Raw genomic sequence first — 72089 nt, 5'->3', positions numbered from 1 at the left:
ATTTCTGAAAGCAAGCTTTTGGGTTCAACATTCCTGTGAATGTGAGTTCTACTATTTAATATGTAAAAGTGTGATTTTGTGAAAAATAATTTTAGCTGACCACCTAACTAAACATCAGTTTTCTGAGTCCCCATAAGAAGGTTGAATCCTTATTGTTCAGACACTTTTTAAGTATTGAATTTGATTACTTAAGTTTGTAACTTGGTAATATTCTCTTAGCACAGATGTGCCATTTTAATGATGTCCTTTCCATTCACAGGATCACAGGACCACAGGATCACAGGATCACAGGATCACAAGATGTTAGGGGTTGGAAGCAACCTCTGGAGATCATCAACCCTTTGCCATAGCAGGACCACAGAATCTAGCACTGGTTGCATAGGACTGCAGCCAGATGGTTCGTGAAAGTCTCTAGAGCAGGAGACTTCATAACCTCTCTGGAGAGCCCATTCCAGTGTTCTGTGACCTTCACAGTGAAGAAGTTCCTCCTCATGTTGAGGTGGAGCCTCCTGTGCTGTGGTTTATATCCATTTACCCTGGTCCTATCACAGGGTACAACTGAGAAGAACCTGTCCCCTCCTTTTTGACACCCAGCCCTCAGATATTTATAAACATTTTTTAAACCCTGTCTCAGTCCTCTCTTCTCCAGACTAAAAAGCCACAGAGCTCCCAGACTCTCCCCATAGGGCATATGCTCCAGTCCCTTAATCATCCTCATAGCCCTCCATTGGACTCTCTCAAATCCTGTCCCTCTTGAACTGGGGAAGCCCAGAACTGGATTCAATATTCCAGGTGAGGTCTCAGCAGGGCAGAGTAGAGGGGGAGGAGAACCCAGAACTGGATCTGCTGGACACACTCCTCTTAATGCTCCTCAGGATAACATTTGCCTTCTTCTAGCAGATCACCTCTTAACCTGTACTGGTGCAGTTTATTATTCCTTCCCTGGTGCAGGACTCTGCACTTATCTTTGTTGAACCTTGTTAGGTTCCTCTCTGCCCAGTTCTCCAGTCTGTCCAAGTCTCACTGAATGCTGCACAGCTTTCAGGTATATCAGCCAAGCCTTCCAGTTTGGAAGACTTGCTAGGCAGATACTCTATCTCCTAATCTCTGTAACTGATGAAGATGTTGAACAGGACCGGACCCAGAACTGATCTCTGGGGGACATTCATATATTATACATTTAGAGTGCCTTTTTAAAAACAGATACCTCTCTGAACTACAATTTATTATTACAATACCTCAGAAGCTGTTTCTCAGAATTACAGAGAAATTTTGAAAAATAATTTTTCAGATGCCTCTTCCAGTAAGAAATAGCGTAACTACTTTATTTTTTTCATGTGACCTAACCTTAAATTGTCTTTAAAATACTTCTGCAATGTATGCATGCAATTTCTCTAAAATACATTGTTAAAATATTTATTTAATGGGATTGTATGCTACTATCATTATACAACTAATTGGACAAATGTACAGAAATTGATTTTTTTCTGTAAGCTGACAGAAACCATGTATGTTTCCAGGTGTAAAGTATTTAACTCTATTAATCCTCAGCTGTATTGTTGTATCACCAAGACAAACATGCAATCTTACAGCCTTTGATAATTAATCTTGCAATTTAATTCTGAACCTCTACATTTACTGTACCATTTTTTCTATTGCTGAATGTTTTATTTTCTTCTCACAGCATCTCCCACATAAGTAGTACTTTTCACAAAAGTGCTTTACTCTGGTGTATGAATAATAACACTCAACAGTATTGTGACATGCTAAGGACAGGATTTGTTTCACCTATATTTAGCTGCCTCAAAATTAGGTAATTGGTCTAAACTAGGTAGTTGGACTCTCCTGGGTTCTCTTTACATTCAGTGGAGAGAAATGGGCACACTCAGAGACTGATTTGTCCTGCCTGTGTCAGACATCTGGCTTAAGTTGGGACAAATCACTGTTTGGAGTTCTGTTTTTCTCTGCTGACTGCAGAGAGACCCTAGGTGATTATTTTAGGCCATTCACCTTTCAGACAGTGAAGGTTAGTTGAGATGAATCCTATCTCTAATTGTGGAAACCCAGATGGCAGAGGAGGGGAAAAAAAGAACAAAAAACAACACCAACAAAACACAAAGGTGAAACAAGAGAAGCAAAACAGTGGATAAAATATATTTCTTATATTTTTCTGTGAGAGAGAAGACAGACACTGCATTTAAAATCAGTGCAAATATTCTGTGTTCATCATGCAAAATCCACAGCAAAGAAAACAGCATTTTTCACAAGTGTGTACATCTGTATAAAGAAACTAAGGAGTTTAACACATGCTTATGCCTCCAAATATCTTTTGGATTGGACCCAAATTAAATTTAGTCAAGCCCAAGCACCTATTTAAGGCTGTGATGACACTGCCATATGGTAGGTCACAGAATCACAGAATGGTAGGGGTTGGAAGAGACCTACAGAAATATCTAGTCCAACACCCTGCTAAAGAAGGTTCTCTTAAAGTAAATCACGAAAGAACATGTCCAGTCAGGTTTTGAAAGTCTCCACTTTTCTGCAACCTCTCTGCCAAGCTTCTTCCACTGTTCCATTAGCCTTAAATTGAAGAGGTTTTCCCTGAAGCTCAGGTGAACTCCTGTGTTCTAGCCTGTTGCTGCGTATATGCAGACATGATCAGTTTTGCTTGGTCAGTTCAAGTAATAGTAACCAAGACATGTATCCAGACCTCAGAGTGTGTTTTTGCTGCACAACATTCATTAAGATTCACAGTTATGCTTCCTTGAGGTAGCTAGCCTACACCAATAATGGGCTAGATGTAGTGTGGGAATACCTGACCGCTGCTTTGTGCTGCCAGAAATCTTGGTAATATGGGGTTCAAAAACATCACCTTCCACTCCTCCAGCTTCACTTCGGTCTCTATTCCAATGTATGACTTTAGCAACACTCTCAGTGTGGCACATGATGTACCTATTTTGGGTCTTCTGTGAAGCAAAAAAGAATCAAAATGTGATGTCACACTCCTGCTCTGAATGCCTATGTCATGCACTGTAATGTGATATGAAAAATAAAATATCAGAGCAGTTGGATTTTACAGAAAAAGAATGGTTTCTGCAATGTGTTTAAGAAAAATAAGATCATTTAAAAAGTACAATAATAAAGCTACTTTAAAATAGGGAAAAATAAATCAGTTAACCAGGATTTCTAAATAATTTGCATATTACAGACTGGAAAATGGCCTAAAAAATAACACTGAGCTGGGGCATATTTTTATTAATATTCTTATTAAGATCTAAAAACTTTTGTATTTCAAAGAGAAATTAAGCTATTGTGAAATATATCAAGAACAGTGTAATTTTATTGTTTTTCCTTGAAAATACGGATATTAAAATAATCACACAAAACCCCCTGTCATCTCAGAAACACTGATTTTTTTTTTTTGGGGGGGGGGGTTTGAAGAAATAAAACATTTTAAAGTGTATTTTCTATGTATATATTACATCTGTAAAATGCTCTGCAATTTCTAACCTTTATGGCCAAATCCAGACAACTGTGTATTACCCTTGAGGACCTGTTGTGGGTTCTTCTGAATTTACACTGGCCTCTCTGTGTGATCGAACACTTCAATGATGAGCATTTTCAGTGTTCTATTTGCACGTCCTATGTTAATTATAGTAGAAAAACCTGATGTTCTCTAAAATCAAAGCAAGGTTTGCCATTGACTCTTTCTGCATTCTGTCTTTAGACTGGACACTTACCTGTCAGACTTCTCAATTTAGAGTTCCCTCTTTTTTTTAATACAGGGTGAAAATGCTCTTGGATTTTTCTAATTTGATAAGGATTAGACAGTCTGGACACCACTCACTGGGCTAAATATGTTCATCTCCCCCTGAACGTCTGTGCTCCCTTGCAGTCAATGGACAGAGAGAAAAACACTTTGGTCACTGTCCATCTCATCTGAGCAGGAATTGTCTTTACCTATACTTACTAGTAGGGCTGTATGAAAATAATATAACTATATAAGCAAAAGATGTGGTGCTACGCATTTGATGTCAACATTATAGACCGGTTCAAGAGCATTTGTTTGGGACTAGCCACAGTCTGAACCCACAGACTGTAGTTAGCAGATGTAATTATCTGAGGAACTCCAGGAATATATCTTGTGGTTTAATTTAATCTAAAAGGAATATAGTGTGCATGCTCCAAGATCACCATGTAATGCAAATCATGGCACAGTAAATGAAGAATATTGGGAAATTTTCTTCAGAAGCACACTTCGAGTTCAAAGCAATACACTGATGTAGATGCATCCACTAATAAGTGCGATTAGGGCTTATTACTGTACAAGCAGTGTGCAGTTACCTGAAGTCAAGAAGACATATTTGACAGATGTAATTTAACAATCAGAGGCTGTAAACTTAATGGTGAAATGTTTTCATATTAATTTCTCTGTTTGTATTAAAAAGTACATTTATGTAACCTGGACTGCTTGTCCCTTAAGTTATGTTACCTTAAGTTATGTCATCAGTTAAGTTATAGTGAGGTTCCACTTCAACACGAGGAAGAAATTCTTCACTGTGAGGGTTGCAGAGCACTAGAACAGGCTCCCCAGAGAGGTTGTGGAGTCTCCTCCTTTGGAGACTTTCAAGACCCATCTGGATGCATTCCTGTGCGACTTGTGCTGGATTCTATGGTCTTGCTCTGGCAAGGGGGTTAGATTCAATGATCTCTGGAGGTCACTTCCAACCCCTAACATCCTGTGATCCTATGATCCTGTGATCCTGTCAGTGTCAGGAAATAAACCCTTTTTTGTTGAGAAATCTCATTACATGTTTGAGTTATTATATTTTTATTTTTTTTTTAAAAATATGTTCATTAAGAACTTTTGTCTACAAAACAAGCATGTTTTTCTATTCTCTAGAACAACTAAATTCTAATTGCTGGCTTTGTTATACAGAAAAGTAGAAGTGTAACAATCAAAAGCCTTATTACACATACATAATTGAGTTTCATTGTGGCTTATGAAAACATAAGATGTCTTAAACACACTTGTAGGAAATGTTACATCATCAAGTCAACGCCTTTATTATACAAAAGTAATTGTGTTTAAAGACACCAAACATATGTTATATATACAAGAGAAAAAACACAGCAAAACAGAATTCCAATGTGATTCAGAACTGTTAGTAATTCTCAGATCTTGAAGTTGTTTTTTGTTTGCTTTTTACATTAATATGATTCAAAATGAAGGTCAGTGGGACAAACAGAACCTTGAGGTAATTCAGTTGCTTTTGGGCAGAGCCATTTGAACAACATCTCATTTGATTGATTCAGAAGTTTACAACGTAGATATTTTCAGCTGAGTTTGTTGTCTAATCTTATTGTCCATGTTAGCAGCAGACACTTAACATTTACCAAATGTTTTTCATTTCATTTTAACCCACATTTCAAAGAAAATGAATAAATTAGCCATTGGTTAAAATGTCTGCTTCTTTCTATACAGTCAGATGCATACTACTCTGCAGTGCATAAGTCTCAAGCCAAATGAGATCAATTCACCTTCTATCAGTCTTCAACATGGATTATTAATGGGGTTTGAACTGGAAGATTCAGGTCATATCAAGGGTGAAATTGCATTGCTCTACTCTCTTAGAGAAGAGGTAGCCATTGTCAGCTCATCTTTTAATATTCAGTGCCTTGAAATTCACTCAATTTTTCAACTAAGATGATAGCCTTCAAACACACTTTTCCACTTCAAATCTTGATTTAGGACATAGTTTCTGCTTATTTATCATGATATTTCTAGCAGACCTTTTCAGACAGAGATATCACTTGAGCCCAAGCTTGTTGCTTGAGTTTGCACATATTTGTTTTTTCCTTCTGGACCTCCTGAGTGAAGCAGGTAAGAAATAATTTGCAAGGTTGTTTTTCTTGTCAGAATGTTCCTTCACAGTAGTAATATGATCTAGAGGGAGATGAGCCCTTCCCTTTAGAAGGGAACAGTGTAACACCCCTAGGAAAATGCACATATTCCTGTAGATTACTGTGTGATAAGGGGAGACAGACACTCAAGTGTCACTGGACTGCAGTAATTAAGCATATATAGAAATATGTATTTAATATATCGTTTTTCCCTGTCACACATTTTACGTTAATTTAATCTCATTCTCAAATTTTAAATTACCTCCTAGGGAAACACTTAAAAAACCTATATTTAGTGTTCAAATTTCACCAGTTGCTCTGACTTTGATTATTATTACCAATAATATTTATTACTAACCGTAGAATCATAGAATCATTTTTGCTAGAAAAGGCCTCTAAGATCAAGTCCAGCCATCAATCTAACACCATTATGGTCAACCGACAATGTCCTGAAGTGCCACATCTACACATTTTTTTAACGCCTTTAGGGACAGCGACTCCACAACCTATTCTAATACCTGATGACTCTCTCAGTAAAGACTTTTTTTCCTGATAGCAAATCTAATCCTCCCCTGCTGTAGCCTGAGGATATTTCCTCTCATTCTGTGATTTGTTACTAGGGAGAAAAGACCTACATCCACCTCAGTACATTGTCCTTTCAGGTAAGTGTAGAAAGTAGTAGTTCTCAGCCTTCTCTTCTCCAGGATAAATAATCCTCAGTTCTCTCAGCTGCTTCTCATAGGACCTATTTCTTCAGATACTTCACTAGTTTTGTGACGCCTTCTATGTACATACTTTAGCACTTCTAGTGAGGCCCCGAAACTGAGCATAATATTTGAGAGGCAGTTTCACCAGTACGAAGTACAGAGAGGCAGTCACTTCCCTATTCCCACTGGTCACACTTTCCTGATACAGGCCAGGATGCTGTTGGCCTTTTTGGCCACCTGAGCACACTGATGACTCATATTTATCTGGGTGTCAATAAACACCCCAAGGTCCTTTTCTGCTCTGCATCTACTCTTCCCCAAGCCTGTAGTGCTGCATGGGGTTGTTGTGACTCAAGCACAGGACCCAGCACTTGGCCGTGTTAAACATTGTATGACTGACCTCCATGCCATGAGCAGACAGTTTCTCCAGGAGGATGCTGTGTGAGATGGTCTCAAATTCTCTACTAAAGTCCAGGTGAACAGCACCTGCAGTCTTTCCCTCATCCTCTAGGCAAGTCACATTGTCATAGAAGAAAATCAGGTTCATCAAGCAGGATCTGCCCTTCATGAACCTAACCTGGCTGGGTCTGATGCAAATCTTATTTTAAGGTATTAGTCATGTTTGAGTTGTCCCTGTGTTTTGAATAAATGTATGGAAAGGATCATCTCTTTAAAAGAAGAGGCTAGAGTATGACAAGATATAATAAATTTGGATGAATGCACTCTGATAACAGTTTATAATTCTCCCAAAGCAGGGAACAAATCTCTTGATTCCTATTTCTGAGCCTTATCTGAGAGACCACAACAATAATTCAAATATCATCTCAATTAATCTAATCACTGGGTATTAAGTTCCATATTATACCTGTTCCTGATCCTCAGTAGTAAGTAATCAGTTCTCTATAAGCATCTGACATTTTTTCCTGATTATTAATAAAGTGCAGTGAAGCTATCATTCTAGTCTGTGGTACCTTGACTGTGTTCCCCCACAAATAAATGGTGAGAGCAGGAAATAACATAAACCTTTTTTTTTTCTTCCTCTTAGTACTCACAGTGTCTCCTTTGTCTTATTAATCAACTCTTTTGCTAGTATTTGTAATATGCCCTATCATGACATCTTTTCCAGGCATATTTGTAATATGCCCTATCATGACATCTTTTCCAGGTTCCACGTGTTTTATAGATCAGTTCTTCTAACATTGAAGCAGACTCTGCACAGATCTACTCAGACTGATATATGTGCGCTATTAATTGCACATATTATATATAGCATATGAAGCAAGAGTGAGAAAAAGAGAATCTGATTACACTAGGGCATCGGCTCCTTTCAACCAATAATAATTTAACTTCTCTATTAACTATCTTTTGATGTTCTCTGTAGACGGTACATGTGGTTTTATATACAAGATGCATAATAAATTCCCATGAGATTATGCTTCAATTGAGTAGAAAGTCTATAATGCATGTGATGGAGCAGCAAAGCAGCTAGGAAGGATTTTCCTTTCAAAATAAGGTCACATATTTATATCTCATAGGACAACACAATGGGTGCTGAGGAGCAAGAGGTACTGAGCTGAACTTCCTAGTGTGCTAAGCCTTTCTCTATATTCACTGCTGTGGAAAATCAGGTGATACATGGTATGAAAAAGATGAGGAAGATAACTCATAACCTTCTGAACTTCCAATCAAGGATTTGTAGTGACTTTCTTCAGAACAGAGGAGAGTAATTTCAGTTATGATTAGCTAAATAAAGCATGTCATCTCAAGTAGGCTAGCACATTTTGTCATTTTTGTTAGCTGAGACTGTTGAAACCTGAGAAGTGTCCACTTGTGCTACAGATGCTCTCTGATGGCAGTAGGAACCTAGGGAACTTGCAGAGACTAAATACCAGTAGGTTGGCACCTACAGCTCCAGAGAGGTGATGTATTGACAGTTCTGTGCAAAGAACTGTCAATCACTCTTGCAGATCCCATCCTGGATTGCCCTGAAATTCTGTTAAAGTGATGTGTTTCTATAATAAATTGTGTTTTGGACAAATCAGCATTTTCCATTTCAGAGAAATGTATTCTTCTATCAGTCTGAAGACAATTCTGCTTAACCATTTGCATTGCTTAAATTTGGAAATGTTGTCACAAAATATCATATTTTCCGCAAGTAGCTGCATATTAGAAAACAGATATTCTGCTATTCTTAACTATATATATATAATAACAAAAGCTCTTTAACTTTATTCATAGAGTTCTGAAATTTGTCAGTTGGAAGCAAGTCCCAGAGAACTGTCAATTTTAAAAAGTTGTTTTCCTGAAATATTAATTTGTCATAAGTAAAATTGTCCATTAAAAAATGGTTCATTCCAAACATAACAGCATCTCAGCCTGAAAACTGAGAAAAACTTATAACTGTCAAAATATTATATGTTGCTTTTCAAATCAAACAAACCATCCAACAAGCAAACAAAAACAAACCTGAAATAAAGCAAAAATCCAAATCTGGCTGAGGTAGTTTAAGGGGTTTGCCTTTCACATCTTAAATTCATGCATTATAATGTATCTTTAAAATATAATTATAAAATAATTAGAACTCAAAATATAAATTTAGATTTCAAATAAAGTTTTTCAAGAATCAGTTTTTGAAAATGCAGTTATCGGTATCTGGGATAAGATTGCTTTTTCATATATTCACAGTTGTCACATCTTGAAACCAACTTAATATAAAAGGCAGCTGGCTCAATAGTGCAAGACTGATGCAAGCATAACCCCATACTTCCTGTTGCTTCATGTTATGCATTCAGTTCATCGCCTTGCTGATTTGGGTGCTTTTATCCCTATGTGTATATGAACACATGCGAGTGCATTCCCGTGTCTGTTCATTCATGCATATGTTATGTATGGATGTGATGCTGCTATTGGTTTGGAGTCTTTAGGATCAGAGTGGCATAGAGTAGAAAAAGCAGTGCAGTACAGAAATCATGCAGAGTGACTGCCAAGTGTCAACATTCAGTGAATATGACCAACTTCAAATGGAAGACAAAGTCATTAAATTATTTTTGGAATGTTGGTGAATATTCAGAGACTGGCCCCATCATGGCATAAGATCTCCAGTACATTTCACAGCTCTGCTTATGTTACCATTGTTGCCTTCAACTTTTCAAAGTTCTATATTTTAAAGGCTCAGAAAACAAATCCCACAGTGTGGAAATACTCACAAACTCTTAACCCATGACTAAGGATAGGTGGTCAGCAATATTTTCAGGAACATAATTTTCCCTCTTTATATTCTCGTTTGCTTCTTTTCTTGTAAAATGCATACAGGTTTTCTGTACATTTTGGACCTAGTTAATCTGGTTTTTTTTCTTATCTTTACTCTAAAATTGTGACTTTGAGAAAGCTACATTCCTGCTTCTCATGCTTCTGCTTTCTTGTCTTTTAAGGGAATGAAAGTTTTCAGAGTAATTTGCAAACAAAGTAGCTGAAGGCTGGAAGACTCAAGTGCATATGTAGCTAAAATGAAGCTTAAAAGTTCTCCTAGCTGTTATGTGTTCCTTTATAGGAGTTGCTGGATAGTAATTATGAACTCATGCATCACATCATGGGTGTGGTTGTTATTAATTGGAGAAAAAGTACATGAACAGTTCTCTGAAGTGGTTCTCTGTAGTCTTGGTCCTACTTTTTCACTGCCCTTTTGTTCCTCTTGTGATTCAGTTTCTCTATCTTCTATACGTCAGAGTACCTTCTTTCTGAGGAAGAAAATCTCTGCCTTTTTCATGCTGTAACTTACTGCTTTCTATTAGTTTTTTTGTGAGTTTTTTGAGGACTTACAACTAAACCTACCTTACTTCAGCTTCTCTTACACTGCTCCTATAAAACTGTGACATTCTTCCACAAGTACTCAGATACTCTTTATGCTTTACCACTTCTGCTATCATGTTGTAATGCTCCCATCACTTGTACCCTCTCAGGTCTTAGTTTCCACGGTTGTCACTCCTGCTTTCTGTGTCCAGGAATACTTTAGCAACATCTGATTCAACTGATGGTTTCTCTTTTACTGATGCTGTTTTCTTTCCTCTTTGAGAATGAGAAAGTAAACTCACCTGTTCCCTGAAGGTTTCTTCTACACTCCTGGGGATACTGTTTAGTCACTGACATTTTCCCTGATAAGGGTTGTCACTATGATTGCTTGTACAGGACATCTCTTCAGCATGAGAGAATGTGGCCTAAGTAAGTGACATTTGCCTTTAACCTTTTGTGACTCTTCTGCCTACTATGTGCCAGTTACACCTTCTATCTTCCTCAAGATAGAAGAACTCATAGTTTTCATGCTTCCTCTGTTTTATTTTCAGATGATTACAGTTGCCAAGCTTTTCTCATTGAATGAGACATGCAAAGATGTTCAGAAAGCACTCAGAGAAGCCAAGTATCATTTCCGTTCTTTGGCACTGGGTGGGATGAAAATCTTTTGTGTCAAGATGGAGCACTGCAATGATCTATCCTGAATGAAGGTCCCATTTTCTCAAACAAAATATTCTTCAAAGCTATAACATAATATGAGAAATCAAGAATTGCTTACTGAAGGGGTTCTGTAAAATGACTAGGAATTGACTTTATGGCCTGAGGATATTCCCTCTCATCATGTGTGAAATCCAAAAAATGGGCTCATGGCCCCTGTTTTGCTCATAGATGATAGCTATCATGTTTAACTATCCCAGTCATTTTTATCTTTTGACCCATGAAGTATTAGAAATCAAGAGATAATCTGTGGAATTATTGCAGGAAATCATCACAGCTTCTCATTTACTTTCCCTATTTAGAAGGTCAAATCTCCAAGTCAGATGTCTTCATTCTGTACCTGTTTGAAGGATATGAACTTTCTACTAAGACATGTCAGATTCATCTATCTTGCTAAATTTGTGTCTGAGAGATGCCTGATAGAGCTGGGACCAAACTGATCAGTCTATAAAGCACACTGAGATTAGTTTGACTGACACACTGGATGGATACATGTAGACAGTTTCTATTTTGGCATTTACTTATTCTGAGCTAATCTCTCCAGAACATTTGAAACATCACTTAAATACTAAGAGTGGAGTAATAGATGGTGATTGATAATTTTCACTTTGCTTGAATAGTTCATTCAACTCCTCTCATTCATTGCCCATTTAAGTAAGTTGCTTTTTACATTTTAATAATTCAGCAGAGACTTAAGTTGAGCTCACACCATTACCCAGCTTGCAACAAAAAATATCTTTGTTCTGAATTGTTAGAGGTTCTTTTCCATCACAAGCCGTTTTGGCTGGTGAGCTGATCGGGATTGACAGCAGGTCCGCTCTGCCTGCTTTGGGTTCTCTCTCTTTTCGTTTCTTTTCGGGGTTTGTGGGGCGGAAGGACCGTGGCAGAGAGCGACAACCAGCGGTCGTCCTCTCGCATGCCTGCTCGGGATTGTGACGTCAGCCGCGGGAAATTTTTAAAACCCGGCGGGGCTGAGCGCGTGACGCCGTTTTGGCTGGTGAGCTATAGGCTTCTTGCCTGGTTGCACGTGCCAGGTCAGCTGACAGGATACAGGGGAAAAAACCAACCAACCAAACAAACAAAAAAACCAACCTCTCAATAAAATCTCTGATCTCAAGATCTCTTCCTAGCAGGTACCTACCATGGTAACAACTTGGACAAAGGGTGTTAAACATGCAGTACGTTCCCAGACTGAGTCTCTCTACAACCATGCTGGTGTTCAGGCTTCTAGCTGCAGTGAGTGTTTGAGCCTGGCCCTTGGTGTGGAGGGTGAAGGAGACACCTGTGTCAGGTGTGACCAGGTGAATTGTCTCTTAAATTTAGTAGCTGAGCTGAAGGATGAAGTGGCTGAGCTGAAAGCAGAAGTAGCAAGGCTCAGGACCATACGAGAATGTGAAAGGGAGTTGGATATGTGGGAACAGGCTTTGAAACCCTCTCCAGTTGAGGGGCGCAGTGGAGGATGGATACAGGTCCCTGTCAGGGGAAGCAAAAGGAATGCACCTCGACCCTCCGACCCTCCCCTGCTGCCCTTGAGCAATAACTATGAGACTCTGCAGTCTGAGGGCAATGTGGATGAGAGTATTGTAGAGGAACCGATCAAGGAAATGCCAAAGATGAAGCAGCCCCCCCAAACCTTAAGAACCAGTGCTACAAAGAAAAAGAGAAAGGCTATAGTTATTGGAGACTCTCTCTTGAGGGGAACAGAGGGACCCATATATCGTCCCGACCCATCCCATAGGGAGGTGTGCTGCCTACCTGGGGCCCGGGTGAGGGACATCACCCAAAGGTTACCTAAACTAATCCAGCCCTCTGACTATTACCCATTGCTGGTAATCCAGGCTGGAAGTGAAGAAATTGAAAAGAGCAGCACCAGGAAGATTAAAAAGGAATTTAAGGCCCTTGGGAAATCAATTGACGGGGCAGGAGCTCAAGTGGTGTTCTGCTCAGTTCCCTCAGCAGCAGTGGTGTACACTGAGAGGAACAGGAAAACCCACACCATCAACAGTTGGCTTAGGAGATGGTGCCAGCAGCGGAATTTTGGCTTCTTTGATCACGGGGCAACTCTTACTGCACCCGACCTGCTGGACCAAGTTGGGTTGAATTTATCTAGAAAGGGTAAGAGGGTGCTGGCACTGGGGTTGGCAGGACTCATTGGGAGGGCTTTAAACTAGGTCTGAAGGGGGTGGGTGTGGAAACCAGTCTCCCTGGAGAGGAGGGAGGACCACACAAACTGGTGAAATCAGCAGCCCAGCTGAAGTGCATGTACACCAATGCACGCAGTATGGGCAACAAACAAGATGAACTGGAACTCTTGGTTCACCAGGAGAACTATGATGTAGTTGCCATCACAGAAACATGGTGGGACGATTCTCACAATTGGAGTACTGCACTGGGGGGTTATAAGCTCTTTAGGAGAGACAGGCAAGGGAGAAGAGGAGGAGGGGTGGCCCTGTATATTAGGGAATCCTTTGATGCCTCAGAACTTGAGGTTGCAGAAGAAAGGGTTGAATGCTTGTGGGTTAAAATCAGAGGGAGGCCGCACAAAACTGACATCCTGGTTGGAGTCTGTTATAGACCACCCAACCAGGACGAGGAGGCCGATGAGATATTCTATAAGCAGCTGGAAGCTGTCTCAAGATCATCAGACCTTGTCCTTGTGGGGGACTTTAACCTACCAGACATCTGCTGGGAACTTAATTCAGCAGAGAGGAGACAGTCCAGAAGGTTCCTAGAGTGCATGGATGACAACTTCCTGATGCAGCTCTTAGGTGAACCTACCAGGGGCAAGGCTCTGCTTGATCTGCTGTTCTCAAATAGAGAAGGGCTGGTGGGAGATGTGATGGTTGGAGGCTGTCTAGGGTGCAGCGACCATGAGATAGTGGAGTTTTCAATATGCAGGGAAATAGGGAGGAGCAGTAACAGAACCCTCACTTTGGACTTTCGGAGGGCAAACTTCAGGTTGTTCAGGCAACTTATTCAGAAAGTTCCCTGGGTAACAGCCCTTAAGAAGAAAGGGGTCCAGGATGGTTGGACCTACTTCAAACAGGAGCTCCTAAAGGCACAGGAACTGGCAGTTCCCACATGCCGTAAGACGAGCCGGCGGGGAAGACGACCGGCCTGGATGAGCAAGGAGCTCCTGAAGGATTTAAGGGAAAAAAAGAGGGTTTATCGCCTTTGGAAAGGGGGGGAGGCAACTAGTGATATGTTTAAGGATGTTGCTAGATCATGTAGAAGAAAAATTAGAGAGGCAAAAGCACAGTTAGAAATTAAACTGGCCGCTTCTGTGAAGGACAACAAAAAGCATTTTTATAAATATATTAATGCTAAAAAGAGGGGCAAGAGGAGCCTCCACTCTTTATTGGACGTGGAGGGTAACATTGTAACTAAGGATGAGGAGAAGGCTGAGATTCTAAATACCTTCTTTGCCTCCATTTTCAACAGTAAGGCAGGAGGACTTCAGGATAACTGGCCTCCTGAACTGGTTGATGGGGTCAAGGAGCAGTGTTGTACTCCTGAAATCCATGTGGAATTAGTTCGAGACTTGTTGAGTCACTTGGATATTCACAAGTCCATGGGACCTGATGGGATTCATCCTAGGGTGCTGAAAGAGCTGGCAGATGAGCTGGCCAAGCCTCTCTCCATCATTTTCCACCAGTCCTGGCTCACTGGAGAGGTCCCAGAAGACTGGAAACTGGCCAATGTGACACCCATCCACAAGAAGGGATGGACAGAAGAACCTGGGAACTACAGGCCTGTCAGCCTGACCTCAGTGCCAGGGAAAATCATGGAGCAGATTGTCTTGGGGGCAATCACTGCGCACCTGAAGGATGGCCAAGGAATCAGGCCCAGCCAACATGGATTTAGGAAGGGCAGGTCCTGCCTCACCAACCTGATCTCCTTCTATGATCAGGTGACCAGCCTGGTGGACGTGGGAAAGGCTGTGGATGTAGTCTACCTGGACTTCAGCAAGGCCTTTGACACTGTCCCCCACAGCAAACTCCTGGCCAAGCTGTCAGCCTGTGGCTTGGACAGCAGCACTCGTGCTGGGTTAGGAACTGGCTGGAGGGCAGAGCCCAGAGAGTGGTGGTGAATGGTGCCACATCCAGCTGGCAGCCTGTCACTAGTGGTGTCCCCCAGGGATCAGTGCTGGGCCCCATCCTGTTCAATATCTTTATTGATGATCTGGATGAGGGGATTGAGTCCATCATCAGTAAATTTGCAGATGACACCAAGCTGGGAGCAGGTGTTGATCTGTTAGAAGGTAGAAGGGCTCTGCAGAGGGACCTTGACAGGCTGGACAGATGGGCAGAGTCCAACAGATGGCATTCAACAATCCAAGTGCCAGGTGCTGCACTTTGGCCACAACAACCCCATGCAGAGCTACAGGCTGGGGTCAGAGTGGCTGGAGAGCAGCCAGGTGGAAAGGGACCTGGGGGTACTGGTTGACAGCAGCCTGAACATGAGCCAGCAGTGTGCCCAGGTGGCCAAGAGAGCCAATGGCATCCTGGCCTGCATCAGGAATAGTGTGGCCAGCAGGAGCAGGGAGGTCATTGTACCCCTGTACACAGCACTGGTTAGGCCACACCTTGAGTACTGTGTCCAGTTCTGGGCCCCTCAGTTTAGGAAAGATGTTGAATTGCTGGAGCATGTCCAGAGAAGGGCAACGAGGCTGGTGAGAGGCCTTGAGCACAAGCCCTATGAGGAGAGGCTGAGGGAGCTGGGACTGTTTAGCCTGGAGAAGAGGAGGCTCAGGGGAGACCTCATTGCTGTCTACAACTACCTGAAGGGAGGTTGTAGCCAGGAGGGGTTTGGTCTCTTCTCCCAGGCAACCAGCACCAGAACAAGAGGACACAGTCTCAAGCTGCACCAGGGGAGGTTTAGGCTGGAGGTGAGGAGAAAGTTCTTCACAGAGAGAGTGGTTGGCCATTGGAATGTGCTGCCCAGGGAGGTGGTGGAGTCACTATCCCTGGAGGTGTTCAAAAGGGGATTGGACGTGGCACTTGGTGCCACGGTTTAGATAGTCATGAGGTTTAGGGTGACAGGTTGGACTCAATGATCTTTGAGGTCTCTTCCAGCCTTCTTGATTCTATGATTCTATGATTCTATGATTCTATGATCTCCTGTTGTGTCTTTTCACTATCAGAGATGAGTCTAAATATGTCATGTTTTGTTTATTTTTAAAGTAAAGTCAAAATGTCTATGGAATTTTAGAAGTCAAATTTAAAGGGATGAGACCATAAAGGAAATTGTATAGATGTTTGTACTGTAGAGGTATAGGCATTCATGACCCCATGGAAATAGTGGAAGAAAGAAAGGAAGATGTTTTAATTCTTCATATTAGGCTATCTAACACATCACCAGTGCTCCAATTAGCAAAGTAAGAAGCACAATTGAACATGTTTATACAGATCAAAGAAGCCTGTGGAAAAAGAAAAACAAACAAACAACCCAATGCAACCAACGACAAAACAAAACAAAAAGAACCCACAACACTGATCATGGGAAAATTTGTAATTATTCTCAATACATTAGTGATTACTGACACGCAGCCTTTTAAGATGGCTGCAAACCTTAACAGGAAATAGTATACTAACATTGTTCAGGTAAACCCTTCTGACATAAGCTTTTCAGTAATGATTGTATAAACAGTGTAAGAACTGAACTGCTTTACTCAGTCTTAATAGGCATCTCAGATACATGTGTCATCTTGCCAGAGCAAATGCACAAAAACTGTCTCTTTTTTTTTTTTTCCCCCCTAGAGACTGTCGTTCTAGCTGTATATACATACTATGTGAGTCCAGTGGCCAATAGATCACATGAAGAAAAGACCTCATTACTTCTTAAGTCTGCTTTTCACCCATATCCATTCAAACACATAAGTGTGCCTGGCTGACCATCCTTCAGTACAGCAAGAGAAAATTATGGTAATATTTCTCCTAATATTTTTATGAGACAAATACAGGGAAGGTACAAGGTATTGAGAAAAGCAGTTGGCACAGCAAGAAACTTAACAGATAAGCAGTATCTTCTGCAGAAAGGCTAGTTGAAACCATAAGACTGCAGCCACAGTTTCAGTAATCTTTCTCTTAAATACTTGGCCATATACACAGATGTCAGGTATTGGTTTTCTGGATATAAGTCTGGATTTCCTTACAGAACAATTAATTTCACTTCCTCATGCCTCCTCTTGTGTCTAAAGAAATGGAGAGAACTTCATACAACTAATTTTAGGATTCATCAAAGGTTTGTGTATGACCACAAAGGGCAGCAGTGATGCAGGGAATCTAACTGAAACACACTATTTAAAAGTGTCTGTTTTTCCTGACTCAAATTTTCTTAGTAACGAACAGAAGAAACAAATTTCCTCCCTTCCACACAGATGCATACCCATGCCTTCATGGCACCATTGTTCCTAGGTTTCACCTTTAAACACTTACTTGCAGGAAAGATTGCGATTGACCTGTGAGCCAAACAGAAAGTCTCTGAAGCATGGGGCAAAAAGATTAACTGCAGATAACAAAGTGCAGCAGTCACTACTACAACTAACCCTTCATGCCATTTTTTCTAATGGGCTTTCACACTTTCAAATTGCTCCATTCTCAACCTGAAAGAAACAGGTACTGATCCTGCGGCAAGAGTAAGTCAAAAATAAGTGACGATTTAGTTGGGATGGCCTGCCACAAACAGATTGGTGATTTGTTCTTCCTGCAGTTGTTTAGTATACTCTAGTCCAGAAAGATACTTCCTTATGGGAATGACTGGTAGCATTTGCTTCCATTCTGAAGAAGCTCTTTGTGGCAGTTTAGGCTGGGTGCCTCCTGCCACTGCCGCATGAGATACACCTCTGGTGTCCTGGGTGCCCACCCACAGGGGTGAACACAGGAAACGACGTATTTCTACCCATAAGTCCTGCACCCTATAAGGCCATCTGAAAAGTCATTCTCTTCCTCTTTCTTCCCTCTCTGCTCCCATGGGAGATGTCCTCTCTTATCGGGTAATGCCGGGGGAGTATCCTCAAGGCCTCTTAGGCCTGTCTAGGCCTAATGCCAGGAGGAGAATGGAGGGGGGGGCAGTCTCAGACCTGGCCAGCCTGAGACTTGCCTAACAGCGGGAGGGGGAAGAAAGAGCCCTGGGGGGTTTGGGTTTACCCTCAGGTGGGAAGAAGGGAAGGATTGGGAAGCCTTTGGGAATTCTGTGAGGGGTTCTGTACGCTTTGGGATACTCTTTGTCACTATGCTTTGTAGTTTGTAGGTTTTTTTGTAGCTTCACCAATTGCTTTTCCATTTAAACTTTCCATCACTCTCCAATCCGTTTGTGTGAGTCTCATTCTTTTGTCCCTTTCGAGGCAAGAGAGGATCTGTCTGGCCCCAAACCAGCACACTCTTCAGAAAGCTTTCTGAATTTGCAGTCTGTATTTATATCACTCACCACCCAGGTGCATCTGCTAGTTTTTCCACATGCTGAGACCTCTGTGTCATAGTGTGGTGAAGGATGTTTATGTCTAAAATTATGTCCCAAATATTGCCAGGACATGTCCCTACATGCTCTGCTCAAACCTCGTCTTCCCCCTCCTTTCTGGAGACGGGGCAATTTTTGTGTCAAATTAACAAAGGGACATGGCATCAGTGAGTCCAGGTAAACAACCTGCCTGGTCATGTTTTCCACCTTTGTGGTAAACAAAGTTCACATGATTTACTCATGTTTGCCCTGTTTACTGTGTATGCTTACAACATATTTGGTAAAAAAAACACATCATTGGTTAATTACTCTGTGCACAGTTTGCTTATTGGTCCAGTATGCATTATGGCAAATGCTAAATAGGGATTGTTTTGGTAAAAAAGTGCCTGTGCTCATGCTTGTGTTTACACCCTGCACCATGTTGCCTAAAGTTCTGCTTTGCCTGAAATCGAACCATCATTCCCAGGTGCTTCAGTTTGGACTGCAGCCACTTGCCTGAGCGCACTGCCGTACCATCAGCACCAGCAAGATCAGCCACTGCTAGCTGTTGCCTTGTTATGGGCAACACCATACTGCTTTCAGGCCCTTCAGACTGCATCCCATGTCCCGTGGATGGAGCCAGCTGTTGCCTGACTTATCGCTGAGCAGGGGACCCATGTGCACCATTCATCCTGGAGTGCTACAGACCCGTGAGTAGGGACATTGCATGCACCAGCCAGTAGCCATCCTGGCCAAACTGGGCAAGCCGCGGAGGGAGTTGCCCCTTGCCCTCAGTGAGGAGCTGTACTACCGTGCCCGGCAAACCTTGGTGGCAAGGCTTTTCCCCAAGAAGGAAGCCCCTTCTCAGGCAACGTGCCCCATGGACTAAGCTGCAAAAGCCTCTGAAAATTTCCCCCAGAAGGCACCAGGAAAAGCAGCAGCCATGTGGCACACCGCATCACGTGATTGGTTCCATGTTGGTTTTGCTTATTACGGCACATCTGTGTCATAATTTCTGGACTAGAAACACAGTACCAAATAAAGATTCTGCAAAAGTTCTTAATTTGTGAGTAAACCAAATGTTTTCTGATAAAGTTTCTGTTAAGGTTTGTGACAAGCCGTTCTGTTTGCTGGTCACTGGCCAGTTCCTTTTCTTTTCAAACTAAGTTCTGTTTCTAAATTTCTAAATTCTCTATTAATTGTTTGAATTGCTTATATATATACATTCTGTAGAGATAGTTCTTCCAACTGACTACTTGTACCTGTAAATATTAACTGTAAATAATTTGTGGCATAGTTTGTACATAAATTATTAAATTTTTTACTAATACCTCTGCCACTTATTCATAATGACAATATTTTATAATACATAGATTTTGTGGCATGAAGCCCGCTGTGTTATTCCTTCAATATTATGTTTAGCAGTTCATTGCCATGTGGCTCCATCTCCACCTCCTTGCTAGCACCTTTTAGTAAAAGGGTTTGACCACAATCCCACATGCATTCAGATTGCTTCTGCTCTACTTTTCTGTCCCAGTTCAGCCCCAGACCACAGAAACATGGAAATAATAGGAATAGATTGAACTAGTTTCCAGCTTGGCAAATATATTATCTTTGAGAGTGATTAAAAGAAAGTACCTGAAGAAGAACATAGGAACAACATAAATATATTTTATACTCTCTCAAATATTCAATCAACCTGTAGCAAAACTTGTTCAAAACTCTCCTAGCTTCCAACAATTTGAGGGAATTCCTCCTCTTCACATCCGGCATTTAGTTGACAGCCTTTAGTGAGTATTTTCTATAATTAGTCTTTCAGCCTATGTCATCTTTTTGCCTTTATACCATCTTTCAATAAGGAGTACCACAGCCTCATTTCATAGTAAAGAAAGGCCTGCTAACATGACCATGTCTTACCACCTATTTGTCATTCATTCCTTCACCCTAACCTGATGTTTACCCTCTATCAGTCCCAAATGGAAGCAAAAAAAAAAAAGGTCTCTCGTAATTTCCATAAAAGGTTCACAATTTAAAATATTCATCTTTTTCATCTCATGTTGTATCACTATTTATTACTAATTTATTTACTAATTTAATATGTAGTTGTCTGGTTTTTCTATTTGTTTTCCTCAGTGGTATCCACATTCATAACAGAAGCCCACACTTGGGATATGTAGATTTCTGTTTCAACAGAAAAATTTGAGTTTCCAGTTGTTGCTAAAATGAGTTGAACCACCTTTTCAAGTGAGATTCAGTTTTTGACTTACCTTTATGTATTCTGTTATCTTTAATGTGAAGAATTGTTTTGAATTGAATCTCTAAATATTATATGTTCCTTTAATGACAAATCATTCATCTTCCAAAAAGACAGTTCATGGACACTGTCATAGAGACAGGCAGAGGAGATAGCCAAAATGCCCATTTATTCCAACCAAAACATAATCTAGTTCTCTGATGGACCGAAGTAATTTAGAAGTTCTGATGTCGGGCTGGAATAGAACACTACACAGCTAATTTCTAAGTTTTGCAAATATTCCTTTTTAGAAAGATGACATAAAATGTAAACACTCTCACTCACAAAAAAGAAAACCTTCCACCTAAGGGTACACAGAGAAAGGATCACTCACCCAAAAATAGGTGACGACTGACTCAAGGACATGTATAGAAGTATTTGCTCATCGAAGGGGAGGTGAGGGCTCACTCAGTCCCAGGAAGTTTCCTTGGGCAGTGTGGTAGTTTTAGATCCTGATCCAATGGAGAAGTCCCCATCTACAGACTCATTGCTCTGAGGAGGACTGGCTCAAATTGTCTCTCCAGCAGGCCTTCATTCATAGCCTAGTCAAGCCTGATTTGTGGTCATATGAAGGAATTTATTTAGGGACCAGAACTCCAGACACTGTCTTACTGATAAAAGGAGATCTTGTGCCTCTGATGGGCTGTAAACCTTGGGAATGGAATACAGTGGTGTAGAAAGAAAAACACAGATAGGTGACTCCCAGTGGTCACTGTGACCTGTGGGGATTATGCAGTTACCTGATAATGAGAACTAGGCAAAAGTTAGGACAGAGGAATGTAGAATTATAGAATCCTTTATCTCTTGCCTGACATTTGTTTAAGCCTTGGAAAAATATATGTGTTCGCATGATACTTTCTCTCTGTAGCCAATCATGAATTTACAACTGTCATTTGGACATACTAATGACCAATTACAAGCTGCCTTCTGATATTATGTTAACCTATATAAAGGAAAAGCTTTGTACAATAAACTGACACCTTGCCTGCATCAAGCTTTGTCCCGTCTCTGCATCGTGGTAGTCATATGAGGTCATGTTGAGCTGATTGTCTTTTTCAACAGCCAGAAAGCCCTAATCTTTGTCAGGGTGGGTTCACCTGCTGTAAACACTCCTTGAGTCTGGATTCATCACTAGCAGTAACCACAGTTTTAAGTTAGATGCCTTAGCTGTATGAAGTTAACTGTGAAGAAAACAGGCTTATATATTAACACCAATAATAATTAGTGATATAGAAGTGCAATTATTTATCGCTCTTACCTTCAGAAATTGCATTTCAATCATTCAGAAAGTCTTTGTTTATTTATTGCTAACTACCGTAAAAACCCCAATTTATACCATGAAATTAAAAAATGGTATTGGATGAGCTGCCGTCATGTTGCAGCTCATATAAAGGAAGGGAAAAGAAAGAAGGAACATAGTGCTACTCTTTGTTAATTAATAATAAGTCAGCCAAGCATTACACACCACTAAACTCACTCTACTACGGCTGGATATAATTGTCCTTTTTATTTTCTTTTTTTTTTTTTTCTTATTATCTGTATTTCAGCCATTTCTAAAAGCCTCTGACTGGTTTCAGGGTGCCATTATAGAGATATAGAGTTGATGCATGTCCTTGAAGAAAGCCAGTATGAGTACAGTGAAACACAAAGGGAACCGGGCTAGTGAAACAGCTTGTCCATTAACCCTAAAAAAAAAAAAAAAAAAAATCTTTCTCCTTTTTTTAAGTCTAGGATGTAAGTTACTGTATCTCTTCACTTACATAAAATTTTAATTCATTTTATTTACTCATATAATTCTTCTGTATCTCAAATGATGTTGTTTTATTCCAGACTTAACACTTTTTAAAGGAATCCTCATCTTTATTATTGGTCTACTATTTTCTGTTAAGCCTTTTACTATCACTAGCAATATTCAATTACAACATAAAATATATTAAAATTATCTGAATGCAACAATACAGATGATAAATTAGCAAAGTGAATGTAAAACTATTGGCAGTGTATGGCTTGCTTGGGTTTTGTCTTAATAATATAAAACTAGGTGATTGCTTTTCAAGATAAGAAAATCTACAACTGATTCTCAGAACTGAGGAATGTGCTAGAAAATTTCTGTAACCTGTGTTTGGAAAGTGTGCTTAAAGACAAACCATCTTTTACCTTCTGTCTAGCAAGATAATTTTGGAGTAGCAGTAGTTATACACATTTAAAGACAGTTCGTTAGACATTTTAACTAAGACAGTTTAGAATCAGTAAAAAAACACGAAGTATGTCTGTTCCTGCTAAAAACATTTATTTATTTATTTAAGTTTTTGGTCCCAGAACCTTCTGTTATATGTACTTTTCAAACGTACATAAAGGAGGTGAGATTTTTTTTTTCCTCTGTGTGTTCGTTTGAGCTCTGACTGGAGTTTAGGAGCTCAAATGATAAAAGATTGAGATTCCTCTCCCCTCCCTTTTTTCCTGGTAAGGTAGAGAAGAGGGAAAGAAAAAAAAAAAAAAAGAGTAGGGAAGAAGAGAAGTAAATGCATGAAAGAAATAGTCTGGAATCAGTTTGGAAGTAGAAGATGTACATTAAAAAAAAAAATATATATGTATATATATCAGTAACAAGGAGGGTTCACAAAGGTAAGGAGTGAAAGTAAATGGGAAAATACACAAAACAAAGCCTGGATGGCCTTGTATTCCCCTGGATGCGAGTGGATTCAGTTGGAAGAAGTAGGCCCCGGGCACATGGTCAGTGCAAGAGGCAGCGGCAGCAGCCAATGTTCTTTTGAGCGGATGAGGCAAGATGTCTGCCCTTTTTATAGGCTTGCTGGACAGGAAGGGGAGATGGAATAGACCACCTCTGAGCCAAGGGACACCTTCTCCTGGCAGTGAAGCAACCAAGTCCCACCTGGATTAAGTTTCTTTTGTCCACCTGGGGGGCTGGGTTCTTTCAGCCCCATCCAGGATGGGTGTAAGCCAGCACACTCTGTAATAGATTGACCACTTGTAAGTAATCTTCAACGTAAAGCTTGAGTAATCTGAATGTAATTTTTCTTTGACATTATCCATATAATCAATCACTTCACAAAATTCTTGAAGCTGTTGAATATGAATTCTTCATCTCTTGGTTGTACTGAATTGTTCTTTAATTAACCCTAAGATTTTGGTTTTGTTTTTTTTTTAATATTAAGAGGAGTTTTGTGCTTGGTTCAATTTCATTTATATATCTCTTTCTTTGTGAATTTTATTCCTGTTTACCTGGTTCCTTGAATTTTCATACTGTAACTGGAAGTTAATATTTCTTTGACAAAATCCTTAGTAAAGTTCCGAAATTTTTCAAGGCAATGAAATACTCTGTAAGTTTTTTTATTTTTATTTTTTCTTCTGAACATGATCAGAATTCTCTGATGAAAAAGTGAAATCATTATTTTTGCACACTTCTAATACAAAGTTTCAGCTACATATAAACTCACTTTTTATAACTTAAGAATCACAATTTTGCCAGAGAAGAGATGTTATTTGAAAAAGGACCTCACTTATTCATAAGTTTGTATTCTGTGTTTTATTTAGCCATTTTCTCTTTATTCCTACAACTTGCACGTACCACAATATCACAACATATTAGAGGTTAAAAGGGACCCCAAGAGATCATCAAGTCCCACCCCCCTGCCAAAGCAGTATCATTTAGGATAGTCTGCACAGGAATGCATCCAGGTGGGTTTTGAAAGTCTCTAGAGAAGGAGACTCCACAACCCCCCTGAGCAGCCTGTTCCACTGCTCTATTACGCTCACTGTAAAGAAGTTTCTCCTCATGTTGAGGTGAAATCTTCTATGTTCAAGTTTGAACCCATTGTTCCTTGTCTTATCACTGTGAACCACCAAAAAGAGCCTGGCTCCCTCCACTTGACACCCACCCCGCAGATATTTATAGACATTGATCAGATCCCCTCTCAGTCTTCTCTTCTCCAGACTAAATAGCCCCAGGGCTCTCAGTCTCTCTTCATAGGAGAGATGCTCAAGTCCCCTAATTATCCTCATGGCTCTCTGTTGGATTCTCTCTAGCAGGTGTCTGTCTCTCTTGAACTGGGGAGCCCAAAACTGGACACAGTATTCCAGGGGTGGTCTCACCAGGGCAGAGTGGAGAGATAGAAGAACCTCCGTAGACCAGCTGGACACAACTTTCTTGATGCATCCCAGGATCCCATTAGTTCTCTTGGCCACAAGGACACGTTGTTGTTCCATGGAGAACTTGCTGTCTCCCAGCACTCCAAGGTCTTTCTCTGTGGAGAGGCTTTCCAGCAGGGCAGCCCCTAACCTGTAGTGGTGCCTGTTGTTATTTCTCTGCAGATGCAGGATCCTGAACTTGTCCTTGTTGAACTTCATGAGATTTGCCTTCACCCAGCTCTCCAGCCTCTCCAGGTCACGTTGGATGGCTGCACAGCCTGACGGGGTGTAAGCCAAACGTCCCCAGTTTTGTATCATCAGTGATCTTGCTGAGGGTACTCTCAATGCCCTCATTCAGGTTGCTGATAAAGATGTTAAATGAAACTGGACCAAATACTGATCCCTGAGGAACACCACTTGACACAGTAATCCAAGATGACTCTGTGCCACTGATGACAACCCTCTGAACTCTGTTGTTGAGCCAATTTGCAATCCACCTCACAGACCACTCATCTATGCCACATATCCTGAGCTTTTCTATGAGGATGTCATGGGAGACAGTAACAAAAGCTTTACTGAAATCAAGATACATGACATCCACTGCTCTTCCCTCATCTACCCACTTGGTCAGAATTTCATAGAAGGCTATCAGATTAGTCAGACAGGATTTCCCCTTGTTAAATTCATGTTGCCTCATCCTGAGAGCATTCTTGTCTTCCACGTGGTTAGAGATGACCTCCAGGATGAGCTGCTCCATCATCTTTCCAAGAATAGAGGTGAGGCTGACTGGTCCGTAGTTGTCTGGGTCTTCCTCCTTACCTTGTTTGAAGACTGGAGTGACATTTGCTTTCTTACAGTTGTTAGGCACCTCTCCTGTTCTCCAGGACTTTTCAAAGATGATGGAGAGAGATTCAGCAACAGTATCACCCAGATCTCTCAGCACTTCTGGATGCAGCCCATAGGGGCCCATGGATTTGTGTGTCTTTAGTTGGTGTAAGAGATCTCTAACCCTATCCTGACTGACCAGTGGAATGTCCACATCTCTCTACTTCTGCTCCCTTGCTTCTAGAAACTGAGCTTCCTGAGGGCTTCATTTAGGAGTGAAGACTGAAGCAAAGAAGGCATTCATCAACTCTGCCATCTCTGTATCATCAGTTACTGTATCTCCCATCTCATTCAGCAGTGTGCCCACTTTCGCCTGCTCTTCCTTTTGTCGTTGATGTATTTGAAAAAACTCTTCTTGTTCTCTTTCTCCCCTCTGGTGTGATCCAGTTTCTGGAGAGCCTTGACCTTCCTTGCTACATCTCTACATTCTCTGGCTACATTTCTATAATCCTCCCAAATGACCATTCCTTTTGTACACATATTGTAAGACTCCTTTTTACTTTTGAGTTTTAGTAAGAGTTCCTTTCCTATCCATGCAGGTCTTCTGCTTGCCTTACCTGATTTTCTTTTTTTCAAGGGAATACATTTCTCTTGAACTTGGAGGAGGTCATATTTGAATATTAACCAGCTCTTCTGAGTCTCCCTTCCTTCCAGAGCCCTAGCCCACTGGATATTTCCAAGTAGAGTTTTGAAGAGGGCAAAGTTGGCCCTCTTAAAATCCAGGGTTGAAATTTAACTTATCATCCTGCTTCTTTGTCTGTTGATATTAAACTCTAACATGTCATTGTCACTGCAACCAAGATCACCCCCAACCTTGACATCTACAATCAGTCCTTCTTTGTTTGTGAATACCAGATCTAACATTGCGCTCCTCCTTGTTGGTTCTTCAACTACTCGCAAGAGAAAGTTGTCATCAATGCACTGCAGGACCATTTTGGACTGTTTGTGCTTGCTTGTGTGATCTTTCCAACTAATAGCAGAGTGGTTGAAGTCGCCCACAAACACCAGGGCACTTGATCTTGAGGCTACTTCCAGTTGCCTGCAGAAGGCCTCATCAGTAGCTTCTTCCTTGTTTGGTGGTCTGTAGTAAACACCCACAACCATATCATCCATCTTTGTATGTCCCTTCACTCTTACCATAAGCTTTCAACACTTTTGTCATCTCTTCCTGGGTTGAGCTCAACACATTCTAGTTGCTTATTCACATAGAGTACAACTCCACCACCTCACCTTCTCAGTCTGTCCTTCCTGTAAAGGACATAGTTATCCATAAGCACATGTCTCTGTAATTGCAACAAGATCGTAACCCTGCAGCTGCACCCAGATTTCTAGTTCATCTTGCTTATTTCCCATTCTTCTTGTGTTGGTATACAGTTGGTATATCTCACACTGTTTTAAAAATAGTATTTCCTAAGCAACCCTAAAAGTAAGCAAAACCCCAATAATTGTTTGATTCTCTTTTATTTAATTTTAGGTACTCAAGTCAGAAGAACAGTTGCCCTGTTTTCTGTTCTTGTCAAAATGGAAAAAAAAATTATCCACCACATGCAGGTCCCTTAAATCCCCTGAGTGCTGAATCAGTCTGCAGAGCCGCTTCTCCTCTTTCAAAGGCTACACAGAAAAGTTACCCTGATCATGTTCCTAAATAGGAAACTCTTAATTTGTCACCTCTGTTAAGTATCTCTAAAGGGGCATCAAAATTCTTCATCAGCTGTGTAGTGGCTTAAACTCACCTTTTTTGAAAGGAATTGTACATCGCTCAAACCAGATATATTACAGCTCCCAGAATTACACTGTTTAAATTGGTGGTGAAATACTTGAGATATACCTATTCAGTTTTGTCTGTGAGCCTTTTTTGTTCTGATTACTAAGCACGTTAATTTTGTCTGTCTACTAGATAAGTGTTCACATTCTCATGATGCTTACTTTGCACCTATGGATCTGGATAAAATTTGTGGACATCCTTTTAATATTTTATGGACTACATTTAAAAAATTATTCAGAAACTAACTTAACTTCATGACATATAATTAAAAGCACAGGCACTGAATATCCGAGCGACAAATTTCATTTGTCCAAAAGAGACAATCGATCTGACGGAGAATGAAATGACACATGACCAAAGTTGTGATTTATAAACCTCACATTCTAACTAAAGCTACTATAAATTTTTGAGAAAATCAATATAAGTACATTTTCATCTACTTATTTACCTTCCCACAGGTAAACATCAACTGACTTTTGTGTGTAGAGTAAAATTTGAAACTCTTAGCTAAACAAAGCATCACATTTGCTTTGCTTTTGGAAAATGCACCTGCAGAACATGGATATTTTCAATCTGGCTATTAAAACACTCTCAGGAAAAGAGTTATTCTGGAACAGTATTTTAAGAATGGAAGGACTGACTGTGGAAAAATTAGAGTAATTTTAAAATGAGACCAGATAAATATATAGATTAGGTTATAAAGTGTAATTTTGTTTGCTATCAATGGACAGGATTTGCCATCTTAAATATTCTCTCCTACTTTTTTTATGCTGTGTTCTCCTTCTGTTCACTCAATACTTTAAATGAAGCACTTTTTACCAATTTTTTTACCATAATTAAGAAAATAAGCAAACTTATTTGGATTCATCTATATATATATATCATAATTTCTGGTTATGTTTCTTGGTTTTAGCATACCTGCTTCTCTACTGTCTTGAGTTATCTGCCATTTATAATTTGTAAAGCAAACTTTATGGCAAATATTACCTACTTGCATTCAATATGCTATCATTTTACTCTGGTAGAACTCAGTATCAAAGCAGATTTAGAAATGTTTAGAATGCAGTTTTACTGGCAACTAATAACTCTAGTACAGCTATGGATGGAAGTTTGTATGTGGATCATTTTTGGCAGGGTTCTCATTTCACAAGCAGACTTTACCTGGAAAAACATAATAACTAGAAATGAGTTAGGAAAATTTATTGAGGTCCTTACTGGAAAAAATCTTTCTTATAAAAGCACAAAGTAAATGATACAAGAAATATAAGTGACAAGGAAATAGTGAAACATGACCAAAAATGTATATGGATTAGTATAGCGTATCTTACTCATTCCCTATGCGGAGATACCTTAACTAACATGAGTAATCTGAAAGAATCTTTAAGAATTAAGATCTGTTTAAGTAATTTTACCTGAACGCTATCTGATTAAAAATTGTCAATTCTTTATTTTTCTCTTCAAGTACTTCTTGAAATGTACATTGCAGTCAGAGGACTCCAGGAACATAAAGTCAGTTATTTCATCATTCCTCCTCCATTATCTTACTCTACACCTTTGTGGAAATGCAAAAATGTTATCTCTGGGTATTGCAAGGACAGGCTTCCTTTCATTTCAGTAGACTCCTGAAAGTGATACTGTAAGCTCACAAGGCTGAGTCAGGTAAATTGAGTACAGGTGGAAGCTCTACAAGAGAAAAAAATGCATTTCCACATTTCCCTTCCACCCTTCAGTCTACACTGAACCTGAGGAACTGTAGGACCAAGCTATGGATGAGTAAATTGGAAGACCTCAGAAGTCAGTCAATCAGGGAGTCTTAACAAAAACAAATTTTTTAATTTGTGGATATCATGTAAAAAGATGTTTAGAAAAATCTACACTAGGGTAGTTAATAAATGAGATTAAAGGGTATTATTGAGTGTTTCATCAAGTTATAAGTAAAGTTAAGAAAAAAAAAAAGAGAGAAGAAGGGATAAGGAGCGAGACAGGCAGGGAGGGAGAGTAGACTAATTTTTCCAGTCAGTAAAGTTTCAAGGATGAGAAGCCTAGTTTTGTTTTGTTATTGGCATCAATATCAGTTATGCAGTATTTTTTCCACTTTACAAAAGAATCAGCCCCTTTAATCCAAATTGCCTACTTAATTTCTTTAAGGTAATATCAAATACATAAGACACAGACTTAATGTTTTCACCAATTTGAGGTGCACCAGCCTAGAACACTTACTGAAAATTTATCCTACTGTGAAAACTGAGTATCTCATGGCATACAGATAGCCCAGGTATGAATCTTATCTTCCTAAATGGAAAAGGTAATTCAGCATTTGCTTCAATCATGCAAAGTGCTCTACAGGGAAGTATCTTTCTGTCTCTTCATCTGCAGGCAGAAGTGGATGAATTTTATGGCGTTACATAGAACATCAGATTTACCTAACCTGATGGCCACATGTGGCCTTAAAAAACTGTCTATCAGTCTATGTAATGACCTATCTTTTGCACATTCACCCTCACTATAGCATCTGATTGACCTCAAATGAAGATACTTAAAGCCAGAAGGCACTCTTCCAAAGCCAATGCTGAACACATCTGAACACATCTAAACTAAAATAAATCAGGAACTCTTAAGGAATTGAGTATTTTTTTTATTTTTTTTTTTAATCTTGTGTTTAGATAATACCTACTTGTTTTTACTGCACTTACTCTGCCCAAGAAACCAAAGGGCAAGACATACAAGATATAGCTTTTCTAGTCAGCTGGCATTTGGGAGTATTTTGTTCTTCTGAAGATTTACTCCCAACTCTTCCACTCCCCATCTCCTGACACCATCACCTCCCCACCCCCTTCACCCCTGTCTCCCCTGTTGCACAGCAAAGTCCAATCTTGAAGGACAAACCTCTTTTGTTTTCTTTCCTGGTTCTGTTTTCAGAGTTTTCTTTTTCTGTTTCCATATAGGTGATGGAGCATGATTTTGAGATTTCTGAATTTCTGGACTGTGGAATAGGACCCCACCTCATTTAAACATAAGAATACTCACACTGGCATTAACATTCCCAATACTGCAATACACCCTCATTTTTTTATATGTACTGTCCAGGAATGGCATGCAGCTGATTAACACTTGACCATGCTGAAACCTGGTAGTCGTTGCTAATCTCCCCCCTTGTATTCAGACCACATTCAAGATTCAATTAAAATATTCTTAGCATATGCTGTCTCTTTCACTTATCAATGTTAATGACCAGGTCCTGAAACCTCCATTATCTTGTGAGGTGCTTTTTGCTTCCCAGACCTGTGCTACACAGAACTTGACATAGACACAGCTTGTAATGACCCTTTAAGTCCTTAGATTCCAGACCTGCAAGGTCACTTTATCAAACCAAAGCTCATTAAAAAGAAGGAAGAAAGGTGATCTACCATTCTGACCTTGGATATTGTAGCTGAAAAAAAGCCCTTTGCCATTTATATTTCAACTTTCACTGAGTATATGACTCAGTACTGGAAGGATTTGTAGCTGACACTCAATAGAAGCTGGTCTCGAATTTTGACAAATCCCATCTTGAGCTAAGAAGAGAAACAGATATTGATCCTAAGTGTACCTAATTCATCTCTGCACATGTAATCCCAAAAGAAAATGGCTTCTATGACCAGAGGGTGTTCAATATTTTTTTCCATCCCGTAAAATAAACAGCAGTTATTTTGGTGTGTCTTCATGCATCAGGAGCAACACTGCAAGCAAATAAAACACTGATTTTTTTTTTTCCCTTCTCTTCTTTCCAGAGTTAAAAGAACTGCTGGACCTTTTGATTGGACTAATTAAATTTTACCAAATAATTTAGATTGATAAAAGTCTGGAGGCCACAGCACCACAGCTGAGGTCTGTGGCTCTGATAGGAAGCTGTTACTTTATCACAGAGCTTTATTGCATCAGAGATCATCTGATACATTGTGAGGAAATTATTTTCACGCTGACAATCTAGCTTTAGTAGCAGTGCAGTGGTACTTGCACTTTAGGGGTGTTGAGAGTGGTGACAGAGATATGGGGAGGTAAGAGCTTCAGTTCTGTTATCAATTACATCTGTGTAAATGTGGAGAAATTCTGTTGATTTTACTGGTGTAGTTTAAGGCATTGCGGGAGGTCAGGATCTAGTCCATGATTTTACTTAGTGTTCCTTTTTTTGTAGAGTATGTCATAAAAGAACACCATCTGCTAAGTATTAAAGGTTTAGAAGTCCTGTCCCGAGAATCATTCATGGCTAGAGCTGTATAGGAAGCAACCATCCATCTTAGCTGAAAAATATTTCCAGTTTCTGAAACACACTCAACTAGAAGTACCTATCCATGAAGCATAAGGTGTATGAAGTCCTCCTCTGACGTGGGAGAAATAGTCTGGTGTAGCAACTAACCAGTTCAGGCATTTCAAAGAATCACAGAATTAACCAGGTTAGAAAAGACCTTCAAGATCACCTAGTCCAACCTATCACCCAACACCATCTAATCAACTAAACCATGGCACTAAGTGCCTCATCCAGTATGATTTTAAACACTTCCAGGGACAGCCCATTCCAATGGCCATTCAGTCTTTCTGTGAAGAATTTCTTCCTAACCTCCAGCCTAAACCTCCCCTGGTGCAGCTTGAGACTGTATCCTCTGATTCTGTCACTGCTTGCCTGGGAGAAGAGACTAAGCCCCACCTGGCTACAGCCTCCCTTCAGGCAGATGTAGATGGCAATAAGGTATCCCCGAGCCTCCTCTTCTCCAGGCTAAACAAACCCAGCTCGCTCACTGTTGCCCTCATAGGGCTTGTGCTCCAGATGCCTCCCCAGCTTTGTTGCCTTTCTCTGGACACGTTCAAGCATCTCAACATGTTTCTTAAATTGAGGAGCCCAGAACTGGACACAGTACTCAGGGTGTGGCCTAACCAGTGCTGAGTACAGGGACACAATGACTTCCCTGCTCCTGCTGGCCACAGTATTCCTGATCCAGGCCAGGATGCCATTGGCCTTCTTGGCCACCTGGGCACACTGCTGGCTCATGTTCAGCCTACTGTCAACCAGTACCCCCAGGTCCCTTTCTGCCTGGCTGCTCTCCAGCCACTCTGACCCCAGCCTGTAGCACTGCATGGGGTTGATGTAGCCAAAGCGCAGCACTTGGCACTTAGATGTGTCAAATCTCCTGTCATTGCACTCTGCCTATCTGTCCAGCCTGTCAAGGTCCCTCTGCAGAGCCCTCTTACCCTCTAACAGATAAACACCTGCCCCCAGCTTGGTGTCTTCTGTAAACTTACTGATGATGGACTCAATCCCTTTCTCCAGATCGTCAGAAAAAATTTTGAACAGGATAGGGCCCAACACTGATCCCTGGGGGACACCATTAGTGACTGGCTGCCAACTGGATGTGGCACCATTCACCACCACTCTCTGGGCCCACCCCTTCAGCCACTTCTTAACCCAGCACAGAGTGCTCCTGTCCAAGCCACAGGCTTCCAGATTGGCCAGGAGTTTGCTATGGGGAATGGTGTCAAAGGCCTTACTGAAGTCCAGGTAGACTACATCCACAGCCTTCCCCACATCCACCAGGTGGGTCACCTGATCATAAAGGGAAACCAGGTTGATCAGGCAGGACCTGCCCCTCCTAAATCTGTGCTGGCTGGGCCCTATCCCTTAGCCATCCTGTAGGTGCTGTGTGATTGCACTCAAGATGACCTGTTCCATAACCTTGCCTGGCACTGAGGACAGGTCTGTAATTTCCTGGTTCCTCCTTCTGGCCCTTCTTGAGGATGGGCATCACATTGGCCAGCTTCCAGTCATCTGGGACTGCACCTGTGAGCCAGGACTGTTGATAAATGATGGAGAGCAGCTTGGCCAGCTCATCTGCCAACTCTCTTATTATCCGAGGATGGATCCCATCTGGTCCTGTAGACTTGTGAGTATCCAAGTGGCTCAGCAGGTCTCTAACTTCTTCTTCCTGGATTACAGGGGTACTATATTGCTCCCTGACTCCATCTGTCAGCTCAGGAGGCCAGTTGTCTGGAAGACAATCTATCCTACTATTGAAAATTGAGGCAACGAAGGCATTAATTACCTCTGTCTTTTCCTTGTGTTTTGTTACTATATTTCCCTCCATGTGCACTAACCAGTGGAAGTTGTCCTTGCCCCTCCTTTTGCCATTCATATATTTATAAAAACATTTTTTATTGTCATTCATAGCAGTGGCCAGTCTATGTTCTAAATCATAGAATCAGTCAGGATTGGAAGGGACCACAAGGATCGTCTAGTTCCAACCCCGCTGCCATGGGCTTGGACACCCCACACTAGATCAGTCTGGGCTTTTTCCTTTCTAATTTTTTTCCTCCATGACCTAGCAACCTCCTTAAACATTTCATTGGTTACCCTCCTTTTTTTCCAAAGCTGACACACCTTCTTTTTTTTCCTTAATTTGCTCAGAAGCTCATTACTCATTCATGCCAGCCATCTACCTCGACAGCTCCTTTTCCGGCACATTGGTACAGCTTCTTCCTGCACCTTCAAGATTTATTTCTTGAAGTAGGTCCAGCCCCTGGACACCTTTGTTTTTAAGGGCTGTTTCCCAAGGTACCTTCTGAATTAGTTCCTTAAGTAAACTGAATTTGAACCTGAGCCTTCCATCATTACTGGGATATTGAAGTTCAAGGGACTGCTGGGATTCTTTCCTGACATAGCTAAGATTCACTAAATATGTTGAGTTTCTGTGAAATGTTTTCGTTTCAGTGTATCAGTCTTTTCTGACAGAAATGAAAACAAATGCTGAAAAATTTCCTATCACCTCCAATAATCACACAAGGGACCATGTGGCTGCAAAAGAATGGTGAGGAGGGCTAAGTATTTTATAGACAAGTGAGAGGCATTAACTGCAACTCAGAACGCTTTTGACATTTTAAGCACAAGACTGTTAAGGGAGGGAGAAAATGAGGGATTTAGTTTACACTTGAGATTTCTAAGGATATTATTATCTTAGAATAAAAGGGTAACATGGAGTACTTCTGTTGAGAATGGATGTCCTACTATATACCCCTACACTTTTGAGATCTGTCTTAAGTTTCTTGTTTTTCTTCTCCCTAGAATGAAAAGAAAGACTAGGCAGAATTTGGTTGGATGTGTTGAAGAGCTTGTTTGCTAATTTTAACCTATTGTATGTTTTGTTTAAACGCATGTCAGTAGAAAACAGCCAATTAGGATATGACAATTCTGCTTTAGAAAAGTATATAACTTGACTGTGTAATGAAATAAATTGTCTTCACCTGGAAACATCTTGGCCTCATGCAGCCTGTGGAGATTGTGCTTGCTGCCATCATTACATATATTGTGGAGAAAAAAGGAGAAAAAGGAGAAAAAGGAGAAAAAATATCTTGGGTTTATGAGTAATCTCTGAAATGTGAAGGGCAGGGCAAGCTTTGCATTTCTTCATAATAAAGAAAATAATTTTTAAAATGCTGGCAAATTGCATATTTTTGGGAGGAAAATATAAATGCAAAATGTATTTTCTTACCATATATAATATTTTGTCTTACATTTTTCATACTTTCAAAGTTGTTAATTGCTTTGTTGCTTAGGGCAAGGTTGCTGCTGATGATGCATAATTAGCAAAAAAAAGAATCTGATTTTCTCTGAGTTCTCATGAGTAATTGTCAGAAACATCCAGCTACTTCCTCGGCCAGTCTCAATAGCTCTATTGATGTTACCAAAACCCTGCTGCATAACAGCTTATAAAGTATCTGTAATTCATACTGGGCAATAAACAAAGGAAACTACTCAACCATATTTGAAGACTTATGTTGCAGAGGCAGAGGAAATAGGAGGGAATGTTAATATAACTGTTGGAAACCAGGCATTGTAAAGATGGTATGCAATAATCAGGTCATACAGATGTTCTGATCTCCAGGTGTAGCAACATGAAGCTTGTGACACATAGAAGCGAACCATAATGAGTGAACCTGTGATGCCAAGCTGAGAGGGTGAGGGTTGTTCAGCCTGGAGAAGAAAAGACTCTGAGGAGACCTTCTGGTGGCCTTTCAGTACTTAAAGGGGTATGGAAGAAAGATGGGGACAGACTTTTGAGCAGTGTCTGTTGTGACAGGACAAGGGGTGATGATTTGAAATAAAAGAGGGAGACTCAGGAGAGAAAAGAGAAATGTTTTACACAGTGGGGTGAGAGCCTGGCTTAGGTTACCCAAAGAGGTGGGAAATGCCCCATCCCTGGGATCATTCCAGGTCAGGTTGATTTGTGCTCTGAGCAACCTGCTCTAGTTGCAGATGTCCCTACTGACTGCAAAGGGTTGGACAAGATGACCTTGAAAGGTCCCTTCCAACCCAAATTATTCCATGATTCCATAATGCTACTGTTTATTTACTTTCTTTGCTATGACTCATTTCCTATGAAACTAACTAGCTAACTAAATAAAGCCATATGGCAATCTTGTAGAGTATCGGACATAAACATTAATGGCAGTGTTTTGTCAATTGCATACTGCTTTTAATCTAAGTTTCTTAAAATTATCCACATTAATTAAGCCTTATGACTCTTTGTTGAGATCTATATGAAAAGGCAGATATTACTTGCTAACAATTCCCGAATGTTAGGAATTTAAATCAAGATTCACAAATATTTTTTAAAGGTGAGTTGGTACAGATCGTGTTCACTCAAAGGTTTGTATCAAAATTCTAATGAACTAAAGTATCTATATCTTTCTCTTACTGTATTTTTCTTTCTTTTTTTTTTTTTTTTATGGCCACAATTAAACTTTCTGTTTCTTAATTTCTGGGATTTGTTTTCTTTATCAGACAATGGATGATTGAAAGGAAAGAGATGTCTGAGCTCTTGCAGCATTCTTCATTTTGAGCTTAAGTATTCTCTTCAGTTTTGGGCACCTCAGTCCAAGAGAGACTGACGTCTGATACTGGAGTGAGAGCAGTAAAGGGCAACTAAACTGGTGAAGGGTCTGGAGAACAAATCTTATGAAGAGCGACTGAAGGAGCTGGGGCTGTTTAGTTTGCAAAAGACGAGGCTGAGAGGAGACCTTATTGCTGTCTACAACTACCTGAAAGGACATTGTAGAGAGGCTGGTGCTGGTATCTTCTCACAGGTATTTAGTGATAGAACAAGAGAGAATGACCTCAAGCTATAACTGGGTAGGTTTAGAATGGATATTAGGAAAATTTTTTTCATGGAAAGAGTGGTCAGGCATTGGAATGAACTGCCCAGGGAGGTGTTTGAGTCACCAACCCTGGATGTGTTTAAAGGTCTTTTGGATGTGATGTCTGGGGATATGGTTTAGGGGGTGAACCTTGTACAATAACGTTATCGGCTGGAATTGATGATCCTGGGGATCTTTTCCAACCAGGATTTTTCTGTGATTCTCTGATTTTTGCAATAAGCAGACTACCATTTTCATTGTCCATGGGTGGAATAAAATAAAATAAAATAAAAATAATAATAATATAATATTTTTAAAAAGCTGTAAAAATGAAGGATCTTTCCAGGCTGCCTAAGCAAACACTGAGGAGCACATTCACAAAGGTCTATATTTGGTTGTTCCCTGATTGGTTAAAATCATAGGAAATATTCTGATGCTAAAAATGGGAGCATAATTTCTCAAGGAGTTAATTCAGCATTCCTCTGGACTTAGTTAACTGGTGAAAGTTAACTTAGCTCTCTAGAAAGAGATGAGGACAATTATTTTCCAAGTTAAAAGCTCTTAGATGCTTTATAAATTTAACAAGATTGATCCAAGCCTACCTCTTCACATGTGACTGACTCCTTCATACAATGCTTCCATCAGAAAACCAGCCTGAATGTGCATGTACCTAATTGAAAGCAACTTGAGTGCCAAAAATGAGAGTCCTTCTGATGGAAACTCAGTTTAATGGAATAGAATTTATCAAGAAAGATCACAGTAGCCTTAGAACCCCAGAATGTTAACCTGGCTCCTCTGCTTCCCATAGGAAACTATACGAATTGTTGTAAAACCAAGATTTCACCCCATTTGTTATTGGAGACTTCCATTCAAAACAGGCCTGGGTCATCTCAGCTCTCCATCTGAGTCAAGACATTTTTAAATTGCACACCAGTGGTTTATTTTATAGGTTTTCTTTCTTTCCCTTTCTTTCTGCTGTGAGCTTTTGGAAAACAGATGACCCCTTTCTTTTATAAGCAAATTGAATACTAGGTAATGTCCTTGACCAAAAGTGTCTCTTATTCTTATTAAGCACATTGTTTGTTGTTTCTATTTGACTCCTTTTCATGTATATACAGGGATACATCATACTTAGACACTGTATATAAATACATAAAAAAGTATCTTCTCTTATATATAGAACCATTAATATAGATTATATTATTCATTGCTATTGCTTTCAGAGCAACAAAGTAGTATCAATACTATTCTTCCCTGAAGTAGGAAAAATACTATATTGCAGATAGAAAGATACCTTAATAAGATGAAAAATCCATTCAATGACAGGAACAATAGATTTCATAGGAAACTATGTGACAGGAAAGAAGCATTACATTGTTTGGAACACCTGTGGTTAATTATCTTAGCCGAATACATTAAAATCAGTTTCCAACCTCATATATCTTCATAGACTGTTTGGCGATATTAAGTGTTAAAGGCTTAATAATCAAAAGTACTGAGTTAGCAAATGTTTTCTAATTTTAATAACTTCTTGTTGTAATTACCAAGTCTTGGAGTGAAATGATTTAATTAGAAAGTAATCAAGAAGTGTCTAGTGTTAAATGAAGAAATTATAAAAGATCTACATTTTTAATATATTTCTTGAGTAATAAAATTAAAGTCAATGATAATTATTTTATAAACCATGCTGATAAGAAAAGTTTTACACCAAAATGAGATATTGTGTGTAATAATTCCCACAGCTGCATTTGACTTTGGCATATATAACCCAAAGCAAGGATACTACGAACATATACATTATCTGTCATTCCACATCTTAGATTGTTTAAAGAATGTCCATTCATGCTCCCAGTTCCTGTGAGAATAATAATAGTTATACCTATTTTCTCAACTAAGAAGTGAGGTTAAATGTATCAAAACAGATCATAACTTACCATGGGTTAGCTTTTTTAAAAGTTTATCTGATCTCGAGATAGAAAATGGTTTACAATTAAGCTGTTTTTAAAAGAAATTGAGATGATTGTCTTCATAAACATTTTAATTTTTCAAAAGTGAAAAAGGTGCAATTTGAATCAAATAAAAATAAAACACAAAAAAATTACTGCTTGAAAAAGGTTCGGCTAAACCTGAAAGAATTTGATTTTACAAAAAGTCTGCAGATCACCTAGTTCATATCCTTTGCCTTTTCATTATGCTTCGCCAGCCAAGAATGGAAAGTGGGTGGTATTTCCCAAGGTCCTTCATAGTTTTCCATTCTGCTGCTGAGCCATGCTTAGCAAGTGGAGTGTCAAAAATATTGCATGTGTCATTGGGATGTAACATTTTTTCCTGACTGCTGCCATTTCTATTAAACGTTCCAAGACACTGATCACCAAACTTAAAACTTCTGTGGTGAACTGCTATTCCCTCTTAGGTTAATTTGTCAATGCACAACAAGCACAGGATAAAGAACTTCTAACACAGGTTTGTCAGAATAGACACAGTGTCTGTAGGTTTCTGAAATGATACATGTGCTTAGGTCCTAGGCTTGAATGAAAATCCTGTACTCTGATAACCAAATGCTATTAAAACTTAACATTTTCCATGAAAGGGAGAAATTACCTGCTTGTAGGAAAAGTGGCAGATCTAAAAACACCCATAAATGTTTTCCAAACTGCAATGGAAATAACTGAAGAAAAGAAATACATTCTAAAGAATGAGAAAGGCATTCACCTTTTCAGGCAAATGCCAAAATTTGTTTTACACCTTTTAGGTATTTCTCCTTAAAAACACATCTAGTTAGTAATAAAATCAACATCGCTATTCCTTTGGTTACTGTTCTTAATCCTGCAGAACTTTTCAGACTGTCAACAAACGATGTCGTATGACATGTGTGGTAAGCACCCACTAGTGGGATGGAAAGCGACATCTGTATAGCTGAACAAAATTCAAATGATCTGTCTAACAATATTGGAGGACATTGAAGGAGGGATTGACAAACAGTCAGGCACTTCGTATCAGGTCCACAAATGCATGTATGTTTTAATTCTTAATTTATTTGTGCTGTTAATACAATTGTAGGTGCAAATAAGACACTCACATGATAGACGTGCTAAGAGCTGGAAACACCTGATTCACATACATAAGTAAATTCTCCTGTCAATTCAGTTGGCTTTTCTGCACCCATGCATTTTCTTAGTTTGGTAAACCTTAAAAAAAAAAAAAAAACAACACCACAAACTTACAAAAATGCCCCAAACATTTTACTTCCCTGGAAATGTTTAGATCAAACTAAATGTAAAGTATTTGACCATAAGGAAGAACTGTTTTGTTTCTGTTCTGCCTGAGATCAATTTGACATAAGACACCTATTTTGAATTAATGACTAGTTGCTGATAATACTTTCTAAGTGTTCACTAGGCCATCAGTGCCTCCTAACTCTACATTAATCCCTAGAAGTTACCTTTGGCCTTGATTATTATTGCTTAAATAGACACATCTTGGAAACTTCCAAGGTAACTTTTCATTTATCTGCCATGTAAATTCATTCTTCAGAGATCCTTTGTTAGCAAAGGAGATATGAGTCAGTGTTTCTCCTGTAAAGGACAAAAAGAAAATAAAAAAACCCAAAACCATAAAACCTCATTCTATGACATCTTATGGTCAATTTGCAACAGGGAATTTTCTGGATGAAATTATTTTACAGAGTGAGAAAGTCTATTTCACAACAAGAAGTTAAAAAAAATGGGAGAATGGAGGCACTGGGGAACGTTTTTGCCCTTTAAGACAACAAAAAAGGAGAATGTTAGAAAGATTGTTCCCAAATGGGCACAGAGCACCCTTATTTACTAAAATGCATTATATGCATAAGAAATTCCCAGCTGCTGACATTTTGTGAGCTTTTAATAGTACCATTAGTCAATATATCAGTATGCAGCATATCATATTGACTAGAGCTGATGTTTATAGTGGAAAGCTATTGACTTATGGAATGAAAAAGTGGATATAATTCAGCTTCAGTCATTATTACCCACCAGAGGTTACTTTTTCATTTACAAGGACAATAATTTGCCCTGTAAACTGGAAACTCTAAGCTCACTATATATTTTACTATTCACTTTAATAAGACTATTTTACCCTAAGTATGCTTTACATAGAACTGGAATTTCTCAGCAGTATACCCAAAAATACTTGAGTGCCTCACTAAAATGTCATAATTTTAGAAATGGTCAAAACCACATTGAGATATGTAAAAAGATACCACCTACATATCTATCATATGTCATACAGTATGACATTTCCAGCAATATTCTAGTTGGCTTTTAAATCTTAAATTGACTGCTACTCGTTTATGCATCCATAGTATGGGATTGGGGTACTTGGTATAGAATTTATATCAGCTCATTCTACATGTTCCAAGCAGACATGCACGTTGTGCAGTCAAAGATTTCTATGAAATCCCTAAGCAGCCTTCATCTACTTTAAACAATAATTCAACCATGATGGCCTCTTGAGATCCCTTCCAACCTGAATGCTCTTATCATCTTATGAACTCAGTTATGTTAAAATTTTGCACAGGCTCTCTCTGCATTCAGTGATGAAACACAGAGTACAGAAGGTACTCTGTACCTCAGTAAAAAGCAAATGACTGATACAAGTGGGAGGAAATGCTCTCTGTAAGCTACTATAGAGGGAACCCATATAATTAGCCTGGACAGATTATTAACAGATTGTTAAAAATGGTGATAAGGCAAAACATTTCACCTTTACTACACAGACTATTGGTTAATTAAAGATCATGTGATAACTTCAAGATGTTTTCTTTGTATGGGGCTCACTCATCCTGAATGCAACAGATGAGTTAAAATGCTGGTATAATGCAGACAAACAATTGCATATAATAATAACTATATGCATTAACTGGTGAATAATAGGCTGGATCCTACAGTTTCAGTAAAAGATTGGCTTACTAACCACAAGACACACTTAAGCTGACAATAGATCTTGATAAGAAAAAAAATCGAATTAGTTTGTCAATAGCAGAAATGTGTCAATAGTAGAAAAACTACTATCCACTTCTAATCATAGTAATGGCACAATAGACAATATTAATTATTCAACTGTCAAATCTTAGTGTGGAAAATAAAAAAAACCACAAGAGTAACAGATCAAGGATAATATAATAGTAGCAGTAGTGAGAAAAGTGAAAACAAGAGCAACAACAAAACTAAAAACTATCATGTCCTAAAATTAGTGGCATAAATCAATGAACGTTTTCTTCATATTAGTAGTTCATATTAAGATACACTCTATGAAACATAATAACCCCGAGTATCCTAATACAACGTGACATCCTAATTTTAATTTATTAAGTATAATTTAAGATTTCATTTTTTTTCACCCATTGTATAGTTACTTACTATAGCATAATATGTTCAGGAGTTTTGTACAGAGTAAAACCAGTTCTTTCCTCTTGCCTTTTTTTTTTTCAATTATTTCTTTTTTAGCATTTATTTCAAAAGTGATACTTTAAAACAGGACAAAATAATTTCAGCATAGTCTGACACCTGAATGCTGAATTATTCTCATAAGGAAGAAAAATCTTTGAACTAGATCATAGGTTGGGAGAGTCTTGAGATCTTAGTTAAGAAGGTGTTCCTCTTTGTACAGTTCTGGTGTCTTTTTCCTGCTATTACTTTCACCACCTGCTTGACCCTTGATTAACAATGACAGCATTACAGGGTGAGCCAAGATGGTGTTGGGTTAGCCAGATAGGTTTCCATCACTTAAAAGTGATGCATTACAGGTTTCATGTGTGAGCTGACTGAGAACCCTTTAAAGTCAAGGGGGATTATGGGCAGTATGGACTCCTTACTCTAAACCAGATGGCAATGTGTATATTTTTTTTTTCCCCAGCCAATTTGCTTTCTAGATTTTTCAGTACATTGACCGAATAGACTGCAATGAGAATCAGCATACTGTCATTAATATCTGTAGGCCGCTGAATCTACAGAGAAACCTGCCCTTGCTTCTCAAACTATCTGGCTAGACATTTAATTGTGTAATGTCATTGGAGATGCCAGAGTGCATATAAAACATTTGTATAAGGTTGACAGATGTGACACAATCTATAGGTAGCTAAAATCCTTCTGCTCCTTTGGAGTGGTGTGGCAGTTTAGGCTGGGTGCCCCCTGCCACTGCTGCATGAGATACACCTCTGGTGTCCCAGGTACACGCCCACTGGGAGGGGTGGACACAGGAAATGGCGTATTTCTACCCATAAATCCTGCGCCCTATAGAGCCATCTGCAAAGTCATCCTCTTGCTCTTTCTTCCCTCTCTGCTCCCATGGGAGATGTCCTCTCTTATCGGGTAATACCGGGGGAGTATCTCAGGCCTCTTAGGCCTGGATAGGCCTAATGCCAGGAGAAGAATGGAGGGGGGGTAGTCTCAGACCTGGCCAGCCTGAGATTTGCCTAGCAGTGGGAGGGGGTGGGGGGAAGGAAGAGCCCTGAGGGATTGGGTAGACCCTCAGGTGGGAGGAAGGGAGGATTGGGAAGCTTTTGGGAATTCTGTGAGGGGGTTCTGTATGCTTTAGGATGTTCTTTTCCACTATGCTTTGTAGTTTGTAGTTTTCTGTAGCTTCACCAATTTGCTTTTCCATTTAAACTTTTCCATCACTCTCCAATCCGTTTGAGTGTGTCATTCTTTTGTCCCTTTCGGGGCAAGAGATGTTCTGGCTGGCCTCAAACCAACACAAGTGGCAACTGAAAGAGGCACCCAAGGGCACCTAAATGATAGTAGATAATTATGCCTAGGTAATTTTACTTTGTTCTTAGTGTCTAATTTATGACATTCATTAAGGATATATCTATACTGAGAAATTAAATGGGACCAGGAACATTTCTGGTCATTGAAGTGAAGCAGCAAAATATATTTGGGTCAACGCTGGCAAATTCTCTAAACTTCCAAAAGCGGTGAGTGCACATCATATAGTTAATGGGTGTGAGTAGTTCTAACTCCTGAAATGCTCCCAGATGTTGGCAGTGTGTTATCTTTTACGAAGAAAACATGGGCCAGAGACAGTCTTAACATCTCAATAATATTGTATTAGTTTGCAGTTAAATTAACAAGGTGGGAATTATAAATATATAGTTATTTTTATTTTCCCGAACCCCCACCCCAAAACTATGTACAAAACTGATAAAAATTATTTACAGGTTTTATTTGCTTGCAAATTCTTCCAGGATGATTATGGTAATTTTGATACAGTTTAGAGAGTTCAGAGACTGGAAAAGGCTAAGCCACAAATAGGTTCACCCACTTATAAATCAAAGGCCAACCAATAACCCTTAGGGAAATATGAGCATGTTGGGTTTACTCACGAGAGTCAGAGTAGGAATTTGGAGATGGTCCCTAGCTCGCTGTCTCTGCTGACAAGCACCAGAAACTGTCAATTTGTGATCCAATTCGAGGCTCAGGCTTTACGCAATCGGTTCCAGGGAGAGGCGAAACGGCAGGCAGGTCCCAGGCAGGCAAACTCACGGCTTTGCTGGCGGGGTCCGAGGCTGGTGGTGGTAGGCAGGTCCCATGGCTGGTGGGCCGGTCCAGAGAGAAGTGAGCAAGAGCGGTGAGAGAAGAGCATCCAAAATGGCAGAGCCGAAATGAGCAGGCCCTGAAACATGGGTGAGCCGTGTGAAATTGAGAGCGGCAGAAAGTGAGAGCCCCACCTGCTCTCTGCTCACCCTTTTATATATTCCTAGAAAAATCTGTTCAGGCCAAAATGTGAAATATCCCCCTTATGAACTTTTCAAATCCCATCAGGCTTCTCCCCACACCGGTAAATACCTGTGGGGTTGGCAGGGGCAATAGGTGGTTATTACTGTCATCAGGGCAGGGGAAGAGCGTTTCACACCTTTGTCTCCCCTATTCAGACCTCTTCTGATAGACAATGAGGGAAGGTGGGGGAATTTGGGGCACCCTGCAACAATATGGTCAGACACACTTGGGATTCCTTCTGGGAATTATTTAACTTAACAGTCATAGGTAAGGTGCCTAGGAGTCCAGCCATGTGTAGGCATTAACAGATAAACATACCTTGTTTAGACAATAGAAATGGTACAAATTCTCATCTTTCAGTCTCCCAACAATTACCTGCACCCCATCAGATAGAAAATAATTTCAGTCATTTGAGATAACATGCCAGTAGATGATCAAGTTCTACCAGATTTATTTTTCTCTTTCTCTTAAAGTAATTGTCATTCAGAGTCCTGTACACAGCAATAGGTTTGTATGGGCTTGGCATTTAATTCATTCCTCTCTCTTTCTCTGTTTTTCTCTTTCCAATCAGAATTTCCACTGCCAAAACCCTCACTCCACTGGAGTGAAAACCTTTCATTTTTCATTTCACTTTTAAGTTCCTGACTCCAAACACAAGAATATTCTCCATGGATGTAATGGGACATTTAGCAATTCATTCATTTTCTTCACATGGTACTTATTTAGACACTCAGCAGTTGGCAGCTTTGATGTGAGTGGTAGAAATTATAAAGAGATTATGTATCATAAAAATATAAATGAAAGAAAACATAGGCCCTGTTTTATATCAGACTAAATTGACTAGTGTCATACTCAAGATATTTTGTTTTATAAATTATAGTCATTGGAGGAGGTGTTCCCTTGAGTGAAACACTACCTTTTTCCTATATAATACCAGCTCTTCACTTTTTCTACTGTAAAGAAATTACTCTGAAAAACTTAGACACAAAGAAGGAAATGTAGAAACTCAAATAGTACACATATGAATAGAATAGAGTATGAGAGAAAATAAGAAGAGTAGGAGTAAGAAAACTCTTGGATTGAGATTAAAACATTTCAATACTAAAGAAAAGAGAGGAAAAAAGCTCATCCACAAGAGATACAAAGACAATCAATGACCACCTCCCACAACCAGGTTGATACTCTTTCCCAGAACATCCTCATAGAAAAGCTCATGAAAAGCAGCATAGATGGTTGGTCTGTGAGGTAGTTTGAAAACTGGCCTGACAACAGAGTTCAGAGGGCTGTCAGCAGTGGCACAGGGTCAACTTGGAGGCCTGTGGCAAGTGGTATTACCCAGGGATCAGTACTGGGTCCAATTTTATTCAATACCTTTATCAACAACTGGGATAAGGGGGTTGAGAGGACCCATATCAAGTTTGCTGATGATGCAAAACTGGGGGGATTTGGCATACACCCTGTCAGGCTGTGCAGCCATCCAATGTGACCTGGACAGGCTGGAGAGCTGGGTGCAGGCAAACTTCGTGAAGTTCAATAAGGACAAGTGCAAGATCCTGCATCTGGGGAGGAATAACAACATGCAGCATACAGGTTAGGGGCTGCCCTGATGGAGAGGGTAGAGAAAGACCTTGGAGTACTAGTGGACTGCAAGTTCTTCACGGGACAATGTGCCCTTATGTTCAAGAGAGCTAATGGTATCCTGGATTGCATCAAGAAGGTTGTGTCCAGCAGGTTGAGGGAAGTTCTTCTACCTCTCTACTCTGCCCTGGTGAGACCACACCTGGAATACTGCATCCAGGTTTTGGGCTCCTCTGCTGGTTTGAGGCCAGCCAGAACATCTCTTGCCCTGAAAAGGGACAAAAGAATGACACACGCAAACGGATTGGAGAGTGATGGAAAGTTTAAGTGGAAAAGCGATTGGTGAAAATACAGAAAAACTACAAACTACAAAGCATAGTGGAAAAGAACATCCTAAAGCATACAGAGTCCCCCACACAGTACCCAGAGGTTTCCCAATCCTCCCTTCCTCCCACCTGAGGGTCTACCCAATCCCTCAGGGCTCTTCCTTCCCCCCCCTCCCCCCTCCCACTGCTACACAAGTCTCAGGCTGGCCAGGTCTGAGACTGCCCCCCACCTCCATTCTCCTCCTGGCATTAGGCCTAGTCAGGCCTAAGAAGCCTGAGATACCCCCCCCCCGGCATTACCCGATAAGAGAGGACATCTCCCATGGGAGCAGAGAGGGAAGAAAGAGGAAGAGAATGACTCTGCAGATGGCCTTATAGGGCGTAGGATTTATGGGTAGAAATACGCCATTTCCTGTGTCCGCCCCCAGTGGGTGGGTACCTGGGACACCAGAGGTGTATCTCATGCAGCAGTGGCAGGGGGCACCTAGCCTAAACTGCCACAGCTCCCCAGTTCAAGAAAGTCAGAGACCTGCTGGAGAAAATCCAATGGAGAGTCATAAGAATGATTAGGGGACTTGAGCATCTTCCTTATGAAGAGAGACTGAGATTCCTGGGACTGTTTAGTCTTGAGAAGACTGAGAGGGGATCTGATCAATGTCTAAAACTATCTGAGGAGTGGGTGTCAAGTGGAAGGGGCCAGGCTCTTTTCAGTGGTACACAGTGATAAGACAAGGAACAACGGGTTCAGACTTGAACATAGAAGATTTCACCTCAACATGAGGAGAAATTTCTTTACAGTGAGGGTGATAGAGTGCTGGAACAGGCTGCCCATGGAGGTTGTGGAGTCTCCTTCTCTGTAGACTTTCAAAACCCACCTGGATGTATTCCTGTGTGGACTACCCTAAGTGATCCTGTTTTGGCAGGGGGGTTGGATTTGATTTCTTGGGGTCCCTTCCAACCTCTAATATACCGTGATACTGTGATTCCCTACCTATCTCTGAATAGTGGCAACCTAGGAAGGCACTCCTCTCTCTACTTAAGTTTTCAGTTATGGAGCATGACATTATCTAGTATGGAATACCTCTTTGGTCAGTTCAGAACAACTTTCTGCTTTGTTTTCACTCTCATCTTCTTGCCCCCTCCCACTTGCTCTTGGTGGTCAGAGTGAGAAACAGAAAGCCCTGATACTATGCAAGAACCAGTCATCAATAAAAGAGTCATTAGTGGGTTATTTGGGCCCCTTGCTACAAGAAAGGCATTGAGTTTCTGGAATGTGTCCAGAGAAGGCAAGAATGCTGGTGAACGGTCTAGAGAACAAGTCTTATGAAGAGCAACTGAGAGAACTGGGATTGTTTAGTCTGGAGGAGGTTGAAGGGAGACCTCATTGCTCTTTACAACTACCTGAATGGAGGTTCTAGCCTTTTCTCCTCAGTATCAGGTGACAGGAAGAGAGGAAATGATCTGAAAATGTGCTAGGGGAGGCTTAGATCAGATATCAGGAAAAAATTTTCTACATAAAGAGTGTACATTGGAATAGGGTACCCTGTGAGATAGTGGAATTACTGTCCTGGAGGTGTTCAAGAAACATGTGGATGTGGCATTTTGGGCATTATTTAACGGCCATGGTGGTGTTAGACTTCAAGATCTTGGAGGTCTTTCCCAGCTGAAACAATTCTATGATTCCCTGATCAGCATTGTTTTGGTCACAAATCCACAATATAGCATCAAATGGACTCTTGTGAAAAAAGTTAAACTCCAGTTGTCACTCAATACACTGTTATAAGTGCTCGTGGCCATTCAGTGTCCATTTTGACTATGAAAAACATATATAGTGAGAAAACTGATAGGTTTACTCCAGGAACTAAATCTTTAGATGTTTGAAGTAGGTATTATGTACTTCAAATGAAATGTCATATAAAATTAAAGATCATAGCAGAATCAAGATCTACAATAACCATAGAGCCATAACTAAATCTAAGTATGTTTTTCCTTCATGCACTTTTTAATTTTGTTCTAAAGGCCCCCTTCTTCACTATGAATTATTGTCTATTAATTTTTGGTTTTTTTCCCTCTAATAATTTATAACTGGAAACTCAAGTTGGCTTTGCAATTTCCATCCTTGTAGACATTCAAAACTTTGCCAAGCCATATGCTGAGAAACCTGATCTAAATTTGATCACCTGATCACCTTTGAGCAGGGACCTTAAGGAAGAGGCTCTCACAACTTCCTCACAGCTGATATCACATAGTTATGTTCTGCAGTTCCACATCAATTCACTCACACCACTGCCAGCAATCCTGTGGACAGATACCACCATTTAGATCATCATTTCTTCCAAACTATTTTGTTTTGAAAGCACAAGAACAGGCTGTGCCCATGTGCCAGAAGAGGAGCTGACAAGGGAGACAGCCAGACTGGATGGGCAAGGAGCTTCTAAAGGAATTAAGGGGAAACAAAGAGGGTGTATCACCTTTGGAAAAATGGGAGGTATCCCAGGACGAGTTTAAGGATGTTGCTAGGTCTTGTAGGAAAAAAATTAGAGAGGCAAAAGCCCATTTAGAACTTAGACTGGCCACTGATGTAAAGGAATAAAAAATATTTCTACAAATACATTAATGGCAAAAGAAGAGGCAAGGACAACCTCCACTCCTTAATGGATGCAGAGGGGAATATAATAACAAAAGATGAGGAAAAGGCAGAGGTACTTTGCCTCAGTATCTTCAATAGTGGGAGAGGCTGTCTTCAGGACAACTGGCTTCCTGAACTGGCAGATGGAGTCAGAGACCAGTGTAGTCCCCCTGTAATCCAGCAGGAAGTGGTAAGGGACCTGCTGAGCCACTTGGATCCTGACAAGTCCATGGGACCAGATGTGATCCATCCTAGGGTGCTGAGAGAGCTGGCAGATGAGCTGGCCAAGCCACTCTCCATCATTTATCAGCAGTCCTGGCTCACAGGTGCACTCCCAGATGACTGGAAGCTGGCCGAAGTGATGCCCATCCTCAAGAAGGGCCTGAAGGAGGAACCAGGAAATTATAGACCTATCCTCAGTCCCAGCAAGGTTATGGAATAGGTCATCTTAAGTGCAATAGCACAGAACCTACAGGATGGTCAAGGGATCAGGCCTAACCAGCATGGATTCAGGAGGAGTAGGTCCTGCCTCACCAACCTGATCTGATTTTATGATCAGGTTACCTGCCTGGTGAATGCAGGGAAGGCTGTGGATGTAGTCTACCTGGACTTCAGCAAAGCCTTTGACACTGTCTGCCACAAGAAGCTCCTGGCAAAGCTGGTAGCTCGTGGTTTGGACAGATTCACTCTGAAATGGGTCAAGAACTAGCTGGAGGGCTGGGCCCAGAGAGTGGTGGTGAATGGTGCCACATCCAGTTGGCAGCCTGTCACTAGTGATGTCCCCCAGGGATCAGTGCTGGGCCCCATCCTATTCAATATCTTTATTGATGATCTGGACGAGGGAATTGAGTCCGTCATCAGTAAGTTTGCAGATGACACCAAGTTAGGAGCAGATGGTGATCTGTCGGAGGGTAGGAGGGTCCTGCAGAGGGACCTGGACAGGCTTGATGGGTGGGCAGAGGTCAATGGGATAAGATTTAAGAAGGCTAAATGCAGGGTTCTAGACTTTGGCTACAACAACCCCATGCAGTGCTACAGGCTGGGGACAGAGTGGCTGGAGAGCAGCCAGACAGGGAGGGACCTGGTTGATAGTAGGCTGAACATGAGCCAGCAATGTGCCCAGGTGGCCAGGAGAGCCAATGGCATCCTAGCCTGTATCAGGAATCGTGTGGCCAGCAGGACAAGGGAGGTTATTCTTCCCCTGTACTCAGCTCTGGTCAGTCCACACCTTAAATACTGTGTCCAGTTCTGGGCTCCTCAATTCAAGAGAGATGTTGAGGTACTGGAACGTGTCCAGAGTAGGGCAACAAAGCTGGTAAGGGGCCTGGAACACAAGCCCTAGGAGGAGAGGTTGAGGGAGATAGGGCTGTTTAGCCTGGAGGAAAGAAGGCTTGGTGGTGACCTCATTGCTGTCTGCAGCTTCCTGCAGGGAGGTTGCTAAACCATTCTACTAAATTCCCAAAGTGGTGGCAATCCCCACTGACTGGAAAAGGGGAATTATAACCCCCATTTTCAAAAAGGGAAAGAAGGAAGAACCATGGAACTATAGGCCAGTCAGTCTCACCTGTGCCTCATAAGATCACTGTGCAGATCCTCCTTGAGGCACTGCTGAGGCAGAAGAATAACAAAAAGGTAATTGGGTGAAATCAGCACAGATTTACCAAAGGCAAATAGTGCCTAACAAACCTGGTGGCCTTCTATGACAAGGTCACAACATTAATAGATGAGGAAGTCATTTACCTGTACCTGAGCAAAGCCTTTGACACTGTCCCAAACAACATGCTGTTCCAAGCTGATAAAATATGGATTTGATGAATGGACAGCTCAGTGGATAAGGAACTGGCTTGATGGACACTCCCAAATTTGGCTGTCAATGGCTCCATGTCCAAGTGGAGGCCTGTGACAAGTGGAGTCCTTCAAGAATCAATACTGAGACCAGTCTTGTTTAACATCTTTGTTGGTGACATAGACAATGGCATTGAGTGCATCCTCAGCAAGTTTGCTGATGACACCAAGCTGTGTGGTGTGGTTGGAAGGAAGGGATGGCATCCAGAGGGACCTTGACAGGCTGGAGAGGTGAGCCCAAGTCAGTCTCATGAAGTTCAACAAGACCAAGTGCAAGGTCCTGCATCTGGGTCGAGGCAATCCCAAGCACCAGTGGGCAGTGGGCAGGGGGCAGTGCCTGGCTTGAGAGCAGCCCTGAAGAAAAGGACTTAGAGGTGCTGGTGGGTGAGAAGTTCATTATGAGCCACCAGTTTGCACTTGCAGCCCAGAAAGCCAACTGTATCCTGGGCTTCATCAAGAGAAGTGTGGCCAGCAGGTGAAGGGAGGTGATTCTCCCCCTCCACTCTGCTGAGACGCCATGTTGTATACTATGTCCAGCTCTGAAGCCCCTATCACAAGAAGGATATGGATGTGATAAAACATGTCCAGAGAAGGGCCACAGGGATGATCAGTTCTGGTGAGGGCTGGAGCACCTTTCCTATGGAAACAGACTGAGAGAGTTGGAGCTGTTCATCCTGGGGAAAGAGAAGGTTCTGAGAAGACCTTATTGTGGCCTTCCAGTATCTGAAAGGGACCTAGAGGAAAGCTGGTGAAGGACTTTTTATGATGTCAGGTAGTGATAAGACTAGGGGGAGTACAGAGCAAAACTAGAAATGGGTAGATGCAGATTCAATGTTAGGAATTCTTCACCATGACGGTGGTGAGACACTGCAGCAGGTTGCCCAGGTGTGTGATTCTCTCCCTCTATTCCACTCTGGTGAGACACACCTGGAGTACTGAGTCCAGTTCTGGAGTCCCTGTTGCAAGAAATATATGGACATGCTGGAATGTGTCCAGAGAAGGGCCACGAGGATGATCAGAGGGCTGGATCACCTCTCCTATGAGGACAGACTGAAAGAGTTGGGGCTGTTCAGTCTGGAGAAGAGAAGGTTCTGAGGAGACCTTATTGTAGCTTTCTTGTATCTTAAGAGGGCCTGTTGCTTCCTTGTAAGAAATATGGGGAAGGACTTTTTAGGGTGTCAGGTAATTATAGGACTAGGGCAATGGAGAAAAAATAGAAATGGTTAGATTCAGATTGGATATTAGGAAGAAGTTTTACACCATGAGGGTGGTGAGACACTGGAACAGGTTTCCCAGGGATGTGGTAGAAGCCCCATCCCTGGAAGTTTTTAAGGCCAGGCTGGATGTGGCTCTGGCCAACCCGATCTAGTGTGAGGTGTCCCTGCCCATGGCAGGGCTGTTGAAACTAGACAATCCTTGAGGTCCCTGCCAACCCTGGTAATTCTATGATTCTATGATCAGTCTTAGGAACCCGCTTTATACTGGGATGAGATTTATATTTCCTTTTCACTTCAAGTTGATTTACTGTTTGAGAAGAGAATAATTAACTGCTCCATCCAAAAATGAAAAAAAAAATAAAAAAAGTTTTTGTGTATATCTTGATTATACTTATTTTTCATAGGAGTATTTTATCCTAAAACTGTCAGAAATTCATTGAGACAGTTTATGCTCCAAACACTGAACAGTCACATTCTGTAATGTTATTTTAGTTCTTACAGGCATTGTTTGGATGCTGCATGATCTTAGTCTTTTCCATTCTGTTCCCAGATGAAAGAAATTCTTGTGGTCACCTGAATGCCATGATGCACTGATTCTTCCCAGGAAATAGTGATGCCATATTGTCTTACTTATTTTGGCCTGTGAGAAATAATGGATTATTAGTTATGACAACATAATTCATTTAAGTTAATTTAATAACTGAAATACACCTAATTGTCTAACCAAGGCAGTTTCAACCTTGTTATTTTTCTCAATATTCAACATATGCAAAAACTTAAATGAATTTTTTATAGATTATAGCTTCTTATCAGTGTGGAAGTTAAAAGTGAATTATTAGCTTCTTGGGATCCATTGTTAATGAACTACTCTGTTTACAGCAGATTTTTCATTATAAAGAGGTAAATGGCAAACAGCAAAAAGATGGCTGTCAGATTTCAAGAGATGATTGCAAATATTACAAGTTCTTCTACATATTTTCACTGATAAATAAGTAAATTGGTCATATTAAAATTAATTTTGTCAAATTTCACAGAATAAATAAATCTACCCTTTGGTGCTGTAGAATAACCTTTTGCAACATATATTGGGTAGTAGAGACTTCTGTGTTAATACTGGAAGGATACTTTTGCATGACTGCAAGAAAGAAATATCTGGAAGGATACTTTAAGTTTCACATCAGTCATGAATAAAACTTATAACCACTGTAAGTTTTTAAAGAGTCAGATACACATAATTGATTGTCCTTTTTTTCTCAAATTTTTGTGCTGATGTCAATTAGAATTTATTGAAGTCATTTTTGTAGTTGGTTGGTTGATTAGTTGGGTTTTATCCTGTGTCTGAAATCAGGAAATAGTACTCCATTTTCACATCTAGGCTGAATTTTTAAAATGCATAGCTGGAATATATTTGAACAATTCTGGGTTTATATTTATTCTACTTTTCCTTGATACTACTTGAACATTTTAATTTCCCACTAAAATTAAAGTATATATCGAAGCCTGACAATTTTTTGCCTTAATCTTTATCTTTTTTACTTCTTGTGTATTGTTCTCTTGCTAGTGAGTCTTGAACAACCTCAAGATTACTTCTTTTGTTATCCACTTGAACACTTTTTTTTTTTACTTTTGACTTTCACTGCTTATTAATTGTTCTTCTTTCCAGTTTATTTTTTTGGTTTTGTTTTTTTTTTTTTTCTGTTTTTTTTTTCCACTCAGTATAGCCTGCAAACATTTTATTCAAGTTTAACTTTTGTTTGAGACAGAACTTTTCAGTAGATTTTCCTATACTGGAAAAGGAAAACATGCAGACTTCCTTTATATTCATGTTATGGATCTGTTCTACCCAACTGACTTTTCTGTGCTTTGTCACTGAAAAGCTTAGTTAGAGACCTATTTTGAATAGAATTAATTTAAAATACCTATAGACAGGGTTAATATTTATGCCTGGCTTATCTTCTTGACATACCACTATTAAATCTTTCGTGGGACCAGAAATCATTCAATTCTGGCATGAAACCTATTGTAGGTAGCTAGTCCTGACATGCTATAGCAGTGAGAATATTCTGAAGAAAAGATATGCCCAATGTGATTTTCATTTTTTCATGATGCTAAGAATGCCTATCAGTATAAAAAAATAATAAACTGCCCTGAACAGGGTTAATACAGAAAAAGGCTAATTGGTCTTTCACCTTATTTTTGTTGTCATTCCTTCAGGATTATGTTAAGCCTCAGTGTATGTTTCATCAGAGAATCATGGCAATTATACTTTGTCTCTGTGTCTGTTATTCAGACACTTCCTCTAATGTTGACTAGATTTTTTATAAGCCTCACAACTTATCACTCAGTTCCTTTTAGCCAAAATAGGTGTATAATTTATGTTACTGAAGGCAGCTCTTAGGGTAATAGAATACAAAGACTGAGACAGTAACACAATTACTAAATCTTTATTAAGTTTCATGATTTTCTACCTTTTACCCATGCTGAGTCTCATCTTACATGAAGAAGATGCTAATGAGATGTCTATGAGTCTGACCTTAGACACATAAAACATTCTGGGTAGAATTGAGATTGCCTATTCTAAGACAATAATTTGACTGTAAATCGGTTGGTAAAGAATAAACTCTGACTATAGGAATGAGAAGAGCAGTTTATGTGGTTTCAAACTTTTGGACACAACCATAGATTCAGTTTCATACATTTTTGCAGATGTACATGGTGTCTTCCTAAGCTTTGATTTTTTAATAATTGTATCTTCACAACACAATTGTAGGGCTAAATCAATTAGGAGCTAGTGACAAGGATTCACAGTGATCCAAACCAGGAATTATCTCCAAGTATATGGGTCTGTCTTGCATAGCTGCTTTAATAGATTTACAGCTTTCTGAAAATTATATGCATGTTTCTTTCTCCATTTTGAACAGAGAGCACTTGAAGGAGACACTGTGATTTCCAGGGATGGAATTCATATTTTATTGGCAACTACCTAATTCTATGAGATATATATGCTGAATCTTAATAAGGAGTAATAAAGACAGCATGTTTCTTCCTGGTTCTATTATTTCTCCATTAGGCTTTGAGTGCAGCGCATTGATTTCTTCACCCGCTCTTCAGTCCATGAACAAGTACTACCACGTGATGGGCATTGTGGTGGTCAGAGGCCATCTTGGGTTTAGCAACAATAAAATGATAGTATTTGATTTTTGGTGAAGTAGGAAAGTGGGTCAGAGAAGCCACTACATGGACTTCCAGAAGGGCAGACTTTGGTCAGTCCAGGACACTGGTTCAGAGAGTCCCTTGAGAGAGAGTCCTGAGGAGTGGCAAAGGAGTACAGGAAGGTTGATATTCTTCAAGGAAATCTTATAGGTGCAGAAGGAGGCTGGCCCCATGTGTTGTAAGACATACAAGTGGGGAAGACAACCAGCCTGGTTAAAAAGCTCTGCTGCCTCCCTGGCAATGGGGTGAAGGATGTTGTAGGTAGACTTCCAACCCTTGTGAGTCCTTCAGACTATTACCCACTTCGTTTTTTCAGGTAAGTAGTGATGGTGCAGCACTGAGAGACTCACATTCAATTAAAAGAGAATTCAGGAACTTGGGGCAACTACTAAAGAGATCAGGAGCTCAAGTTGTGTTATCCTTCATACCTCTGACATCAGTGATGGACGAGGGAACATTTAGGAAGAGCCAATAGGTCAATTCATAGCTCCAGATATGGTGTAATTGACAGGGGCTTGGATTTTATGATCACAGGACAGTTTGCAGGGCATGAGAGCTGCAAGCAACAAATGGGATGCACCTGCACCAGAGAGGGAAAAAGATCACATTATCACAGTATATCAGAGGTTGGAGGGGACCTCGAGAGATCAACAGGTCCAACCCCATTGTCAAAGCAGGATCACTTAGGGTAGTCCGCACCTGGAATACATCCAGGTGGGATTTGAAAGTCTCCAGAGAAGGAGACTTCACAACCTCCCTGGGCAGCCTGTTCCAGGGCTCTGTTACCCTCACTGTAAAGAAGTTTCTCCTCATGTTGAGCTGAAATCTTCTATGTTCAAGTTTGAACCCATTGTTCCTTGTCTTATCACTGTGAACCACCAAAAAGAGCCTGGCCCTCTTCACTTGACACCCACCCCTCAGGTATTTATAGACATTGATCAGTTCCCCTCTCAGTCTTCTCTTCTCAAAACTAAATAGCCCCAGGGCTCTCAGTCTCCCTTCATAGGGGAGATGCTCAAGTCCCCTGATCATCCGTGTGGCTCTCCGTTGGATTCTCTCCAGCAAGTCTCTGTCTCCTTTGAACTGGGGAGCCCAAAACTGGGCACAGTATTCCAGGTGTGGTCTTAGCAGGGCAGAGTACAGAGGTAGAAGAACTTCCCTAGACCTGCTGTACACACCTTTCTTGATGCATCCCAGGATCCTATTGGCTTTCTTGGCCACAAGAGTACATTGTTGTTCCATGGAGAACTTGCCATCCTCCAGTACTCCAAGGTCTTTCTCTGTGGAGATGCTTTCCAGCAGGGCAGCCCCTAACCTGTAGTGGTGCCTGTTGTTATTTCTCTGCAGATGCAGGATCCTGAACTTGTCCTTGTTGAACTTCATGAGATTTGCCTTCACCCAGCTCTCCAGCCTCTCCAGGTCACGTTGGATGGCTGCACAGCCTGACGGGGTGTAAGCCAAACGTCCCCAGTTTTGTATCATCAGTGATCTTGCTGAGGGTACTCTCAATGCCCTCATTCAGGTTGCTGATAAAGATGTTAAATGAAACTGGACCAAATACTGATCCCTGAGGAACACCACTTGACACAGTAATCCAAGATGACTCTGTGCCACTGATGACAACCCTCTGAACTCTGTTGTTGAGCCAATTTGCAATCCACCTCACAGACCACTCATCTATGCCACATATCCTGAGCTTTTCTATGAGGATGTCATGGGAGACAGTAACAAAAGCTTTACTGAAATCAAGATACATGACATCCACTGCTCTTCCCTCATCTACCCACTTGGTCAGAATTTCATAGAAGGCTATCAGATTAGTCAGACAGGATTTCCCCTTGTTAAATTCATGTTGCCTCATCCTGAGAGCATTCTTGTCTTCCACGTGGTTAGAGATGACCTCCAGGATGAGCTGCTCCATCATCTTTCCAAGAATAGAGGTGAGGCTGACTGGTCCATAGTTGTCTGGGTCTTCCTCCTTACCTTGTTTGAAGACTGGAGTGACATTTGCTTTCTTACAGTTGTTAGGCACCTCTCCTGTTCTCCAGGACTTTTCAAAGATGATGGAGAGAGATTCAGCAACAGTATCACCCAGATCTCTCAGCACTTCTGGATGCAACCCATAGGGGCCCATGGATTTGTGTGTCTTTAGTTGGTGTAAGAGATCTCTAACCCTATCCTGACTGACCAGTGGAATGTCCACATCTCTCTACTTCTGCTCCCTTGCTTCTAGAAACTGAGCTTCCTGAGGGCTTCATTTAGGAGTGAAGACTGAAGCAAAGAAGGCATTCATCAACTCTGCCATCTCTGTATCATCAGTTACTGTATCTCCCATCTCATTCAGCAGTGTGCCCACTTTCGCCTGCTCTTCCTTTTGTCATTGATATATTTGAAAAAACTCTTCTTGTTCTCTTTCTCCCCTCTGGTGTGATCCACTTCCTGGAGAGCCTTGACCTTCCTTGTTGCATCTCTACAGTCTCTGGCTATATATCTATAATCCTTCCAATTGACTGGTCCTTTTTTACACGTATTGTAAACCTCCTTTTTGTTTTTGAGTTTTACTAAGAGTTCCTTTCTTATGCATGCAGGTCTTCTGCTTGCCTTACCTGATTTTCTTTTTTTTCAAAGGAATACATTTCTCTTGAACTTGGAGAAGGTCATATTTGAATATTAACCACCTCTGTTGAGTCTCCCTTTCTTCCAGAGCCCTAGCCCACTGGATATTTCCAAGTAGAGTTTTGAAGAGGGCAAAGTTGGCCCTCTTAAAATCCAGGGTTGAAATTTAACTTGTCATCCTGCTTCTTTGTCTATTGATATTAAACTCTAACATGTCATTGTCACTGCAACCAAGATCACCCCCAACCTTGACATCTCCAATCAGTTCTTCTTTGTTTGTGAATACCAGATCTAGCATGGCACTTCTTGTTGGTGCTTAAACTACTCGCAAGAGAAAGTTGTCATCAATGCATTGCAGGACCATTTTGGACTGTTTGTGCTTGCATGTGTGATCTTTCCAACTAATAGCAGAGTGGTTGAAGTCGCCCACAAGCACCAGGGCACTTGATCTTGAGGCTACTTCCAATTGCCTGTAGAAGGCCTCGTCAGTAGCTTCTTCCTATTTCGGTGGTCTGTAGTAAACATCCAGAACCGTATCATCCATATTTGTCCTATCACTACCTGATATCATAAAACATCCTTCCCCAGCTTTCCTGTAGGCCCCCTTCAGATACTGAAAGGCCACAATAAGGTCACCTCGGAGCCTTCTTTTCCCCAGAATGAACAGCCCCAACTCTTTCAGTCTGTCCTCATAGGAGAGGTGCTCCAGCCCTCTGATGATCCTGGTGTCTCTTCTCTGGGTACGTTCTAGCATGTCCATATCCCTCTTGTAATAGGAGCTCCAGAACTGGACGCAGAACTCTAGGTGGCGTCTCACCAGAGCTGAGTAGAGGGGGAGAATCACCTCCCTTGACCTGCTGGCCACACTTCTCTTGATGCAGCCCAGGATCTGGTTGGCTTTCTGGGCTGCAAGTGCAAGTTGACAGCTCATGTTGAGCTCCTTGTCTTCCAACACCGCAAAATCCCTCTCCGCAGGGTTGCTTTCCAGCCAGTCACTGCCCAAGCTGTATTTGTTCTTGGGATTGCCTCGACCCAGATGCAGGACCCTGCACTTGGTCTTGTTAATCTTCATGAGGTTGGCTTGTGCCCACCTCTCCAGCCTGTCAAGGTCCCTCTGGATGGCATCCCTTCCCTCCAGCGTGTCTGCTGCACCACACAGCTTGGTGTCATCAGCAAATGTGCTGAGGGTGCACTCAATGCCACTCTCCATGTCACCAACAAAGATGTTGAACAAGACTGGTCTCAGCACTGAGCCCTGAGGGACTCCACTTGTCACTGGCTTCCACTGGGACATGGAGCTATTGACAGCCACGCTTTGGGTGTGGCCATCAAGCCAATTCTTTATCCATCTCGTGGTCCACACGTCAAACCTATGTGTCACCAAATTGGAGACCAGGATGTAGTGTGGGACAGTGACAAAGGCTTTGCTCAGGTCCAGATAAATGACATCAGTTGCTTACCCCTCATCTGTTAATGTTGTCACCTGTTCATAGAAGGCCACCAGGTTTTTCAGGCAGGATTTGCCCTTGGTGAAGCCATGCTGACTGGACCAAATCACCTCGTCATTATTCTTCTGTCTCAGTAGTGCCTCCAGGAGAATCTGCTCCATGATCTTACCAGGCACAGAGGTGAGAGTGACTGGCCTGTAGTTCCCTGGTTCTTCCTTCTTCCCCTTTTTGAAAATGGGAGTAGCGTTTCCCCTTTTCCAGTCTGTGTGGACTTCCCCAGACTGCCAGGACTTTTGGAATACAAAAGAGAGGGGTTTCACAACCTCATCTGCCAGTTCTCTCAGTACCCATGGGATCCCGTCGGGTCCAATGGACTTGAACACTTTCAGGTTCTTCAGATGATCACGAACCTGATCTTCACTTTGTGATGGGCAGTTCTTCCTCCCAGTCCCTGCCATCGTCTTCCATGACTATTCCAGGAGTGTGGCTAGATGCCCTTGTAGTGAATACTGAGGTAAAGAAGTCATTGAGAACCTCAGGCTTTTCCAGGTCACTTGTGACCATTTCACCTGTTTCCTTTCTGAGGGGCCCACACCTTCCCTAGGCTTCTTTCTACCATTAATATACCTGTAGAAATGCTTAGTGTTCCCTTTAACCTCCCTGGCTAGATTCAATTCAAACTGTGCTTTGGCTTTCCTAACCAGGTCTCTTGCTGCTCGGGCAGCTTCCTCACATACACCCCATTCTAGCTGTCCTTTCCTCCACTCCTTGTAGAGTTTCCTTTTAAGTGATAGTGTGTCCAGCAGTTCCTTGCTCATCCAGACAGGCCTCCTAGCATTCTTCCCTGCTTTTCTCTTTGTTGCTATACATTGCTCCTGGACACAGAGGAGGTGGTCCTTGAATACTGACCAGCTGTCCTGGGTGCCTATTCCCTCTAGAGCTTTGTCCCGCGACACTTTGGTTAGTAGATCCCTGAAGTGATCAGAGTCTGCACGCCTAAAGTCTAGGGTCGTAAGCTTAGAATACGTCCTTCTGGTTGCCCTGAGGATCTTAAATTCAACTTCTTCATGGTCACTGCAGCCAAGGCTGTCTCTGAGCCTCACATTGGTCACCAGCCCTTCCCTGTTGGTGAGAGCAAGGTCCAGCATAGCACCTTTTCTTGTTGGTTCCTCTACCATTTGAAGGAGGAAGTTGTCATCTATGCAATCCAGGAACATCCTGGATTGCTGGTGCCTTGCTGTGTTGTCCTTCCAGCAGATGTCAGGGTGGTTGAAATCACCCATGAGGACCAGGGCTTGTGACCTGGAAGCCGCTTCTATTTTCCTGTGGAGGGCCTCATCTGCTTGGATCTGCTGGTCTGGTGGCCTGTAGCAGACTCCTACAGTAACATCTTTCCCTATCTTGCCTTTAATTTGAACCCATGCACTCTCAACCAGCTCACCATCCTTCCCCATGTGGAGCTCCACTGATTCCAGCTGATCATTGACATAGAGGGCAACATCTCTTCCTCTCCTTCCCTGTCTATCCTTCCTAAAGAGCTTGTACCCATCTATCCCTACATTCCAGTCATGGGAATCATCCGACCAAGTTTCAGTAATAGCCACTATGTCATGGCATCCCAGCAGCACAGTGACCAATCATCCTCTTTGTTGCCCAAGCTGCATGCACTTGCATAGAGGCACTTCAGCTAGGCTGGCCCTGTCATCCTCCAGTGTCAGTTTCCCTTGATTTCCACATAGTGTCTTGGTGCATCATTCATGGCTTGCCTCAGGGCGGCAAGTTGAGAGCCCTCACTAGCTCTCCAACCCTCTGCCTCTGGTGAGCTGCCCCTCTGTTTGTCACTGGCCAGCAGGAGACTATTAACCCCTTCCCCCTTCAAGACTATTTTAAAGTCCTATCAATGAGCCCTGCCTATTCCTGCCCCAGGATCCTTTTCCCCCTCTGGGACAAGTACATCCCATTAGTTGTTTGCAGATCTGGTGCCTTGTAAACTGAGCTGTGATTGTAGAACCCAAAGCTCTGTCGATGACACCAGCCCCAAAGCCATGAATTGAACTCTTGGCTCTTCATAATGTTCCCTCGTCCATCACTGATGTTAGAGGGATAGAGAACACAACTGGAGCTCCTGATCTCTTTAGCAGTTGCCCTAAGGTCCTGAAGTATCTTTTAATTGATTGTGAGCCTCTCATTGTTGCATCGGCACTACCCACCTGAAAGACCAGAAGTGGGTAGTAGTCTGAAGGACTTACAAGGTTGAGAATTTTACCTACAATGTCCCTTTCCTGGGCACCAAGGAGGCAGCAGACCTCTTTATGAAGTAGGTTTGGTCTGCATATTGAGCCCTCTGCTCCCTTCAGTAGGGAGTCTCCTATAACAATGACCCTTCAAGGTTTCTTTTCAGAATTAGTTTTGATGGCTGGCCTGAGACAACCTGTCATTGGTGCAGCTTCTGACTTTCTTGAGTCCTCATCCTTACCGATGACCTGTTCCTCCTTCAGAGCCTCATACCTGTTCTGTAAGTGCACTGTAGGCAGCGTGCTGTTTAAATTAGCACACTTGCTCCGTTTGCATTTCTTCCGTCTGGTAGAGACCTGTTCCCATTGGCCGTGCTCATGTAGGTTACTGCATGAAGGCTGAGAGGCTTGCTGATGGGAGGGTATCAAACTCCCTGCTCCACTAAGAGTTACCCCCTGTTCTGGTTTTGTAGAGGTTTGATTATGGAAATAGTCAATTTCCCTTTCACAGTCTCTTATAGTTCTTTTCCTTTCCACCTCTTCTTTTAGTTTGGCCACCATGTTCATCAGATCCCTCATCTGCTCACACCTAGCACAGGTGTTGTTCCTGACATCCTCCATATCAAGCGCCTGGCTCCAGCACTCACTGCAGCCACCTGCCTGAACACCCGCGTGCTTGTGTATGGTCTCTGTTTGGGTGCTCACCGTTTTTTTACTAGCCTTTGTTCGGGTAGTAGCAATCTTTCAGTAGCCACCCTCTCCACCCCTGTCAGCGAGAAGGCTGAGCTGAGCTGGTTGCTGCTGCCTCCTCTCCTCACAGACACTTGCCGTGTTCTGTTTGGTTGTCGGCAGTTTCCATGGCAACCCCTTCCCTTATACATCACTGCACTCGGGCAGGTAGGCAACCCGAGCCTGCTGCCCCTCCTTCTCTCTTCAGAAGGTCCCGAGTGGGTAACCCCTTTTTGCCTGAAAAGAAAGGAAAGACAAAACAAGTGCCCAGAGCTGAGCTGGTCACCGCTGCCTCCTCTCCTCGCAGACATGCACTGGGTTCAAAAAGATATTAATAACAACCATGCCCAAAAATCCATATAATATGAAGTCCTTTGGTCAAGTACGTATCAGATATTAAACTGATAAGAACAAACTTAGCAGAGTTACCATTGTGGGTGTTGCATAATCCACTATCCCCTACAGCCCCTGGGACAGCAGTGGAGCTGATAGCGTGTGTCCCAATAGTCCCAGGGAAGTCCTCAGTGAGGCTCATTTTTCCCTCTTCCCCCTTCAAAATTAATTCAAAAACGTATCAATCAGCCATTTCTTGTCCCAGGATTCTTTTTCCTTTCAGAAATAAGCAGTTTATAGTCAGCAGGCCTGGAGTCTTGCAGTGTAGCCTGTGATCAAAGAACCCAAAAACCTGCGGTTGACACCAGTCCTGCATCCAGGCATTAATCTGCTGGATTTTCATGGTTAGTTCATCATTAGGCATAGCTGGTGGGGGGACAGAAGCAAATACTACTTGTGCTCCTGACCCCGTAGCCATTCATCCCGAGCCTCTGAAGTCCTTCTTCATTGATCTCAAACTTTTTGAAATTTCATCATTGCCTACTTGGAAAACTAGCAATGGGTAGTAGTAAGCTGGGAGGATCAGGGTAGGAAGTTTTCATATTATGTCCTTGACCCAGCCCCAGGTAGGCAAGAGACTTCCCTAAAGAGTGGATCAGGTCTGCATATAGGACCCTCAATGCCCTTCAGAAGCGAGTTCCCAATGACAAGCACCTGGCATTTCTTCTTGACTGCAGATGTTTTGACAGTAGGTATGCTCACCTCTAGCATCTCTGAACAATGTAAACTAAATAAGCTTTCATAGCTCCTGTTAGTTGGTTTCACTTGTTTTGGTGGAAACAGGTTCACTAAGAACAACATATCTATTGTACAGGGGAGGGTTTAGTGCCTTGTGGGATGCCATGCCTGGCGCACTTGGGAGGAATTTGTCTCCATTGCTCTCCATCTTCTGAGTCATTCTGTTTGGGAAGCTGGCAGGAGAGTAGGGAGCATTTAGTGTCCTGACTACATGGCTGATGGGACTATTTGAAGGATGGCAGAGTCTGATTCTGCCAGTCCAGCTTCTTCTCACACTCCCTAATAGTCCACAACCTTTCAACTTTCTCCTTTAGCTCCCCAACTAGACAGAGAAGGTCACCCACTTGCTCACAGAGAATACAGGTGTAGTTCCTGCAGTTTGCCATGAGAAGTGAGAGATTCTGGCACTCCTTACAGCCAGGAGTCTGGATACCTGCATGTTCATGTGGGATCTCTGTCTGGGTTGACACAGATCTTTTGGAAACACTTTTATGACGAGCTGCAACCATCTCTGATCCTGCCTGCGAGACCTAACTGGATGACAAACCCACGTGACTCAACACCTCCCTCTGGTGAAAACACCTGCTATGCCTGCCTCTCGGGAGAGAGAAGCTAGCTCAGAGGAGGGGCAGAAGCTAGTAAGCCTCATTGATAGGACTTTAAACTAGATTCGAAGGGGGAAAGGGTTGTTAATCTCATGCTTGCCTGTAACAAACATTGGAGCAGCTCACTAGAGGCAGAGGGAGGGAGTGTTAGCAAGGGCTCTCAACTTCTTGCCCTGAGGCAAGCCAAGGACGAAGCACTGGGGCACCCCAAGGGAATCAAGGGGGATTCACCTAAGAGGGTGCCACAGCCAACCCAGCTGAAGTGCTTCTAGAGAAATGCAAGCAGCTTGGGCAACAAACAGGACAAATTAAGGGCCACCATACTGCTAGGATGCTATGAAATAGTGGCTATTACTGGAACTTGGTGGGATGATTCCCATGACTGGAATGTAGGGACAGATGAGTACAAGCTCTTTAGGAAGGACAGGCAGGGTAAGAGGGGAGAAGGTGTCGCTCTCTATATCAGTGAGCATCTGGAATCTTTGGAGTTCCACTTGGGGAAGGATGATGAGCTGGTTGAGAGCATATGGGTGAAGATTAAAGGGAAGGTCTGCTACAGGTCACCTGACCAGCAGAACCATGCAGATGAGGCCCTCCACAGGAAAATAGAAGTGGCTGCATGTTCACAAGCCCTGGTCTTTGTGGGGGATTTCAACTACCCTGACATCTGCTGGAGAAACAACACAGCAAGGTGCCAGCATTTCAGGATGTTCCTGTAATGCATAGATGACAACTACCTCCTCCAAATGGTAGAGGAACCAACGAGAAACAGTGCTATGCTAGACTTTGTTCTCACCAATAGGAAAGGGCTGGTGACCAATGTGAGGATCAGGGATAACCTTGGCTGCAGTGACCATGAAACAATAGAATTTAAGATGCTCAGTGCAAGTAGGAGGACATATCCCAAGCTTACAACCCCAGATTTTAGGCATGCAGACTTTGATTGCTTCAGGGATCTGCTGGCCAAAGTATCATGGGACAAAGTCCTAGAGGGAAGAGGGGCCCAGGACAGCTGGTCATTAGTTAAGGACCACCTCCTCTGTGTCCAGAAGCAATGTGTACCAACAAAGAGAAAAGTAGGAAAGAATGTTAGGAGACCTGCCTGGATGCGCAAGTTGTTCCTGGACATGGTGTCACACAAAAAGAAACTCTACAAGGAGTGGAGGAAAGGACAGCTAGAATGGGGAGCATATAAGGAAGCTGCCTGAGCAGCAAGAGACCTGGTTAGAAAAGCTAAAGCTCAGTTAGAATGAAATCTAGCGGTGAACTGGTGACAGGTGACATGGAGGAGGTTGAGGTTCTCAATGACTTCTTTACCTCAGTCTTCACTGGCAAGGGCTCCAGCCACAGTCCAAGGGAAGATAATGGCAGGGACTGGAAAAAGGAACTGCCCATTGTGAGTGAACCACACAATCGCAGAATTCACCAGGTTGGAAAAGACCTTCAAGATCACCCAATACCATCTAATCAGCTAAACCATAGCACTAAGTACCTCATCCAGTATGATTTTAAACACTTACGTTATGGTGACTCCACTCCCTCCCTGGGCAGCCCATTCCAATGGCCAATCACTCTTTCTGTGAAGAATTTTTTTCCTAATGTCCATGCTAAACCTCTGCTGATGCAGCTTGAGACTGTGTCCTCTCATTCTGTCGCTGGTTGCTTGGGAGAAGAGATCAACCCCCCACCTGGCTACAGCCTCCCTTCAGGTAGTTGTAGAGAGCAATAAGGTCTCCTCTGAGCCTCCTCTTCTCCAGGCTAAACAACCCCAGCTCCCTCAGCCGCTCCGCACACGGCTTGTGTTCGAGACCTCTCACCAGCCTCGTTGCCCTTCTCTGCCCTTCTCTGGGGCAACGTATCTCAATGTCCTTCTTAAACTGAGGAGCCCAGAACTGGACACAGTACTCAAGGTTTGGCCTAACCAGAGCAGAGTACAGGGGCAGAATGACTTCCCTGCTCCTTCTGGTCACACTATTTCTCATGCAGGCCAGGATGCCATTGGCCTTCTCGGCCACCTGGGCACACTGCTGACTCATGTTCAGCTGGTTGGCCATGTCAACCAGTACCCCTAGGTCCCTTTCTGCCTGGCTGCTCTCCAGCCACTCCAACCCCAGCCTGTAGCACTGCATGTGGTTGTTGTAGCCAAAGCGCAGCACCTGGCACTTAGATGTGTCAAATCTCATGTCATTGGACTCTGCCCATCTGTCCAGCCTGTCAAGGTCTCTCTGCAGAGCCCTCCTACCCTCTAAGAGGTTGACATTTGCTCCCAGCTTGGTGCCATCTGCAAACTTACTAATGGTGGACTCAATGCCCTCATCCAGATCATCAGTCAAGATATTGAACAGGATAGGGCCCAACACTGATCCCTGGGGGACACCATTAGTGACTGGCTGCTAGCTGGCAGTGGCACCATTCACCACCACTCTCTGGGCACATCCCTCCAACCAGTTCCTAACCCAGCACAGAGCGCTCCTGTCCAAGCCACAGGCTGACAGCTTGGCCAAGAGTTTGACATGGGGATGGTGTTAAAGGCTTTGTTGAAGTCCAGGTAGACTACATCCACAGCCTTCCCCTCATCCACCAAGTGAGTTACCTGATCATAGAAAGAGATCAGGTTGGTCAAGCAGGACCTGCCCTCCCTAAATCCATATTGGGTAGGCCTGATCCCTTGGCCATCCTGCAGGTGCTCTGTGATTGCCCTCAAGGTGATCTGCTACACAATCTTGCCTGGCACTGAAGCAAGGCTGACAGGCCTGTAGTATCCAGGTTCCTCCTTCTGGCCCTTCTTGTGGATGGGTATCACATTGGCCAGCTTCCAGTCATCTCTGACCTCTCCATTGAGCTAGGACTGGTGGAAAATGATGGAGAGAGGCTTGGCCAGCTTATCTGCCAGCTCTCTCAGTACCCTAGGATGGATCCCATCTGGACCTATGGACTTGTGAGGATCCAAGTGGCTCAGCAAGTCCTTAACTACTTCCTCCTAGATTTCATGGGGATTATACTGCTCTCTGACCTCATCTATCAGTTCAGGAGGCCAGTTATCTTGAAGTCCTTCTGCCTTGCTGTTGAAAATGGAGGCAAAAATGTTATTTAGTACCTCAGACTTTTACTCATCTTTGGTTAAAATATTCTCCTCCAAGTCCAATAAAGAATGGAGGGTTTTCTGGCTCCTCTTTTTGGCATTAATATATTTAGAAAAGTGACTTTTATTATCCTTCACAGAAGTGGCCAGCTTAAATCCTAACTGGGCTTTTGCCTCTCTAATTTTTCTCCTACATGATCTAATGACATCCTTAAACATATCTCAAGTTACCTCCCCCTCTTTCCAAAGCCGATACACCCTCTTTTTTTTCCTTAATTCCTTCAAGAGATGCTTGCCCATCCAGGCTGATTGCCTTCCCAATCAGCTCACCTTTCAGCGCATGAGCACAGCCTGTTCTTGTACCTTCAAGAGTTCCTGTTTGAAGTAGGTCCAACTGTCCTGGGCCTCTTTGTCCTTAAGGGTTGCTACCCAGGGTATTCTCTGAATTAGTTGCTTAAATAAGGTGAAGTTTGCCCTCCGGAAGTCCAAAATAAGGGTTCTCCTTATTTCCCTGCATATTGAAAATTCCACTATCTCATGGTCACTGCACCCTAGACAGACTCCTACCATCATGTCTCCTACCAGGCCTTCTCTATTTGAGAACAGCAGGTCAGGCAGGTCCTTACCCCTGGTAGGCCCACATAACACCTGCGTCAAGAAGCTGTCCTCCATACACTCCAAGAACCTTCTGGACTGCCTCCTCTCTGTTGTGTTAAATTCCCTGCAAATGTCTGGCAGGTTGAAGTCACCCACAAGGGCAAGGTCAGATGATCTTGAGACAGCCTCCAGCTGCTTATAGAATATTTCATTGACCACTTCATCCCATGAGTGGTCTATAATAGATTCCAACCAGGATGTCAGTTTTGTTAGCCTTCCCTCTGATTTTAACCCACAGGCACTCAATCCTTTTACCCTTTACCTCAAGTTCTGTGGTGTCAAGAGATTCCCTAATATATAGGGCCACCTCTCCTCCTCTTCTCCCTTGCCTGTCTCACCTAAAGAGCTTGTAACCACCCAGTGCAGTACTCCAATTATATGGATAGTCCCACCACATTTCTGTAATGGCAACTACATCATAGTTTTCCTGGTGAACCAAGACTTCCAGTTCCTCATGTTTGTTACCCATACTCCATGCATTGGTGTACATGCACTTCAGCTGGGTTGCTGATTTCTCCACTAACTCTAGTTTATGGACCTGATGGAGCAGGTCCAAAGAAGGGTTATGAAAATAATTAGGGGGCAGGATCACCTCTGCTATGAGGACAGGCCAAGGGAGCTGCTGTTGTTCATCCTGGAGAAAAGAAGGCTCCTGGGACACCTAATAATGACCTTCCAGTATCTAAAGGGGGACAACAAGAAGGATGGGGAGAGACTGTTTACAAAGGCCAGTAATAGCTTCAAACTAGAAAAGAGCAGATTTAGATGGATGTTAGGAGCAGGTTCTTTACCATGAGGGTAGTGGAACCGCAGAACAGGTTACCTAGGGATGTGGTTAGGACCTCATCCCTGGAGTTATTCATGGTGAGGTTTGACAAGGCTCGGGGCAATCTGAAGTAGATGAGGATGCCCCTGTTTACTGCAGAGGGGATTGGACTAGATGACCTTCAGAAGTCCATTCCAACCCAGACCATTCTATGATCCTATGATTTTATGACCTTATTAATATTTATAAATTCATGACAGGTGAGTGTTGGGAGGATGAAGCCAGGCTCAGAAGAACAGCTGCCATTAACAAATATTCCCCCCTGCCTCCCCTGGGGGAGAGTGGCTGGAAAGATGCCCAGCAGAAAAAAGACCTAGGGGTGTTGCCTGACATCTGGCTCTACATAAATCAGCTGTGTGCTCAGGTAGCCAAGAAGACCGTCAGCATTTTGAGCTGTATGAGGAGTAGTGTGGTCAGCAGGCACAGGAAAGTGATAGTGCCTTTTCAGCATAAGAAAGATTTTGAGTTGCTGGAGTGTGCCCAGACAATGGCAACAAAATTGGTGAGGAGGTCTGGAAAACAAGTCTCATGAGGAGCAGCTGAGGGAACTGGGGATTGTTTAGTCTGCAGAAGAGGAATCTGAGGGGGACCTTATTGTTCTTTACCAATATCTAAAAGGAGGTTGTAGTGAGGGGGAGGTCAGCTTCTTCTCTTAATATCAAGTGACAGAAAGAACAGAAACAGCTTCAGATTGCACCAGAAGAGGTTTAGGACGGATATTAGGAAACATTTCTTTACTGAAAGAGTAGTCAAGCCTTGGAATAGGCTACCCAGGGAAGAAGTGGAGTTACATCCCTGTGGGCATTCAAACAACATGTAGATGTGACATTTTGGAAAAGGGTTTAATGGCTGTGATGGTGTTAGGTGGAAGGTTGGGCTAGATGATCTTAGAAGTCTTTTCCAACCTTAGTGATTCTGTTGTTTATATCTATGATGATCTTTCAGGGGAAAGTGGTTTTGAGGGATTTTCCCAGATCTCCTTCCTTTGATGATCCCTGTCCACTGCTCCCTTATAACCTCACATTCTGATTCCAGAGATAGCTCCTTCCCTAGCCTTGGTGTGCATAACTTTCTAACCTTTTATAGATTAGATCTGGAATATGACAGGTATGCATAGGAACTTGTCCTTGCTGAAGTAAATAGCAATATTACCAACTTCTGAGGAGCTCAGATCTCATCAAGAGACAATATCTCATCCCAAGCTCCTGTATGAGCACAAATATCAGGCTTAGTTTTCTGCCATTGTACAGGTCCCTGTTGTTAGTATTTTTTCAGTGATCAAACTTGACTTTGTATTAATCACTGTGTATGGCATTTGTCTCTGCCAGCTTTAAGCACTTTTTTTTGTTTGGTTTGGGTTTTTTTTTGTTTGGTTTTTTTCTTTCTTTTTTTTTTTTGTTTTGTTTTGTTTGCTTGTTTGTTTGTGGTTTTATATTTAGACTATGAGAATAACGGCAAAATAGTGATTGGTTCTATTTAAGGTACCTACCTGTTATAGTTTATAATAAAAATTAAATTAGCTTGGGAAAATATTTTTATATTAATAAATTATAATTCATACTTTATCATATTCCCAGCATATTAATTTTTATTATAAACTATAACAACACCTAAATTAGGATGGGATGGAACATCCTGTGGAAATATTTCTTCACATAAATAATTTAGATTACTATGTAAGCCACTGAAATCTAGGTGATTAAAGGTAAATATACCTATAGAAAAGCCAAAGATGGGCATTTATGGACAAGCATTAAGAATATTGTTTTAAAAAGAAATGAGCAATTCCTGTGCAAATTCATATCTGGTAGCTATAGACCATACCAGGTTTTTGAAAAAGAGTAAATCATGCAGCTCCTCTGAGCTAGCAGATCACTTATTGTTACAACAAAGAAACGTCTGATGTGACCTACAAAGGAATCATGACATTTAATGGAGAGATTTTTAAGTTCTGTCTGAATACCTTGCATCAAATGAGATGTATCATCACTTTGTCCCACAAAGCCATCAGTATAAATTTTGTACGTTATCACAATTCTGCAGATTACTGGTCTGTTTTTTGACACACTTAATTCTTGATATGAAGCCTTCCTGTTGCCCAAAGCTTAACTGCCTCAATCCCACCTTTGGTAGATTGTTCAATACAGTTCAACCATATAAGCTATCTGAATAATGCTACTTCACTTACTTGTTTGCCTCCCACTATGATTCGGCTCTCATCATCAGCTTCAAAAAGCACACAGCACGACATGTCTTTTTGTTTGTTTTAGTTTTGTGTTTTCTTAGACTGCAGTAGTCAAGCTGAACAGTGAAAACTCTGTGCCAGTTCTTTTCTGGCATTTGGATGTCATTGACTGCCAGATCCTGTAAAGGAAATAATCTGTCAATTGAAGACAGTTTGTGGTAGAATATGGTGATGGGATAATTGTTCAAACAGCTTAATTTGTCTTTCAGAGCCAGAGTTTTCCACTGTCAAAGTCACTGATTATCAGCTCAGCCAGTATAGGAGGCTTTTTTCCACCCTGCAAGCTACAGGACATGAGTTCCAAAATTGTTTACAGTCAAATGCCTATGCAATAGTTAATTGCCTTCTGTAAGATGCTTGGTGAGTGTAGCAAGAGAAATGCTTTGATCAGTAGAGCTAGAGTCCAAAACACTGTGGAGCTTGCAGCAATAGGATCCCTGTTGATAAGAAACAAACATGACTGCTTCTGTGTCATTGTGTTTTTTAGCTGCATCAGGCAAGATTTGGGGAAGTTATTGTCTTCTACCAGGCAGTGTAATGGGCAAGCACATTGAGCTTCAGCTCCAAACCCAAGTTTGAATTCTGGCTCTAGACACTCTTTAGAAAGATTTTAGTACATCCCTATTTATACTCATTTATACTCATTTCAGTGTCAGAGTGGGTGGCATAAGCAGATGAAGTTTGCTTCAGGTTGCTGCCAAGGAACTCAAAAAGAGTTTTGGAATAACTATATGTTGAAGGCCAGGACAGAGGTGTATCAACAGCACAGTGTGAGAAGAGAGAAGAGCCATACTAAGAGAGAGATCAGAAGGCAAGTTTGGAGTATAAAATATATACGTGTGTGTGTGTGTGTGTGTGTGTGTGTGTATGTACCTATATATATAGATACACAAGGGCACAATTCTGGGAGTAGCAGAGAGGTAGAAATTAAGACTATAGGAGTATTATTTATCCAGTATGATTTTCAGAATAGGCAGAATCTATCACAGCTAGATAAGGGGGAAAAAAAAGAAGAAAAAAAGTCTTAATTACAAACAAACAAGCAAACAGAACAATTCTCTCTTTTTGTTAATGTAACACAGAGCTATATTCAATCCTGCACGGAAAGTTTGTGAAGATCAGGGGATTAGCTATGTTATTGTG

The sequence above is a fragment of the Indicator indicator genome, chromosome Z, assembly GCF_027791375.1.
Source record: "Indicator indicator isolate 239-I01 chromosome Z, UM_Iind_1.1, whole genome shotgun sequence".
NCBI classification, from domain to species: Eukaryota; Metazoa; Chordata; class Aves; order Piciformes; family Indicatoridae; genus Indicator; species Indicator indicator.
This window is presented reverse-complemented; position numbering follows the sequence as displayed.